Source organism: Gymnoscopelus microlampas, assembly GCF_963454915.1.
Source record: "Gymnoscopelus microlampas genome assembly, chromosome: 16".
Lineage (NCBI taxonomy): Eukaryota > Metazoa > Chordata > Actinopteri > Myctophiformes > Myctophidae > Gymnoscopelus > Gymnoscopelus microlampas.
The window spans coordinates 23,131,451-23,186,783 of NC_139953.1; the positions used below are offsets into that span (position 1 = coordinate 23,131,451).

Sequence of the window (55,333 nt, forward strand, 5' to 3'; positions counted from 1 at the left end):
TCAAAGGCAAGCTGGCAATCTCCCCTTATCCTACTCCGATCCATATAGGCAGACATGCACATGTACAGTACAAGTGTGCACGTGAATGTACACACACACACACACACACACACACACACACACACACACACACACACACACACACCTGTTGAGGTCCTGCAGCTTAAAGAGTCATGGCAGCGTCCAGACGCAAGCACAGCTAGAGTTCTGAAATTCTGCACGAACCCGACCATACCCGATGTTTTCGGGCCGGGCCCAAAATCTATACTAATTAGTCGGTGTTATTAAAGAAAAACGGGTGCCAATGGCCAAAACTCAATCGAAAATTCGCGATCGAAAATCTGCGAAAGTGGTCGTTTCAGTTATCAGTTCAAAGCTTGTTGGATGTATGACTTTGAGGACATTAAAGGGATGGTTCAGCCCCAAAATGACTTTTTTTCTATCAATTAGTCACCCCATGGAGACTTGAATTCTTTTTTAGTTTTTGTCGCATTCCTAAGCCAATAATTTGGTGACCAGCAGAGGTTCCGGTAGGAGACACAAAGAGTCCTTTGTGTCTCCTACCGGAACCTCTGCTGGTCACCAAATTATTGGCTTAGGAATGCGACAAAAACAAACAAATATCCATGAATTCAAGTCTCCATGGGGTGACTAATCGATTGAAAAAAAGTCATTTCTTGGGTGAACTATCCCTTTAAGAACTTAATGACACCTTTTCGGGTTTTTGGGCCTAAAAGTATGGTAATTGTTCGGGCCGAGCCGAGCCTCTGGCCACTCCAGTAGGGCCCAGTTAGGGCCGGGCCTTCATTTTCAAGCACAGCACTCAGGAATACACACTTGCTCTGTGCACATACACACAGATCATTAGACGTCAGTTCACAGACTCCCTTCCCTGCTGCCACAATCAAATGGAGACAGTTTCGCTCGATCCTCCTCTCATCATCTCAGTTTGGGCACCAATAATATTTTGGCTGGTGCCTCTGTGGAGCAGGCTGCTTTCATGAGAGCAGCCCGGCGGTTGAGTTGTGGCCTCTTTTCTGTTCCTAACTATAATGTAGACTTGAGGGTTTAAATCTTAATACTAAACATATGCACACAGACTTGGATGTTCCATTCATATTTATAGGCCTTAGTGGGATTCGGTAAAAAGTGTGTATTTTAGACGGCACTAGAAAATTGTTCCATGAGAGAGAGAGAGAGAGAGAGTGTGTGTGTGTGTGTGTGTGTGTGTGTGTGTGTGTGTGTGTGTGTGTGTGTGTGTGTGTGTGTGTGTGTGTGTGTGTGTGTGTGTGTGTGTGTGTGTGTGTGTGTGTGTGTGTGTGTGCGTGCGTGCGTGCGCAAATAATGATACTGCGCTTACTCATTCAAGGACTCATTCTGTTGATGATGACATTATATGCAATCAAAGTTAATCAAAATCTGAGCTCACCTTGAGAGAACCAGGAAAAGACATTCAACATGTTTCATCATCATGATGATGACTAGTTCACAATTGGAAATAAACAAGATGATAAGAGATAAAGGTGGAATTGTTATTCCGGGTGCTTTTGGAGTGACAGATCTACTAACCGCAAATGATTCATTTCCCAAATGATGTCATATCCTGCGTGATTGCTTTATCTGTAAACAAGTGGAGCTGCACAGGAAATGGCTGGGAGGTTTTCTTCCTGTTGTTTGGTTGGGGGAGGTGCAGGCCTTGGAGGTAGAGGCTGCAGCACAGTTCACAACATGTACTTTTATTCCCTCCCCCTTTGCTTTCCTGTTGGAGAAACCACCTGTCAATCGATGTCTAGTGTGAGTGACCTCTTGGAACTGACCAATCAAGTGCAAGATACAGTAGGGCCCCCTTTTTCCATCACATCCAATCATGTGTTTTAGGATTTCTCTTTTTTAATTTCTAGTTGGAGATTGGAGGACCTTCCATTTATTCCTGTTTTCCCTGCTCTGTGACGTCCGCTCCGTACGAGCTCAGTTTTCTTAACCTACTTCGGAGACAAGAGTTTCTATAACTTTTCAGATCATTGTTTGTGCTGAATGTCAGGAAAGATCTTATCCAGTGTTAAATGCATCATATATTGCCCCGGTATCAGCCTCAATTAGAGCTCACATTACTTTCCAAATTGCTCCCTCTAGAGATTCTCCCATTGTGTTTAGAGCTTTAAGGTAACTCTCTATACATCTCAGTTTGTTTACTGTATATCTCTGACCTCACAGGTGTATAGACTTTAAAACCAGACAACAGACAAGCTATTGATGTGAGGTGATACCATAAACTTTAGATTAGCTATTTGATATTGCCATGTATTACACAATTTGGCTCTTGTGTCTTATGATGTCTCTTATTATAATTATATAATAGTTGTGTAGTTACCAGACCGGTGCATCGGCCTACTCGGGGACCACACACGTTGGGAACAATATAAATCGTGAACAATGCAATTTGGGAATGCATGCCCCAACCGGTTATGCATATTCGTTGTACTCGTCGTCAGGCTACTCGTTGTACCAGTCTGTCTGTCTGTGCCCTTTTAATGCCCATATATGGAGATTTCTATATCTGTGGGACAGTGTCTGTCTGTGTCCTTTTTTATGCCCATATGGAGTTCTGTGTGAGACATGCCTAAATATGGAGTCTATGACGTCGGCACTATGACGTCACATTGATAGACATACGAGTACTCAATTTATGGATATTTGCGAATTTGTGCACCAGAATAGTCTCTATATGTGGGCATATGGACGTTTGTGACGATTTTCATGCCACTTTGGAAAATGCACATGTACAAGCCTTATTCTGCGCATGAAAATCTAGTTTAAAGTGGTCTCCATGTATGGGCATGTTACATTTGGGATCACTGTCCATCCACAAGGCAATTGTAATAAAAAGGATATGGCCATACAACCTGGCCTAAATATTTTTTTTGTGAATAGTTTTGATGTGTTCTTTTTGAGAATATTTTGACAAGCACATTGAAGTGCTTGAAAGTGCAATTTATTATACTTGCTCTGTTATTGACAACTCGTCCAACAATATCTGAGCAGTCCTCGTACGTTATACACTCCACCCATCTGGTTCTCCAAGCAGGATAACAATGATTATACTGTTGGCGATAGGTTATCTACTTGTTTTACCCGATAAACGGTGGTATCGTGTGTCACTGTTTGGTTTCTGTGAAAGTGGAAGGTGTTGTGAATTGTTAAGGCGCTGTTATTCTGCAAGGGCTGGGCTTGGTGCGTCAAACTTTCCTGGTTAAGATAACGGCAGCTGCTGACCCACAGCAGTCCTGATAGCTGAGAGTTACTGGTCAATGGTCACTCACTACCCATAGTACAGTAGGTCACATGTATCGACTGACCAAAGAAACGAAAGCTTCTTGAGTTTCGTTGACAGACGTGTGCTGAAAGTCATTGTGCACGCTTCATTTTGTTTGTACACAAATTATTCTCTCTGCAGCTTTTAAGGTTGGCTTGTTTTTCAGCGTTTTTGTCTTGTTTTTTTACACTTTGATAACTGTCTTATTATCAAAGGTCAGCGTTATCCAAGGCGGGCTACATTTGCACGGTTCCATGTGCAGTTTCGTATTCCCCGTAACATCCAGGTGAAAAAGAAACGTGGAACTGGGAAAGTGGTGTCTGCTGACAGGGGCCAAGAGCTGCTGTATCAATCCCAGGAAGCCATTGCTCCAGGAGGCCGGAACAACAGCTACTGGCCCCGGCTGAGGGGACTTTCCTCTGCCTGACACAGTTAGGATGCAGAACAATACACACACACACACACACACACACACACACACACACACACACACACACACACACACACACACACACACACACACACACACACACACACACACACACACACACACACACAATGACCACTTGCTCTGGCATGTCTTTATACACACACACACATGATGACCACTTGCTCTGGCATGTCTTTATACACACACACACATGATGACCACTTGCTCTGGCATGTCTTTATACACATACACACACGTCACGTACACACACACGTACACCCTCATAACAGGTTGCGCTTTGAGGTCTCAGTCCTGTGATCTGTGCTCCTATCTGTTTTTGGACACCATGTTGGATTGCCATGTTCAAAGAACTAACTAATGCCACTAGAAGTGAACTAGAAGTGACAGATTGGTAAAGCGTGGCTGGAGGGATGGAAAAGGGAAGCAGGTCTGAGGCTATGATGTGGTGCCATGTCCCTGGGCTCTGGGCAATGTGACCCAGTTGTCTGTGTGTTTTAGGGGTGAGGCAAGACAGCTTGTCCTTGGGACGTCCTCCTCTTTCTATTTCTTGCTTACTCTGTCTGGCTTTCCATTCTGCATTTCTCAGTTTTTCCTACACTGTCCACCCTCTGTTTTGTGTAATCACCAACAATTCTTTGTTTAAGCCCTCTTTCAAAAATAGCTCAAATAGCCAATCCAGAACCTGCACAAGATGTGACGCATTGTGAGTAGTGTTTTTGAAAATTAAAAAATTCTAGGACAATGACTAGTGAAAGTGGTCTATTGTACTCTTCAGCCTCTCATTATAGTGTTGCTGACACCTTCTCTCTTCCTATCTCTCTGTCGTAATTTTTATAATTTGCTGTCGCCTGCAGTGTTGGCTGTTCTCCAGTTTCGCAGTGATCCCACAACACAAAGTGAGAGAGGAGAGAGAGGAGAGAGTGCCTCAATTCGTTTGGTAGTAGTGTATTGGGTGGGTGGGAGGGAGGGCGCAGTTGGGACCTACAGTAAGAGAGAGAGAGACTAGAGAGTAGTATTGCAGCAGTAATTGGTCAGGATTGGGCTGCTCTGCCTCGGACGTACATGCTCCTCTCTCTCCCCCTTCTCTCTCTCTCTCCCTTCTCTCTCTCCCTCTCCCCCTCCCTCTCTCTCTCTCCTCCCAGTGGGCAACGAGTTATGTTGTGTTCCGCTCCCATCTGTTCCCCCCCCACCCCTCTCTTTCTCTCTGTCTCTCTAACTCTCTCGCTCTAGAACTGACCTCATAGAGGTGTGGACGCTGTCCTGACATGGGGCGTCCAGACATCAGCCCTCGCTAGACCACGCCAGTGACAGTTTCTTATGAGCGCTTGTGAGCCTTCCTAGTTGCTTGTCTAAGATAACAGACATTACTAAATGCTGGGCCATGGGAATAACCTGTCAAAGGATACTGGATATGATTGAGCAAGAAACGTGCAGTCATTGGAATGGTCCCTAAGGTGAGTTGGACGTCGCTGATGCTCATGTATAGCTTGCTATACACTTCAAAGATACGATGCTTTAGCTCTTTTCCAAGGTTTGTGAACCATCAGGTTATGGTGTGTAGTTCGGGTTAATCTGCTGTAAATCGGGGTGTATTGTAGATGTCAGGTATTGGGCTTCAGCCTTGTACAAAGCACTACTGTTCATGATTTTTTGTGCTTTTAAAAGTCTTACTCGTCTAATCATAATTGTAGTGGCTGATGGTGCTGAGCCACTCGGACCTCCAATTACTCTGTCCAGAGTTTCAATTTAGTGTGACGCTAATGGCAGCTCTGCCCTGCGCTCTAATTAGATGGCATGAGACCACTGCTATTAGACTGCAAGTTTATGTTTGAGCATGGGAGCCTCTGCCCACTACCATGTTGCTGTGTGTGCATGTGCGTGCGTGTTATTATTTTGTGTCTACTGGCGGGGTATAAGCAGTAATGCCTCCTACTTTGTGTGTCTTATATTCTGGGAGCATGTAGTAATGCAGGGTAGAGGTATGCTTTGCCACATATTGTTTTATTATTTATTTATTAAAAATTTAAATTTGACAAAATGTATGTCATAAACCAAAGGATCATATGAAACTAAAATAAAAACGAAAAAAAATAAAAACAAAACACAAACAATAAAAGTATGACGATGTCCCACGAGAACAAAATGCTTTGGATGAATGTCTAGTTTAGAAGAACACAATGCAAGTTCTTAAGGGAAAACATATATTGTCTTTCTTTGAAGCGTGACCAAATATTTATATTATTATATTTTTTCATATGGAAAGACTTTAAAGTGATCTGCTGACCACCTGCATTGTGCATGTGTGTACGTCCATCTTTGTGTGTGCGTGTCTGTGTGTGTTGCGTCCTCATTCTGTTGGCCCTAACTAGAGCACCCAGTCTAAATGCGTCACACAGGGAGAGAGGGAGACCAGAAAAGAGAGCACATTTGCTATTAAACTAGTTTTTCGGCGCTTGGTATTAGGGTAGTTGTTTTTAGATATCCTGCTTAATGACAGAACATTACGTTGTGTTCACCTTCAGCTTCCAACGTATTTAGCACACGCTGTGATTCACAGCACTTTATGTGTACAGTAGTACACTACAAAGTACAACGCTTATAATATGGTATCACCAACATTATTAGCAGCATCCTTATGCTAGAGTTAAAAACGTGTCTTATATCACTACTAGAATGTGTGCAGTAAACAGGTATACTGAGTGACGTGGTAGGCATTTGAAATAAAAGCCAAGCAAAATGTTAATGTAAACAGTCTGTACAGTCTATGCATTTATGTTGCTGCATACAGGTCAATGGACCCAATTAACATCATACTGTCATATCTCTCTCTCTCATCATGTTTATATATTTCTTCCATACTGTACATTTCCATATGGCGAGGCAGAGGAAAACTTTTCCCCAGTCTCCACCCCCCCACTTCTCCTTTCCTGTCCGACCCTTGTCTTGCATTTTAATCTGAGGCCAAACACAGCTTCCTCTGTCCATCCGCCTCACATACGCATTTGTCCTGCATAGTCACAACGGACAACAACTAAAAAAAAACGCATACTTGTGTCATTTAGCAAAAATAAACACAAATTGGAGGTATTCATCACTACTAGATACATCCCCAATGGTCGTTTCAGTAAGTGTCGTTTCTTAAACTAAGCTATTTGCTACACTGATAATTTAACATGTAAATAAACATGTCATGAGTCAAGAATTTGCATGTTAATGACTTGACATTAAGTACGTTGGATGCTACATAATACGTCTGTGTGTGTGTGTGTGTGTGTGTGTGTGTGTGTGTGTGTGTGTGTGGATAGCTGGCGTGAGGTCTCTTAAATAAGTTGCGGTCCATCTGGCTGTACACCAACTCCACAGCTATTTAGTATTCAAGAATTCATCCCCAAAGTCATGATTCTTGTCAGAAGAAATCCTTTTGTTCTCTCCTTCCGTCTCCTCTGGCCATTTATCACACTCTATAACTCTCTTCCATTTATTGTTCTTTTCCACAGTCCTGCTAATGCTTACTAGCTAACATTGTACCACATAAAAACATTTGCATACTAACATTAGCCTCTTTGGTAAGATGCTTTTCTTGGCCCTGTAATGCTTATAGTTACTCTGCTCTGCCATTAGCTGCTGTTGTTATTGTTGTTGATGTAGCAGCTGTTGCTATTCCAGTCATAGTCATTGTTTGGTCTGCTGTAAGGGAGAGAAGGCCTAGATGTTACTCCGACTCCTCCGGCCAATTTCAAGGGATTCCTCTTCTTATATGAGGCTAAATTGATGCCTCCTCCTCAGTCAGAATTCTGGCCAGCTAGAGTCAGCCAGACATTCCTGGACTTGTCCCGGCACTGAGGCCAGACTTCTGCAGCCCCAGGGAATACCGTCCAGGAATCCAGGAATCTCATAAAACCGTGAGAGGGTTAATGTCAGGAAATCGGTGACATTGGGTTATTGGTTAATAGTCATTCAATTAGACAAATTCATTTTGTTTAATTTCTTTTTAACAGCAGAATGGCGTATTGTAGTTGTTGGCCAATCACTGTTAGTCTGGATTAATTCTCTGGAAGATCGGAAGATCAGTTTATCCATTTATTTGGACGCTCAGGCAGTCCAACTTTCTTTGGAAAAATATCTTTCTCTTTGACTGTTTTCAGACAGATGTTTTCCTGTTTTTAATCTGTGAGATATAGAACTGCGAAGTGCCGTGCGTTGCATCTCCAACTGGCACACAGTTGCTAACATCAGGCAGTCAGGAATCTGTTGCAGGGAGAACAACTGACTGTGAAGTAGATGTTGGTGTGCCACAAAAAACTGTGTGTGTGTGTTACTAAACTTGTGAAGGCCAGTATATCAGAAATTGAGAAATCGACATTGTGAGGACAGTTTTCCTGTTACTCACAAGAGAAATGGTTGTTTGGTATCTAAAACATTTTTAGTTGGTCTTACTATTACGAAAAGGTTCAGGTTGGGGTTAGAATTATGCATTTAGAGGTTAGATTTAGGGGTTGGGGCTAGAGTTATGTTTGATACATGGTTGTGCACCGAATATATCTGCAAGCTCACTTCGTGTCGCATCGCTATGTGCTACTTGTGGTGCGGGACTCAGGCTTTAGGGTTGGGGTTAAAATGCCCAAAACATTATGTAAAAATAAAAATGTGTTATTTATTTATATAATTTATAAAATTGCCATCCTAAAACGTTGATGTCCTCACAAGTAGTAGTAATACCAACGCGTGTGTGTTCTACTTCTACAGATAATCCATCTTGGCAATGATAAAGACAGACAGGATCTCAGAGGGAGGGGGAAACGTATATGAATGACTCCCCCAATTCCACCATCACTCACAGGCTCTCTGTCTTTCTCTTTCCCTCTGTCTGTTTTTCTGTCTGCCGTGCTCTCACTCTCTTCTGTTGCTCTCTTCATGTTTTTCTTCCCCCTCCGTCTTCTCTCTAGTCCATCAATTTACATTAAAGGACCCCCCCGTCTGACACATAGAGGTTGCCATAGACACGTAGAGCCTTCGTTTTTAACTGGGACATCTGGGAAAATGAAGAAGCTGTCAGGCTCGTCTTAGGAGAATGGCACACACACACACACACACACACACACACACACACACACACACACACACACACACACACACACACACACACACACACACACACACACACACACACACACACACACACACACCAATAACAACGATTAAATTAGTTCCATCCAGCTCTGCAGAGGGGTACATTTAGGTCCTATACCGTACTACCCATCTACCTGAACTTGAGTTGGAGTTTACAGTAGTGTTGGAAAACAACTGATTATTGTATGTGTGTGTGTGTGGGTGTACGCACCTAGTTTGTATATTAACCGAGCGCCATACTCCAATGTTTTTCTCTCGCGCGCGCAATCTCTCTCTCGCTCTCTCTCTCGTTCACTCTGGGATGAGCGCTTGGCTGTTGTCATAGTGACCACAGTACTATAGCCCTGATCATCTTGGCAAATCCACAAACCCTCAGGACCTCTGCTCTGTGTTCATGGGGTGGGGGGACTGTGTGTGTGTGTGTGTGTGTGTGTGTGTGTGTGTGTGTGTGTGTGTGTGTGTGTGTGTGTGTGTGTGCGTCTCTGTGTATGTACTTAAACTCTTACTCTCTTGTTATAGCCTGTTGTTGGCCTTGAAGTGGAGAGAGGCCTGTGGTGAAATGTCCTCTCCAAGTGGACGAGTACATAGAGACGGAACACGTGAAAAGGAAGAATGGTTGGTGTGGGGTTGGGGGGGGCTGGGGGTCTAGAACGAATCAGAAAAGTATCGATGTCGGAAACATGGATTCATGGGTTTTTACTTTTTTATACCCAGCTGGTACAGTTTTAGAGAGGAAGGCAATTCAGACAGTATCCTAAGCATGCAAACCCCTGATCTACAACTACAGTTGTACATCCAGAAATAGTTATGGTAGTTTGATTCAGACTGATCAAATCTCATTCTCCCGCATATAATTCATCATTTAGTTTGAACATGACGGCTGATGTAAAAATTCGACTTTCATCCATCCACATGTATGACAGTTCATGTTACATGTTATTACAATTTGTCGCTCAGGAAATGTAAAAAATAACCTATGTTCCAATGGATCCAATAACCTAACCCTTCCTCTTTGCCTTGCCTACTTGTTGTTAATTAGTTGTACGAGCTCTTGTTTTATTGGATCCTGTTTATTCGATACACTAATTTGTTTTAGCTCTTGCTCATTTGATTTTCCTATTCGTCTCATCTGCTTAAGAAAGTAGGTAACTGATATATTGCACTTTTACCTTAGTGCTAGCCTATGTATACTCTTAGTTGCTTGTTTTAGAAGAGAATGCACTTAAGACTTCTGGTGATTAGTAGTTTCCTTGCCTACCTATGTTGAATGCACTTATTGTAAGTCGCTTTGGATAAAAGAGTGTGCTAAATGACCGTAATGTATTGTAATCCAATGATGATTTAATCATCATTGGAGTCATAAGCTCTTGTTATGTTCAGACTCGAGGCCTTGTGGTTAAAGTGTCCACCCTGAGGGGGAGTTCAATCCCCGGCTGAGTCATACCAAATACTGTACAAGCCTACCTGCTTGTGACTCAGCATCAAGGTTTGGATGGGGGGGGCGGGGGGTAAGTCCTTGCAACATACAAGCGTCATGTCCTGGGAGTGTACTTATGCTACGTTAACAGGAGATGGGCTCCTAACCTAACCCATGGGCCACATGGCTCGGGAACCTTGGTTCCCAAGGATCCTTACTTTTCATGTTAATACTTTTTATACATTGCTTAAATATTTATAAAAGACAAAATAGACAAAATAAAATTGTTAATTGATCTATATTCTGATCATCATTGCTACAGAGTGTTCGTTCAGTATTTTATAATTTTACAGCAGTGCTACAGCAGTGTTGTAAGGACACCATGTTGAAAGTGGTGTCCTTATTTTGGGCATGGGATTATACAGATATATAGACCAATTAATTGTTTACTAACATTGAGACTGGATGCGCAGGTGATTGTTTCACGCAATCAATTTCCAACCTGTTGTTTCGGGGTGCGCTAGTTTCAGCACACCCCAACCCCCTCTTGTGTGTTGGCTAGTGTGGCACGTCCTGGCGAGACCTGATAGAATGTGTTTCATTTAGCGCATACTGGTTGCACGCATACTGGTTATTATCAGTGTGACGTCGTCTGTTAAGGGGTCTATATATATATGTGTACATATACATGTCGGCCAAATATAAAAGAATTGCAGTATGTCGCATCGTGCAGCGTTGTGAACTTGTAGATCGGCTCTTTTTACTACTTTTGTATAAAATAGGGCATTAATTTATGAAACGAAACACGAAAAGATGAAACATTGGAGATACAACGTTTCTGCCCAACAGCCACGAATTGCAAAGTAAACCAGAAGAATGCAATATGATTGTTTTTCTTTCTGCACTAGTGAAGGGGGGCATCAGATAGGACGGAGCGCGGCCGCAGGTTTCCGTCATCAAAGAGGCCGCGCTCGGCTGAACCGTGGAGCTCGGATGAGGTCCGTGTTTGTTTGTTTGCCTGGTCAGAGGTGCTCGTTATGGGGATGTGGGAGTCTGTTAAAAGGGCTGGGGGGACGTTTGTAGGGTTGGAGAGGAGCACGAAGGACTTTGTGGGTCAGCGGAGCCTCAGTCCTCAGAGAGGGGTCATGCTTCTTGGGATCTGGTGTGTATGTGTGTGCGGCTGTGCGCGCACGCGCACTTGTATGTAAAAGCTAGTCCGGGGGGGTCTTCGCCATTGTATTGGTCAGACAGAAGGTGGGGGCGGGACTAGGGAGACCCCATGCTGCTGAGACTGGTCTGTGTCTTTCAGAGATGGGCAACAAATAGTCGACACGTCGGTTTCAATGTGTGAGTTTGTGGGCCTATTGTATGGAGCGTGTGGTCCTCCTGGTGTGTGTCCTCTCGGAGTCACAGAGACCGTCCGGCTAGTGATGACTCACGTTCTGAGGCTAAAGGCTTTACAGGCTTTACTACGGAGACGTGGTGATATTTCAACCCATTAAGACCTGAGGCCGATTCTACAAATGCCTTCTAAAATCAGTAGTTCTCACACTTTTTCGTATTTTTTTTAGATTTTTCAAAACAATTGCAAAAATCTAAAATGACACAGATGCTTTCCCGGTTTTAATGGGTTAAATCTTGTGCTGTGTTAATTCAACGCAGAGAGGATTTTACTGTGTGTGTACCGTATTCTGTTGTTACACTGTTGCTCTGTGGTCCGGGAGACAGCGTAACTCACAACTGGAGGCCGACCGATATATCAAGTTGGCATATATCAGCCATTATTTTACCCTTTTGATATTTTTTCAAATAAAAAAAAGTGTTTTTTTTATTTGTTTGCTTATATGTCAAATGTTCTCCAGTAGAATTACACTTACAAAAGGACTCCAAAATCGGAATCGGCTTCGGACTCAGAAATGGCATTGGTCGGGATGTACTCGGTACAATGTGTCAGAGGAGCGTCTCAGAGGGCTTTGGGGTGGCGGGGCCCCTTTTTGTTTGTAGTGGCTCCCAGCTACTGATCATTCATATCCCCCTTCTTGTAAAGTGCATGTATGTGTGTGATCTCTGGACCAGTGGCACTTCAGCTGCCTGCTGGGCTGTTTATGAGTGTGCAGACGCATGCACGCACGGACACACACACACACACACACACACACTCACACTCACACTCACACTCACACACTCACACTCACACTCACACTCCATATCCACATATTATAATAGTTCTATTAACATGTATCTGATGCTTGTCCGCCTACGTGTGTGAGACAACCTAAGAAGTTTATTTTTCAGAGAGGGCGAGCATGAAAAAAGAGCAGGAGGTAGAGGGAGAGGAGGCTCTTTCTTTACTGTGGAAGTCTTCAGCTCCTTCTAATTTGCTGCAGGAGGGAGGAAGGAGGAGCCAGAGGGAGGGGAATGCCCAGCAGGGAGGGAGCATAGGCCATTCACTGTGACACACACACACACACACATATGCACGCATGCACGCACGCGCGCACACACAAACACACACACATTCACATTTTTAGACACACAAGACACAGAGTGGATGAGTTACCACAGGAGAGAGAGAGAGGGAGAGAGAGAGGGGTGTTGAGGCATTCTGAAACACAGCGCAACAGACATAACTCAGTTGGAATAGATTTTTCAGCAAACTACAGAGAGAGAGAGAGAGAGAAGAAAAGAAAGAAAGCAAGGGTCACTTTCCACAGCTGCACCAGCGAGTGGAACGTGCAGGCGTTGTGTTTGTGTTTTGGAGTACAGCGGATGGCACGCTTACTCCCAGGAGTAGGAAATCAGAATGAGGACTGGCTGAGAGGAACGCAGGGAGTCTGTCTGTCTGCTGAGGGAGGTCTGCATCCCTACTGCAGTCGGGGACTATACCTTTACTCTGGATAATGTGACCTCCTCAGGACTGCTGTTTTCCTCCGAAACCCTGCGTGTGATTGTTCAGCGTCTGACCTCCCTCGGTTTAATTTCTCGTTGAAGGAGAGCCAAGCCGCAATGCCTACTGGTAAGCAGGAACATCTACCGTCTACACAGCTTTTGATACTTAACTCCTGTTCTGTAGACACTTCTCATCTAGGGTTTCACAGAGGAAAGGTCTTTTTATTAATGTGGTGATATAGGGATATGGCAGTTCTAAAGGGATCTTGCCAAAGGTTGCTTAAGGTACAGTATTGCAAGTCTGCAAACCCCACCAAAGGGATTTTAACCACTTTTTACTCATAGTGTAACATAATTGTCTCAAAGATTCTGTGGTGAAAGGACTGAAGGAGGAGGCTGTTTGCTGAGTATCCTGTTTGCAATGTAGTTTGATTTTATTTATGAGGATATGATGTTAGTTCTACACACAGTGGTTCTATTGTAGTGGAAAACGTTTACCTGTTGCGGTCAAAACTTGAGAAAGTGACTTAATCGCAATCTCTGGTAATGACAAGGTCCCCCCTTGCCTCTGATGGTTTACAGTACGTAGTGTGTTTGTCTTGCCCCCCCCCCCCCCCTCCCAGTTGTCAGTTGTGTATTTTGGGTGCCTTTAGTTTGTGCAGCATTGTGATATTGTTCCTGCTGCTGTCAGAGTTGTGTGAAGTGCCTTTGTAGCGTTCTCCTGTTGTATGAACGGTGTTTTCTGCTTGTTTTCTCGCCCCTGCAACTGACCAGAATGCGTTTGCTGTCTCGCTGAGGACTCTTGGATTAGGTTTCTCTGCTGATGTTGTGGCTGCAGGGGTCCAGCGCCCACAGATTCTTTTTTGGATAACTCTGCTGTGTTATAAATGCAATATATAATTTATGAGAGTAGAGCATACCATATATACTTATGATTTTGCTAGTTTTATATGAAGTAACCAAAAACAACAAAATTAACAAGATATTACAATTTAATAATTATTTTATATTTTTTAATAACGTTTTTGCATTCCATCAGCAGGCATCACTAAGCGCTAAATCCTCCTCATTTCTCAAAAAGCCATTAGTTGACGCATGTGTCAGTTTGCTCTTGCTGAGTGTCACGTTGACTGACTGCTGTTTGGGGAGTGCTGAGATGCCACTCTGCAGCCTGTGACCCAAATTAGAGCCCTGAAGGGGGATGTTGCTGGTGGGTGGGTGGGGGGGGGGGTGGTAGGTGACCGGGGGGGATAATTACTGTTTGAGTGAAGTCTTTGGTTTGGAGGTGCTGGAGACAATGGACCCTTCCACTCCCCACCCACCCAGCTAGAGTGGAAAACCTAGCAGGGAGGACCCCCCGCCCCACACACACACACACACACACGCTCTATGGCTCTTTTCGACTACAAGAACGCCATGAACCGTGACTTGTCGTGAAACGTATTCCACAGGTTCTGGATTTGTTTCCATATGACGTTACGGCGCTGTTTCAGATAAGGTTCTCAGAAGCCAATTTTGGGCCCTGCTCAGGAGGTAGTACTAATCCTATGTTCTGGGAACCCAGAACTGAGAACTTACTTTCGAAACGTTTCTAAAATTGCAAAACATTGCAAAAGCAGATCGGCTACTTTGTCTTCTTTAATGAGTTATTTTTTATGACGTACCTCCCCCTTCACATGTGGTTCTGGTTATAATGGAAATGTAAAGAAAAAAAAGATCACAGAACTTGATGGGTTACCCTTTGTAGTTGAAAAGAGCCATAAGCTAAGACCTACAGCCCAAGCTGAAGCAAACTGCTGTGAGGTGGGGGGTTATGGGCGAAGTCTTCTCTCTCACAGACAATGCACATCAATAGCTTGCCCGCACACCCACATGCTTCTGTGTCCAGTGCTGTGTGTGTGTGTGCGCGCAGGGGGTTGCTCTATCTCTGTGTGATGGGCAGATACTTCAATATGCCAGAGAGAGAAATAACAGTGTGTGTGTGTGTGCAGGGTTATAGACTGACAGTGAAGGGGAAGTGGATGCAGAACTATTTCAGGTGTGTGTGTGTGTGTGTGTGTGTGTGTGTGTGTGTGTGTGTGTGTGTGTGTGTGTGTGTGTGTGTGTGTGTGTGTGTGTGTGTGTGTGTGTGTGTGTGTGTGTGTGTGTGTGTGTGTGTGTGTGTGTGTGTGTGTGTGTGTGTTTTTCTGTAAGCTGAAATCCAATCAGGTCGGAGAATGAGGCTAGTGTGTCACACTCAGAGGGAGGGCCAGGGTGTGTGCACCAGGGGTCGTGGGGGTGTCCCAAAGGGACTGAGATTGTGTGTGTGTGTCTGAAAATAGGGGGTGTTAGTTTACGGATGGAGGGTTTCCCACAGAGGCCAAAGACCCAACCTCTCCAACCCTTAACTATGCTGCACATTCCCAGCTGATCACACATTGTTAGGAACACAATGAAAAAATCCATAGGATTACAGAGGCAGCATTTACATGCCCATATGTACATATTGACAGTTGACCCCTTCCATATTACTGTCGATACTCTGTACTTATCTGCTATATCATGCCCATTTTACTGGTGATAGAACATGCATGATACTTATGCCTAAGTATATTTATCTCTCCCACGCCGGAAGGCCGGGAGGTGGTGATTATGTTTTTGCCACTGTCCGTGTGTGTGTGAGTGAGTGACTAACTGAGTGAGTCCGGAGTTAATCTTGCGTCGAACATTTAGTGTAGGCAGCAGCAGTAGGGCAAGAGCAGTACATTTTCAAATCGCCCTCATGGTGGCGCTATACCAACCCGCTTTACATTTTGGCCTATAACCTTTGAACCGTAAAGTTTTGTACATTCAAAATGTATTCTTCCTGGGATTCCTTGGATCATGTGCCCATTTATACAGGTCCATTTCTGCCTATCTAGTTATAATGGTTCATACCTTATGCTAACTGGATCAGTCCAGGTGCAGAGGGCCAGGCCAGTCTATTTATATGGGCGCTTGGGTGGCGCAGTGTAAAAGTAGCTGTCCACCACCACGCAGACTGGGGGTTCGAATCCACCGCGGTGCAGCCGGCTTTGTCGAGCGTCTATATAGGAACACAACTGGCCCGTGTTCGGGAGAGTTGTCATATTTGTCACTGCACGTACTCCTACGGGCTGGGACGGCACTTGTCAGCAGCGAGTGTTGGGCGGGGGGGGGAATATAAACGAAGGCTCTACGTTCTCCCGGTGGAGAACGTAGAGCAGGGCAGTAGGATACAACAGCAGTGACAACACACAGAAATGTGTGCGGGGAGGAAATAATTGGCATAAAGACTAAATTGGGGAGAAAAAGGAGTAATTATTTTTTATACTTGTATGTTTATTAGGATGTGTGCATGATGCTTATGTCTCTATTTATATCTACGAATGGTTCATACATTATGCCATGGCCAGTCCAGGTGCTAATGACCAGGTCAGGTTTTTTAAATACATTTTCTTGCCTTATTTCTAATTAGTGTTTCTGTACTACTCATTCTGTATGTCTCCACCCTTCCCTCTATGTTTCATCTTTACTGTGGTGCTATGAGAACTGAATTTCCCTCGGGAGTCGGGATCAATAAAGGTCTATCTATCTTTTGTGGTTGACATCTTAATAAATATTAAAGGGAGATAACAGATGTATGGGTGTGTGAGTGAGACTGTCAAATCAATGCAAGGGTCATCTTATCATAAATAAAAGAAAACACGCTGCCAGGCCCAGTTGTCTGTGCCTTGTGTATGTGGCCGGCATTTGGCGTTTGTTGGATTTCTGTGCTAATGGAATTACTTTGACTTTTATCTGTGGGCCAGTGAAACCCACAGAGGTTCTGTTAAAGAGCGTATCAAGTCTCAACCCTGGTCTTTTCACCAGTCATGACCTGCGTTCAAGAGTTTGATACGGTTTTGTGATTGTTGCAGCATGTGCTGCTTGTTCCCAGCCAAAGCATTAAATGAGGGAATACTTATTATTTTTTTTCTCATTTTCTCTTCTCTCGCTCTCTTTTTCCCTCGTTCCACCCACCTTTACCTGCTCCTCCTCCTCTAAAAATGTTATGAAAACATATGTTTTAATAACGTTTGATGCAGTCATGGAGTGTTCAATCGGTTTGGAAAAAAATCTGCCTGTGGTTCTCTCCCTCTCTGTTCCTTCCCAGTCATTGGGGCCTTGAGTGTGAAATCCTGCGTGACATTTTAAGGTCCTTAGCGTCAGCAGGGATCAAGCCTGCGTCTCTATCAGACGGTCGAGGTTGACCTCAAAGTGGACATTGGGGCCGTGTGGCTCTGCCTCTGAAGCTGGAACTAAACGATCCAGTCAGACAGGCTAGATAGCTGCTCAGGCAGTGCTCGGCTTGTGAAGGGGACAACAGCTCTCTCCATGTGCCAGAGAAAAACGATATTCTGTCACCTAGCGGTAACTTGCAAGGGGTTTTGAGAGGAAAAGGTCTGGTCAGTGGAGAACTGCTGAGGGTAACACGGAAGATCAATTTGAGATAGAGAGCGATGTCTTTCAGGAGGGCAGAATAACGACAAAGGGAGGCTTCAAGATGAGACGGAAATAGAGTGGGTGATGGAAAGACGGGACAGTAGTCGAGGTGGGGGTGGCGTTTGACGCATGACCTTTCCTCTTCTCTTTTCTTCCCACTCTTCATTCTATTAGTCCACCCCACCCCTCTGTATTTCTCTCTCTCTCATGATCTCGTGTGTCCTCCCTCTGCCACGTTTGCTTGATCCCTTATCTTTTTAATCACAGCTGAAACCATTGCCATGAGCTACCAAGGAGCAGACAATGCGATGGCGAAGAACTCCTCTACTTATCACACACAGACACACACACACACACACACACACACACACACACACACACACACACACACACACACACACACACACACACACACACACACACACACACACACACACACACACACACACACAGACACACTCTTACACACACACACACACACACACACACACACACACACACACACACACACACACACACACACACACACACACACACACACACACACACACAGACACACTCTTACACACACACACACACACACACACACACACACACACACACACACACACACACACTGGTATCGGTGCAGCCATTCCATAATTCTTGTCGACAAAGACGGCCTCCAGGCTGAATGATGGTTTCTGAAATATATTCTCAGTGGTCGTTGCTGTCGTGCGGCGTGGAAGCCTCACCGCCAACTGGCCGACCCACTGCCACATAAACAAGAAAACACACTGATTTAAAAAAACATGTTTGATGGATGAGACTGATAAGTGTGTGTGATCACATTACACTCTGGGACAGAGTATACTCGACTCCTTGCTTTTTCGAAGACCTCCCGCACTGAAACTTGGGTTATTTCAATACTCATGTAGTGTCACAGATGATTTAAATGCAATCATGTCCTACAGGAAGGCTTCAATCATTCAACCAGACACATACAAACATTCTGCATTTAGAAATGCATAGGAGTTATAGTATGTGTTCACAGAAAAAGAGAAGCTCACATTACTTAGTCTTCCAATGTGGAAACGTTTTCCACTGTGCTATATGTCCATGTATCATTACGGTTTAACGGACATTCTGTAGCACTATTATAAGAGTTTTACGTGTACATTTTAGAGTCATAATATACAAGTGATAATTGCGGCCGTCCTCTTTAACTGTTCCAGTAGACTGTTGTTTGGTTGAGAACCTTGGTCGAGAGTTCCTGTTTCTACACAAAAAAAGGAGGTTGTCCCCCCAGAGGCAAAAACAAAGACATAAATATATATACATTTTTCTTTTTTTCTTTTTTTTTACCGAATGTGTTCCCAGATTTGTTGTGAGCTTGTAGATCTGCTATTTTTGGTGAGCGACACCAGTTCACAACTAAGTATAAATCGGTTATAAATAAGGGGTGCCTTGCACACATGCATATACCATCATTCCCATGCTCACATGTGCCCTGGTGGTCTGTAGGCATATATACTGGCCAGTGGGTGTATATTTTCATATAGTTAAGTATATGCTTGTTGAGGCTTGGATTGGGCCCATAGGAATGTCCTTTGGAGCTTATAGGCATGGCACACATCGGACTTGGCAAAGCACTGGAGTGGAATTATTATATGGTTTCCCTAAACATAATTGTACTTTTTGCTGTCTGCCACAGCAGTCGGAATTGTGAGGAAAGTCAGCAATATGAAAATGGACAAAGAGAATGCCAGCCGTGGAAAAAGTCCAAGCTTCTTTGAGACAGAACAATGTCAAATTGTCAAAAGTTGTCAAATTGTCAAAAGTACAAATGTTCAGAAAAATAGACATAATTGCTGAGAACATGGTAATGTGAATAAGTGAACGAGTGGGACACAAAGAATGAGTGAGAGAGAGAGAGAGGGAAGGAAGAAAGAAAGAAAAATGGACGGAGGAAAGCAGGGAGGGGTGAGGGAGAGGATTGCACAGTTCACAAGCCGATCTATTGTCCTGCACTCAGCTCAATGATGTCATGTTGAAGAGTGACTCTCAGAGCAGTAAGTTAGCGCTCAGAACAAGTGTCAGAGAAAGGGGAGGGCGGGGGGAGGCTCATTCCATCTCTCCATCTCCTCTCTTTTCTACCTCTTTTCCTTCTCTCCTATATTTCTAAATGTTCTATACATTACCCATGCATATTTATATCTGTCTGAAAGCTAAGTCACCACTGCATTTTCTTCTCTGTCCTCAAATGTTTTTGTGGTTGATTATATTTTTTTTTGGGTGGGATCAAGATTTATGGAGCAACACACCCAGCAACTGGATAGAATGTGAAACACAAACTTGCAATCGAACGTTGACATGGTTGAGTTTTCTGAAAAAATCGATTGAAAGTAATTACAGCAACAATTGAGACGATTCCTTGGGCTCCGTTTACACTTCACAGTTACCCGTATATCCAATATCTATATCCTGCACCTCTATGCTCTGTGTGCTGTAGGTTGATAGGCTGACATGGATGAATTAGAAGCTTTTAGAGAGGGTTTGAGAGCTGGCAGAGGGTGTGTGTGTGTGTGTGTGTGTTGGGTATTAAGTGTGTGTGTGTGTGTGTGTGTGTGTGTGTGTGTGTGTGTGTGTGTGTGTGTGTGTGTGTGTGTGAATACGTGTGTCTGGGGGGTAGCTCCTTTTGTGCTGTGTGAGATCTGATGGATGAAAGCTGACTCAGGGTGCATTGTGAGAAGGAAGAGGGGAGGAGGGGGCCGAGAGAAAAGGGTAGGTAGAAAGATAAAGACAGTGGACGGCGACCCATAGCAGCTGTTCTGTGCGCCTACTGCTAGCCTTGATCTTATCTGTGTCCTGTAGTCTCAGTGGTGCCCGTCATAGACCTCATCATATGACCAGAACAGGTTTGCAAAGTGTTGGGAATCATTCTTCTATGGTTCGTTTCAGCCTATTTAGTCACACACTGCAAACTCCTGAGTGTTCATTTCACACTGAGTGTGTACATTGTATGGACTCTTGCTGGTCCATTTTGATACTATTTAAGTATGAAAGGAGTTAAGTTAACACTCAGGCTTTTGCAGTGAACGTAGGGGTTTGATGCTGAGAACTACAGCGTGTCGACAAGCCTAAGAATGTATGTTGATTTAGTATGCGTTCCTGTGATTTTTACATGTGACTGACACTCTGCTCTTGTGTGTCCTGAATGATTCAAGAAAACCCACCTGTCTGGAACTCCATTAGCCCTGGAGACCACACAGCGAAACTGACATTTGTATCATCAGTGGAGATGTAGTGGGCTGTGTAGGGCTGTCACGATTATGAAATTTTACTTGACGATTAATTGTTGCTCAAATAATTGCGATTAAACAATTTAATTGTTTTTCTTTTGTCAAACATTGGAACATTGTGAAAATAAATTACATTTCTGTTTGGCTTTTAGGCTCTGTTGCACGGGGTAGATATGAGAAATAACAGACATATTTAATAACTTTATACTTTTAAAAAAACATTCACGATGCGGTGCTTTTTGCGCTTTTTTGTGCTTGTAGATCTGCTGTTTTATTTTTATGTTTGAAAATATGAACATTTTTCAACATGGAAATGATTTTTGATTATTCAAAAATAATTGCGATTATCTCAAATAATTGCGATTAGGTGATTATGTAATAATTGTGACAGGCCTAGTAGCGGGCTGTCCTTATGGTGCGCCATGGTGTGGTGGGTGTGATGCATCTGGGTGTGCTGATGTATGGCCATCGACAGTAGTGAGTGGTGCTGTCGGTGCTTGCACTTCACCATGCCCGGACCTGACGTGTTCATTTTGGGTCTTGTTGGCTGCGTTGCTTACAGTACATCGTCTCAGGGGACGGGCCAGCTGAACGTGTTGTGCTACAATGAACACTAGGAAATACGTCATGATATGGTGGCAAAAAGCCATTTTATTTGGTCTTTTAAGAATTGAATTTTAAACATGAGATGCAAGAGTGTGGTCTAGCCAACACCAACTCGGGACTCCACACTCTCCTATCTAGCATCAGGGTCTTGAGCTCTACAGTGTTGTTAGCTAAGCTGTCACGCCGCAATGCATCTACGTACGTAATTTTAAACAATTGGATGACAATTACACCTGTTTGACACCCGTGTTAATAGCTCAGGGAGACTGTAGGCCTACAGTATGTCTATTAAGCGCCACTCGCAGAGTTGTTTGAGCCACTGATGAGGCCGTAAAGAGACCGGCTTCTCTTGGCTGTTTGCTGACCACTCCACAGGGTGAAGAGCACTTCAGGTGACCATAAAGTGTGTGGCGGATGAAGTGGAGGGGTTGAAGTGTACCATGAGTCATTAACTCTGGCTATAAGTGGCAGAGTGCTACGACAGGTGAAACGCAGAGCATTTAGCTTTTTTCCCGTTCTTTTTTTTACTTCAGCTATATGTTTTGAAAAGATTTATGGGAAAAATATACGTATATATACATATATGTATATGTGGAAAAAACTGGCTTCTGAAATTTGTGAGATACATTGGTTTCTATAACTCTTCTATAACGTATCAAAATATAAAACTACTTTCTAGCAGTGTTCATATACAAATCATTTGACCTGGCCAGTATATCTTTAATGTCAATATCTTAATGAGATTAATTATTGATATCATTTGGGTTTTGGGTAATTTTAATATTGTGATATATCTTTTCTTGTGTGTAAATCTCTTCTGAAAACAATGATCATCCAGAAGATTTCAATATTATTGATATGGAGGTATCCGGTCAAAAGTATTATGATATTTAATGTTGAAAGTATCGCCCAGCCTTAAAGTCACTGTAGTTGCTGTTAATGTAGTTTCGGGTAACAATGGCCACTTTGGACACAAACTCAGACCAACGACCACCCGCGGCCAACGCAAGACACGCAAACGTCCTACAATGTTTCTGCATGGCTGTTTACCCTCCCTGATTAAGTATCATTCATAGTCGGACGTAAGGATACGTAACGAGCACCGGCGCTCCTTGCGTTGTCGTTTTTTACTCCCCCTCCGTCACTTATGGCTCCCGTTTTTCCGTCCGCTCAGTCGATATTCACCGTCAGGCCGACGCACGTTTACTACGTTTTGCCTGTTGTACCACTGGGCTACAATGCTAGTTTCATAGCATTGTAACCTGTTGCCAGACTTTGTGAGAGAAATAAGTAACCAGGTCTATGAAAACAAGCCCAAAGGAATCGACTTGGCCACATACTGTATGAACAGTGGTGGAAAAAGTACTCAAATGTTTTACTTAAGTAAAAGTATCACTACTCCAATGCAGAAGTACTCTGTTACAAGTAAAAGTTTGGAATTAAAAATGTACTTGAGTAAAAGTACAAAAGTATTGTTACCACTGACATGTGTAGGCTTGAAATTTACCATGAAAGGCGTCGTTTTATATGGTAGATTCTTATCCATTATACACACACACTGGCATTATAATAACGTGTCAGTCATCTTAACATTGGAGATTGTCAAAGTAGGCTACTGCAGCTTCATGATATGAACTCCACTGTTGATTCTTTGTTTTCCATAGTTTGTAAAAGTTCCCAAAGACAAATTTAGTTTAGCTCGATGTCACACTGTTTACATCTGACTGAATCAAGCGTGTCCGGCGAGTGATTGGCCAGTCGACGCTTTGATTGGCAGCTCTGCCTTGGTGTAACCAGCGTGATTGAGTAGGAAGGGGCGGTCCCCTTCCTGAATTCGGCCAATCGCAAGCAGGTAGGGGCAGTGCTGGAATTATTAGCAGATCTACAAGCTCACATCGCAGCGCAACACGTTGTGAGCTTGTAGGTCTGCTATTTTCGACTGACACAGTACAGTATGTAAGGGGCAGGCGGTCCCCAGGTAAAACAATTGATAAATTGGAAACCTTCTCTTGCGTGTTTGATGTTTCTATCTTCTACTATAGCTCGAATGACACCGGATGAAACTCATTATCTCCCCTATACATAGTAATACAGTAAAGCCTGAGTTTATATGTTTATGGAAAGATGTTTCTTATTGCTTAAAAAAATTACGTGTGACATGATATGCTATATAGTACTGCTTTAAGCTAGATTCACCTGGTCACTTGATCCTTTTCAGGAAAAGAGCAGATGGTCCTCATACTGTGTGTATACTGTACATGCACTATATGCTCGCAGTGGACCTTATGGTCCTGCTGGTGGTATATGTGAACTGCACAGTGAGGTATGCATGCACCCAGGTCTTTGTCTCTTTAACGTGAAATGAAGGCCAGACATAGAGGCTAGTTTGAGCAGCCACACTCTCGTTCACTCACTCTGCTTTGGCAGCAAAGGTAGAGCTCACACACCTAATACCCTAAATCCTTGCATGCATACAGGTGCAAATAGACACAGTTCAGCATGCACGTGGGAGCACACACACACACACACACACACACACACACACACACACACACACACACACACACACACACACACACACACACACACACACACACACACACACACACACACACACACACACACACACAGAGAGGAGAAACAGTCCCAACCTGCAGGCTTAGGACCATAATTAGAGATCATTTACACGGATCAGGTTGAACATAATCTGGACAGAAGGTAACTAAAGCCCAGCTCTCTTTCTGTGTGTGTGTGTGTGTGTGTGTGTGTGTGTGTGTGTGTGTGTGCGTGTGCGCGTGCGTACGTTTGTGAGAGGCAGTTTGCCCAGGAAGCTGCCAGGGTGTGTCCCAAACATGGAGCATGAAAGTGGGAAGGAGAGGCTGCGCAAACAGAAGTTTGAAGTTTAGCGAGGCAGTGTGCAAACAGAAGTTTACTCTAAACTTCTGAGAGAGGGAAAGATTGCTCTCTCACTTCTCTCTCTGATGGTTGGGTTTCATTGCAAGCGGAAACACATGGCTGCTCTGTATTTACAGTTCTTGTGTATTTGTCTGTGTGCGCGCGCGCGTGTGTGTGTTACTCGTCCACGTATATACGTCAGGACCATTAAGCTACAGTATTATCACAGGCTTATCTCAGGAGTGATAAAGCTAATGCATTTTGAGACTGAAGCATAAACAGACCACATTGTGGCATACCTTATTATGATAAGGAAGTATATACTATTTGTCAATTGATATGAAGTTGTGCAGTTACTCATTAATGTAGTATTGTGACACACTGCAGGCCTTTGTGCAGTGTGTGTACAGTTACTTGAATAGATGTAGATACTGTGTGTGTGTGTGTGTGTGTGTGTGTGTGTGTGTGTGTGTGTGTGTGTGTGTGTGTGTGTGTGTGTGTGTGTGTGTGTGTGTGTGTGTGTGTGTGTGTGTGTGTGTGTGTGTGTGTGTGTGTGTGTGTGTGTGTGTGTGTGTGTGTGTGTGCGTGCGTGCGTGCGTGCGTGCGTGCGTGCGTGCTCTGTCTGTGTTGTTTTGGACGCTGGATGCTTTCTAATTCACCGATCTGGAATGGTTAAAAAGTGGGTCACGCATGTGAGGGTAAACATTTGCATGGACACACAATTACACACAGTCTCACACAGACACACACACACAATGGATCGGTTCCAAACGTAGGAAGTAAATGCCGTTTCATGTCACTTCAGTTTTGGATGCTTCACTTCACTGCTGCTATTCTTGGCACAACACTGAGACAAAAAAGGCCTGATTATCATTGTAAAGTAACAATGATTTAGTCGATCAGAATGTCTCCGAGGATGTATTTATGTATACTGTGATAGTCACCATAGTAGCCACAATGTAGGCTAATTAGGACTTTTCTTCGTCACTCAAAGTCCTGAGACACGACAGTAAGAGTCCATTTAACTCTCCTTCAACCTCTGTCAAGTAAGTGGGTGAGGGGCACTCGGTCACTGCCTTGCTCAAAGACACTGTGCCAGGGATCAAACTTATGAACTTCCAGTTACAAGACGGTGTTCAGTAGGCCATCCTGCCACCACAGAGCATCATGCAACCAGAAAGACCTTCCAGTGTTGTTTGAAAGGCGAAAGAGCAAAGATGTGCCGGGAATTCTTTTGAGCATGTTCCCAGTTTCACATTTCATGTTTTTTTGAACATGTGTGTGTGATCTGGGATGCTTTGATGGTGAGACGAGCCAGGATGGGCTAGCACTGCTGGCAGGGCATCTGATCTCAGTGTTGCCATAACATCAGGCTCACCGGGTCACTGGAATTATTGGCTTTGATAATAAAGACTTGTGTCAAACTCTTGACTACACTGGCAAGTCTTTTCTTTGTCTCCCTCTCATTTTCTCTGTCTGTCTCTCTCTCGCACGCGCGGTGCCTTCACAGTTCAACACATGCACGCAGACACACACACACACACACACACACACACACACACACACACACACACACACAGACGTTGGGCTTCGTTTGAAATTAAACTCTGGGAAAAAAGGTAACTCAAGTATCAAACTGTGCAGTTTGAAACACTGCTTGTGTGGTTTCACTTTCGCAGACCTAAAACTAGTGGGAGAGTAATCACACCTTAACACGTTTACTTCACAGACAGACGGTTATGTGCCGGGTTGGCACCAGTTTGTCGCCCAACAGACTCCTGTAGTCTCTAACACACCAACACACATACAAGCCCGTCTCTCTTCCACAGATATAGGGCTTTCATTCATTGCCCCAGAGAGAGGAATACTTAGTATTACACTGTTATATATGGACATTAAAGCCGATCTGGCTTGTTCTCTCCTAACACACACAGACACACACACACACACACACACACACACACACACACACACACACACACACACACACACACACACACACACACACACACACACACACACACACACACACACACACACACACACACACACACACACACACACATTCTTATACAATAAATGGATCTGCATGATCAAGTGTTTGTGTGTTAGCTTTGGCTCTCACTGTGCTGTCGATCAAAGTGTCAGCTCTGTGTGAGAAGTGTCGCTGGGTGGATCTGAGGACAGACCTGCGGTCAGTGTTTGGGAGGCTGTTAGACAGTGTGGTACACACACATGGCCGGTGGTCAGTGTTGCTGTGGTCAACAGGAATGTGAGGAATTGGGCCCATGAACAGATAGACACTGTAAGAACATGAAGGTGGTATTGTAGCCGCTAGGAGTTGGACACAGTGAGTCTTTTTAGCACTTAGATACAGTGGGAGAGATTCAGAGCACGGGGTGATGGGGGTAGGGGGTCCGTTGTGGATTGTAAGCCTTTTAGGATCATTTCTGCAGTAGCGTTTACATTTTAGTTAGAAATCAGCCAGGAAGTGGAACTTGAAACCATTGAATGGGGAAGTTGTAGGGTCATTCTAACATGACCTGGAAATGCAACATAATGGATCATATGAATACAATTTTCTCTCTCTTTCTCTCTCTCTCCAGACGATTATCACTACCCCCCCGATGCGCTGCCTCCTCTCCCTGAAGTTCCGGACTCCGGCTCGGTCCTGAGCTCCACTGACATTCCGGCCCGCTGCCTGCGCAACCCAGCCTTCTGCCACGCCCCCTTGCGCTACTGCTCCGCCCACAGCATGATGGACTCCTCCCCCGACAGCGCCGAGAGGCCCATCAGCTACAGCTCCACGTCGTCCTCCGCCTCGTCCCGGGACAGCCACTGCTCGCTGGGCAGCCGCACCACGCTAGGCCCCGCCCCTCACTGTCACCCGCCGACCTCGGACCGGGACTCCGGGGCGATCCGATTGGAGCTGGTCCCGGCCCGGCAGCTTGGGTGCGGGGAGGACGAGGAGAGGAATGGCGGAGAGGTTGTCGGTACAGACACGGGGAGGGGAACCGGGAGACAGGGGGGGGGGAGTGGACAGACTTCGACGGGTCACTCGGAACCAGAACTGAGCCCAGATGGAGGAGACAGGTCGGGACCGGGTCAGGGACCCAGAACATATGTAGACATGGTGGTGCAAGAGATACTGGACACAGAGAGGACGTACGTCCAGGACTTGCGTAGCATTGTACAGGTGAGGAACACTCACTATTCCACACTATAAATTTCACCCACACCCACTCATGGGTGAAATCCAGTTGGCACGTACACAGCGAATGCCCATTCTATACTGGGAACTCAATGCACGGGGCCTGTAGGGAGTTGTGCTTTTAAAGGTTTACAGATCTCAACCTGACATCCAGGCTTGCACACTAAACGTGACCCGTTTCTTCATTAATCTGGAAGTGTTTTGATGATGTAATGATTTCTTAACTATAAACTATTATAATTACACTTGCTTCAAGATTTTCTCTGTGTGGCTGAAGGCTGAGCTGTAGACCAATAACAGGAGGTCACAGCCCACCTCTGGCCATATAATAAGCGGATGCAGCATGAACAGATGGTGCAACCACAAAATGCCTGGCAAAGGGTAGCAATATGTAGCTGATAATCTATGCATGTAAAAACTAGTTACACCAACATTGTCCTTTAGAAGCACTTTTGTATTTGTATACTCAAGTATTTATAAAGACCACTGTTTCCATGTGGCTAAAAACAACATAGACCATCACCACAGACACACTATTTGAAATGCTCTCAAGCAGCCATTCTATCAGTGCGGGGAGTCGGGAGGATGCCATCTGGATTTTTTTCCTTCTAGTGTGGCTTTGTCACGGCATTGTGTTTGGTGCGTTTTTGTTCACAAACGGCACACTGTATGTGACATACAGTAGTAGTTTTTTTTTAAAGATTATTAAAATGTGTATGCTTAATTTGGAAGAGAGAGAGATGACAGGAGTTGGATTCAACTCACTGAGTATGGTCAGTGCACTAACTGACAGAGCTACCAAGCACCCCACACATAGTAACTTACTATCTCGCTAGCTAAAGATTGGACAGGGAGGTCACACATAGTACCTTACTATCGCTAGCTAAAGATTGGACCGGGAGGACACACCATTATTTAGTTTACCCCTGTCAGAACACCTAGAAACAGAAACTCAGAAGTTCATTATTTGTAGTGTTGATTAGGCTGAATTGACAAAGGTGTAAATGTTGAACGAAACAAAGTGCTTTAAGCCGGATGTCGACCAAAGCTTGTTTTTCCCAGCAGAAAACACAAGGCGCTTTCGTCCAAATGCCTAGAGTTGAAACTACCTGTTAACACACAGAATAAGTGCCCATTGCCTCGTCATGTTGCTGGCGTTTCCAGCATAGTGTAAATATGTGGCGCTCCCATTGAAAACAATTCAAAACATACACTGCGATCAGGAAAAAACATCTTGGCGGACACAGACCCTTACAATACATAAAACTTTAATCAATCAAACAGACCAAAAACACGATGTAGTGTGCAGTGAGAAGAAATAAAAACATTTAGAGCAATAAAAATTCATGGTTTAAATTATGGAAAGGCCTTTAGACAAAATGAAAAATTAACAAAAATGAACAAGAGATTAACAAAGGAAACCAAACAACATCCCCTGTCCTTACTCCGATTCCATACCCTCTCTCCATTGTTGTTGTGAAACTGTTGTTAACTGAAACGTTTCCAAAAACCAAGCCCTTCATGTCCAAAGTCCATGACCCACTTGAATCAGGATGGACTAGCAGGACATGAATGTGTTTTTAGGATAGCTGTTTGACCCCTGGTAGTGTTTAGGACTGGGGGGTTTAAATCACTGTCTAGATAACAGACAGGCTTTTACCTCTTCATGTTTCTCCCTGCAGGGCTTTACCTCACACACGTGACAGACACTGCTCGACACACAGCTGCCGGCGGGGACCTCTAGATACAATAAGGTCACCTGCGCTCACAGGCGGGGTTAGGCCGAGATACACGACACCAGTGCCTTTGTGCTGCGGGCGTAGGCACGCCTTCATACATCCACTCGCGCACCCACACGCACGCCTGCATGCACATGCACACGTGTGCACACACACAGTCACACACACACACACACACACACACATGCATAAATATGGACGTGTGCACACACACACACACAGTCACACACACGCACAAATATGGACGTGCGCGCACACACACACTTTAAGGTCAGCTTTGAACTACAGAGAAACATTCTTTCATTCAGTGCTTTAGTTGCTTTGTAAGGTTTTGTCAAAGAGTGGGTGTAGTGGCAGGTATCAAAGGTTGTTGTGCCCCCCCCCCCCTCTCTTTCTTTTTGTATTACCATGTACTTCTGCTGAAACGCACCATGCAAGCGTCAGTGCACTATGACTGAATCTAATTTATTCTTGTATGACAGTGAAAAGTGTGTGCGTGTGTGTGTGTGTGTGTGTGTGTGTGTGTGTGTGTGTGTGTGTGTGTGTGTGTGTGTGTGTGTGTGTGTGTGTGTGTGTGTGTGTGTGTGTGTGTGTGTGTGCGTGTGTGTGTGTGCGTGTGCGTGCGCATAACCTTTCATGCTCATTGGAACTTTGCCCATGCACTTTTCCCATATCCCCCGCTCTGTGTTGCTTCCTCTCCCAGTTTTGGCTGTGGGTTCACAGGCCAAGGTGCGAGTGTGTGTGTGTGTGTGTGTGTGTGTGTACGTATGTGTTTTTTGTGTGGTAGGTTCGTAACGAGAATGGCTGCTGTCAAAGGGGTCCCAGCTAGCAGGAAGCTATCAGACTCCCAGGGGACGGGGATAAGGAAGTGGAGTGAGGTTTTGTGTGCGAGGTGGGGGTCTGGTGTTGTCAGCATGCACCCCTCTCCCCTGTAACCTCTGGTCCGTGCCCTCCACCCCACCCCCAATTAAGGGCCAAGGACACAGGTACACAGTAAAGTCCTCAGAGATTAAACTCTGAGAGTGTACAAATGGAACCGAATAGACGTAAGACTCCATGTGGCTCCATTTGGACACTCTCAGAGTTACGAATGGCTTACTGTGTATGGGAGAGGGATTTAACTTTTAGATAACGCTGTCTAAAATAGGTTAACAAAACATCGGGCTGAGCCGCGGAACTGCACTTAATACCCTCTTACTGCTCGTCTGCCTAAACCAGAACCCACACCTCTCAATCACCATTAGCTGAGGAGACCACCCACTCCTACACCACACGCTAAAATCCTTACTGTTAATTTAACTCTGTGCGTCAATTTGGTAAATTGTTACACTCTCAGACTTAACCCATTAAAACCGGGAACGCATCTGTGTAAACACTTTTAACCATTATTTTATACTTTGGCTATTTTTTTTTTTTTTTGCTAATCTTCGAATATATACATTTTTAAAGTGAACATTTTGATCTCAAATCTTTGCCTCTGTGGGTCCCTGAAACATATAATGTTGGGGGTCCTTGACATGAAAAAGTTTGAAACATTTTTTTAGGTCTAGATTCTTTAGGTCTTGATGGCTTAAACTAACACTGAGGATTTTACTGTGCACACTTTGATGCCAGTCATTCTTCATGGGTACTTTGAGACCGACCCATCCATTTGGCTGTTCTTTACCTCATTATTAATGACCGTGAATGGCCCTCCCAAATGAATGCCTCCCTCGGCGATGGGTTGCACTTATCTGTATGAATAGAGCTTTTAACATTTGCACTTTGGCTGCGCTATCAATAAACCTGCCTTTCTACGCTGCTGGTGTGTGGTGCAGTGTATCAACCCTATATATCCATGATGACAATAAGCACTTTACACTCCATACCAGAAGCGCTGACCCTCCTCCCTGCTCCCTTTTTTCCCATAATCCCTTGCGCGACTCCATAAGCCTGGGGACCCGCGTCACACCAGAAGAGGGTGTGACGACCCAAATACAAATATTTACCCAGACTCCTGTGGGCTCACCTGTGTTCCATCTGTCAATGCCGGTGGGCGGGACATCTGTGTGTATTGATGTATTCATTGGCTTTCATGCATGTATCACATGGTCTATTCATGTGCACGAAAAGTGATTTGTATTTGATGTATGGCCTCACTCTGTGTGTGTGTGTGTGTGTGTGTGTGTGTGTGTGTGTGTGTGTGTGTGTGTGTGTGTGTGTGTGTGTGTGTGTGTGTGTGTGTGTGTGTGTGTGTGTGTGTGTGTGTTGTGCGAGAATGCTATACATTGTACTGTACATACAGGCTTTTGTTAGCTATTTGTTAGTTCAGTGCGATCGCCCACACTACCTGACTGGATCAATGTGTCTAATGAGGCCAATCAGTCTTCTCCAAACAACCTCAGAGACAAACCTCTCTGATCTCTCTCTCTCTCCTCCACCCAGCCCCTCCCTCGCCCTCTCAGACCTGGAACCCATTGCCCTGCCGGTTTGATGTTGACCAGGAATTTAGGATTAAAGTGGGAACACCATCGACCTTGCAGGAATACTCAAAACAGTATTTTGGGGGCGAGAGGGGTTCAGGGAGGGAGAGAAGGCTGTCTGTGGGCTTTGAGTAATGGGAGAGGGATGTTTGGACTTCGCATTGTGTGTTGAATCGACTTCCCACTGTGGTGCAGCGTGAGGAATATGTTTGCATGTGCAGGAAATGAAAGGAGAAAGTGTGTATTTGTTTTGTAGAGGGTTAACGTTTAACACGTGAAAGCCTCAAGTTTGCACGTTTATGTCTGAGGCTTAGCAGGGAGTGTACGTGTGTGTGTGTGTGTGTGTGTGTCTTTATCATGTTTTTGCACGCGTGTGCTGTGTGTGTGCATGCATGCGTGCGCGCACCTGTGTTGGAGGCGTGTGTGTGTGTGTGTGTGTGTGTGTGTGTGTGTGTGTGTGTGTGTGTGTGTGTGTGTGTCTGCAGCTGAACACTGCTCATTGTCATGCCCCCATCAGGCCCTTGCTGAGTGTGTTGATTGAAGAGGGCCAGGGCAGGTCATCTCCGGTGACCCACGGCTAATAAAGCATCACTTTACGCATCACCTCCGATGGTCAACCAAAACCTAAACATGACCCCTTGACACAACCCTCAAATGTAACCGCCAGCATTGCTAAAGGGCCAAACTACAAACCCTATACTTTACTTAACCTGGAAATATGCATTTGTTTAGTAATTGGTCACTTTGTGAAATAAAACATATTTATGACAGTTCTGGTCCCTTCCCGCTAACACATTACTAGAGTGTCTCTAGAGACACTCTAGTGATGTACCCTCCTCATTAAGGGGGAGGGTATCAATATATGGTTAAACTGTGGGACGGCCATGACACTCAAGCCATGACAACAGTCGTTTTAGAACGTTGCAGAGAAGAATGGCAGCGCTCTGAATGATCCAATCGCAGTTCGGCTGATGCAGGCTGATTGCGTCTCATGAAATTCCACGTATCGAATTGCAAGCAACAAGTTTCAGAGGCTATCATCATACAGTACCACTATTATGATTTATCTTGTTTATCGGTCGCTCTCGCAACTGTTAAATTCCCATATCCCACAGGGATGCCCCTCCAAAATCAGAGCGCTGAGGTCCCAAATACAATCACAACACATTTAGTGTAGTCCATGTAGTGTTTAGGAAAACGATTCGACGTTTCACAAACATTTTCGTTCCCATATCTGGGAGGGATCGGCCCATCAGATGTTTATATTCCAGGGACTTTACTAGAATTGCTAGTTGACTGGCTACAATATATTGATATAAATAAATGAAGCGGAATACAGCTAAGTAGATACAGGAGAAAAGGATGTACGTTTACACAACGTGACAAGAACCGTTGCTATGGAAATGATAAATGAAATGTTGCCTTGATGACTGTCCAGTTTCATAATGTTGCAAACCACAGTTTTGGGAATTCTGTTTCAAGTGGTTGCAAGTTTCAACTTGGTTCATCATAAATCTTTGTTCTGAAGTAGGCTTTTACTCGCCCAGCTGTTGTCATGAGCTGTTTTGTTATTTCAGCATTTAAGGCAGGCATGGGTAGCTGTGTTCGAAATCATCTAAAAACATCACACAACAACCATATTTAATTAACGTATGCATATATTATGGGTACCAGTCAAGTAAACAAAGTTTCATCTTCACCACCATACACTGTGATTTTAGTTTAAAGCCAGTGTGATAAAAATGCAACAAAGTTCATTAGGGGTAGTGTTGTGTGTTAACGTCAACGCAGACTCGCCGTCAGAGGGTTTTATAGTCCACTTCCACTCCCTGCTATTTGGTTTGGCACAGCCTTGAATTTCTCTCATTTGTGCCTTGCATGGCTGCTTCCGCCATCAGTATGTGAATATGTGTGCGTGTGAATGGGTGAATGCCTGGGCGGCGTAGGGGCAAAACACCAGGCCACTAGTACAGAGCCCCAGGTTAAATTCCTGGCCAGCGGTGCCTCCGGCCTGGCCGGGTGCTCCGGTGAACACGTTTGGCACTGTTCACATATTCTTGTCACTGCCCATGTTAGTCAGACAGGGCACCTGTGCAGTGGGGATGGGAGCTGGGGGAGACGGCATGAACCTCTGCACACAAGCTCTCCTATAGTGAAAGTCCTATACCGTCAGGTGAAAAAGATTCGGAGGAGAGGTTGTCTCCAGGGGGTTGGGTAGGATTAGGCAGCAACAGGAACTACAGTACACAGGCTTTGAGTAGTCTCTATTGCTCTGTCATTCTCTATCTGTCTCTCTCTCTCTTTCTGTTTCTCTCCTCCCTTTCTCTCTGTCGTCTGTCCCACCCTCCTCAGGGGAATATTACCCAACCAAAAACACAATCCAGTGATTTTAGGGCCAGGGTGAGGCACACAATATTCCACACTCATAATAATTAATAATAATGACTAATAATATATGATAATGGCTAAAAGCCAGGACTAGGAAACGAAACCACAGCAGCAGACAGTTAGACTCCCAGCACTCACGCGTATCACAGCCATAGGCACTCAGTTTCTCTCTACCTCTCGTTTTCTTCATTTTGCTTTTAGACACACACACACACACACACAGACACAGACATGTGCGTGCGTGTTTAAGTGATCTGCGGGTGTGTGTTTGTACATGCTGTGGACAGCCCAGTACTTTTCTCTATGTTGTAATGTCTTGGTCCTGCCCAGCAGCAGACGTTTGTGTGGTTTGAAAACCATTACTGTGACTGTGCTCGAAACTCAACTGCATGATTGGGGTATGAGGGCGTGAGCGCACAGCTAAATCCAGAGTACCAATTTAAATCTGAAAGTCTAAAGAATAATTAATCAATTGATTATTACTCTGGATTTTACTGTGTGCATGTGTCTAGGTGTGTTCAAGGGCACATTTGTTTCAGGTGCGTTGATGTGTTTTGGGTCAGGACCTCAGCTGGTAACTTTTAATAGCCTGCAGGTATAGATGCTATCAGTACTTAACCAATCTGTCAGCGAGACAGACGACAAGAGAGACGTGACGGGGGAAGAGAAAAGGAAAGGGGGGTTGGGTGACAGAAATCAAGAAACTTTCTCTCCTTTCCTCTCCTCCATGTTCGACCAGCTTGTGGCACATCTCATACAAAAATGCACTGTAAATGTTCATCAATGTCTACTACTGCTACTGGGAAACCACTATGTCTGTCTGTCTGTCTGTCTGTCTACCCCGTCTACCGCACAGCTTTTTCTGCAGGGCAGAGAGAAAGCTGGGCCTGTAACATGTAATCTGCTACAGATAAGTCGGAGAGTTAAATCTGTCTCCACAAACATAAGCATCTTCGTAAAACACAACAACCACCTCCTTTCTTCCATCTCTGTTCTTTATTACCCTAACCTGAGTGCTAAACAGAAATTAAAATGCCATTATTCCAGTTTACTGTTTATGTTACACAAAGTCATGTTTCAAAGCTGACAATTCATACATTCACATTGTATTGATTAATTTTTTCTTCTGAAAATGAAAACATTGTCTCAAAAATCATTCCTAGAGTAGAGCTAACTGTGTCCATACTGTACATCCGGATTGACTAAATCAGTGGAGAAAAAAGTCCGGTATGACTGGACCGCATGGTTTCATCTGTGTGAATATTGTGTGTACCGTACATTAAGCGTGTGTCAGAGAGCGGGTGCCGGTCATGTCAGCCATACATGGTAAAAATCCAGAGCGTTTATTTAACTCTTGAGAGTGTACAAATGTAACCAAATGGACCCTTTCTGGTCTGTTTGGTTACATGTGTGCACTCTTCAAAGTTACATTAACACTAATGCTTTTATTGTGTACAGTCCCTCACACATCACTGCTGATGGGATTTCCTTCTTCACACTTTGATGTGTACCACTCCTGACACTCACACTCTGTCTCTCTCCCCCCCCCCCTCCCCCTGTCTGCAGGACTATCTGGAATGTATCAGTAACCAGTCTCGCCTGGCCCTGAGCGCAGAGGATAAAGGCTCTCTATTCGGCAACATCCGAGACATCCACCACTTTAACAGGTACAGCACAGACAACGTTAATGGTACATCGTCATAATGTACAGTATAGTGTATCACAAGCATAATGGTATATCACTATAATGGTCTTTTCACGTGGTGAGCAATTGACACGCCTAGTAATTCATTTTCAATAGGGTGAGGGAGGGGAAGGCAATATGACAGGCCGAAGCGACAAGCGGGCACGATCCCGTGAAGATGTGCTCATCTCACACACATGTAATTGAAGATATTTTTGGGGCTTTTCTGCCTTTATTTGGATAGTGACAGGAAAGGGGGGGAGAGAGACGGGGCGTTGGGCTCGGGAATCGAACTTGTGACTCACTGTCAGGCTGCATTAGAGCCTGTGGTATGCACCTTAACCACTCGCCGCCCCACACGCAGTTTAATTTTGATGAACTTTTCTCGACACCAGTGGCTCTCAAAGTGGTTCCTCAGGGTTCCTTGGGGGAGTTCTAAATGGACACTTACATGTCTGTAAGCGGACCGGTACGGTTCCATTTGTTCACTCTCAGAATTATTAAAAAGGTTTGAGAACCACTGCTCTACACAATGGTAAAACGCGCCTATTCACATGAGGAGCGCAGTGCGACCCCACAGATCTAAGCGAGTAGGCAAAAGACTTGTGTAAAAGACCGTAATGTATATCACAAGTAGGCGCCTGTTGGCGGCCTCCTGTCTGTCCTCACTCCAGCATCCTTATTTCCTTCCTGCCAGTCAAAGAAAGCACCTGTTTATTTCAGGGGTGGGCGTTTTTGTTGTTGCAGTCAGGTAGGTGTGTGTGTGTGTGTTCAGTCTGCATATTTGGTTCCCCGACCGACACAACTCTGAACTTTGCATGAGTTCAGCCTAGGTATACATTCTGGGTGGCTAAGGTAGTATATCAGCCATGGTGGTCCGGACGTGAACACTTTCTCTAGCCTATTCATTTCTCAGCTGTCGCACAATGACAAACTGGAAAAGAGGAGCATGAAAGGCAGTTTAAAGCGGTCACAATGACCTCATGCCCCAACCATGGAACAATAACTTTACATTTGACTATTTTTCCATCAAGGAAAGGCAAACACACATATTCGCATGTGCACACACACACACACACACACACACACACACACACACACACACACACACACACACACACACACACACACACACACACACACACACACACACACACACACACACACACACACACACACACACACACACACACACACACACACACACACACACACACACACTCTCTCTCACACTCTCTCACACTCTCCCTCTTCTGATTTCAATACATGGAAGTCACTTATTTGTTTAGAGCAAGATGCCCGAGGACCTGATTTCTATACTCATGGTGACTCTTGTCCCTGACATTTAATGACATTGTTTGGAACAATGAAAGACGAGGAAACCGTTTTCACAGTTTTTATTCCTACAATTGATGAATGGATTTTGTGTGTGTGAGGTTGTACATAATGCTGTAAATGTTAAAGGTTTAGAAGTTGTATGCTTGTACGTGTGTGTTCAAGCATGTGCGTACTACCTTAAATACTGATATTTTATGATGTGCGTTCCAGAGACCTGCTCCATGACCTTGAGAAGTGCAACTCAGACCCTGTGGCCATCGCAGAGTGCTTCGTAGCCAAGGTGAGGACCTTCTGCCCTCCCTTAAATCTGCCTTGTCTTTACTTCCAGCTCACACAGTCGCACTCCTCCCCTGCCTGTAGAGACCTGTCCTAACAGCTGGTTCTCACACACACACACACACACACACACACACACACACACACACACACACACACACACACACACACACACACACACACACACACACACACACACACACACACACACACACACACACACACACTAGGATAAGGAAAATGGCTGGCTGCGCAGTCGTAAAACTTTAACATGATTGGTTCCCTAAATCAAATGGATAATGATGGTTGCTGGCACATCATTCAGTGAATCTAACCTTGGATAAGGTCAGGGAAATCTGCCAGGCCCAGCAGTGTGTCTGTGTTTTTACAGCGGACAGACACACAACAGTGGAATGCAATTCTCAAGTGCACCAGGAGGGTAGGAGGAAAAGGAGAATTTCGGAGGAATTTTAAGGACTGTCCAAATGTATAATCATCTCCCTTTACTGGAGACTTTTAAGTAGTTCTTCAAGAAGGAAAACATGGACTCAGCAGCAATCACAGCTTTTTCCTCCCTCTGTGTACTGTATTTGTGTACTCGATTATATGGTCTGCATTTCTATAGTGCATGAAAAGATAGTGCACGCACATCCGCCCACTTCAGTGCCCAGGTGCAGGACAAACAACAGTTCAGCATAAAAGAAAAATAAGGAGGATGGAGGCGACCATGCAAGGTACCAGAGCAGTTAGGGTTTCAGTGTCTTGCTCAAGGACACCTCGATATGAAGCCAGGAGAAGCTATGGATTGAACCATGACCTTCCTTTTCCCCGACGGCCGCTCTATACCCTGCTCCATCCACTGCTGCCCCATTATACGTATATATTTGTGTTCCAAACATTTATACATCCAACTGGCTCCATTTCCCTTTTCTGCGTCTCGCCCCTCTGAGTCTCGTAAAAACTATTATATCATCATGTCCCATGATAACCACATTCCAACGCTTCCTCTAAAACACTGCTCTCCCTCCCCACCACAATTACACACAATAACACACTGTAACTGTCTGGCCACGCACAACGTGAGTGTCGTTCAATCATGCAGACTTCCTAAATGCAGTAGCTGTTGTTGAGATGCTTGTTTTACTGCTAACCACACCACCATCTTGCACAATTAACTGGAATCCATAAACAAAACAAGATGCAGACGATGATGTAAGCCACCATTTAAAACCCAATTTGGGAGAATGTTTCCAATTGGTAAAGGGCAAAGAAGGCCATGGAAACACAGGTACTAATGAGTTGTTAGCTTCATTACTACCAGCAGTCAGTCAGCCAATCCGTTTCAAGATTCAATTAGCTTAATTAGCTTAACTCTGGCCTATTAGAGGTGCTGGTGACCTTTTAATTGGTATTTACTATACAAATTAGTGAAAAGTCATTATGGTGTTGACGTTGTGGTCGTAAAGTTCTGAAACACTTTATTGCGGATAATCTCACACACACACTGTGAGGTAAGCTGAATTTACCCATGTGGGTTTTGTGATTAGCTTTTGGGATAGTAATAAATGTTATGGGCCCTTTCTGATAACACAGCTGTAGATAGTGCCTGAGCTTGGCTCAAGGTCTCTGTGCGCTCTGAGTATGTGTGGGTGTGCATTAGTGTGTGTGTGTGTGTGTGTGTGTGTGTGTGTGTATATATATTTGCATGGATGCGTCAGTGAGTTTAATAGGTCATGCACTTGTGTAAGGTCAGTAGCCAGACCGCTGCCTGGAAATCTGTAGTCTTCACTGGCCATCACGCCCTTGTGACTCTGATACATGATAAGGAAAACGTCTTTGTGTGTGTGTGTGTGTGTGTGTGTGTGTGTGTGTGTGTGTGTGTGTGTGTGTGTGTGTGTGTGTGTGTGTGTGTGTGTGTGTGTGTGTGTGTTACAGTCTTCTTTTCACCCCATTTAATTTATCAGCCTGACTTCTGGTAAAGGGGATGAATTATACGAGAATCTATAGTGTTCAGTGTAGCTTAGTCATGGTCATACAGACCCAGAGAAACCACACACACACGCACACGCACACGCACACACACACACACACACACACACACACTTCGCTGTTGCTTCAGGTTACTTAACAGTCAGACAAGAATCACAGCCCAGGAAATGTGTTTGAAGCAGGGAAAAAAAGATTGTACTGATCATAAATCTGTTGCTCTCACCTCTCAGATAATTGGCCATCCTGATGATCCCAAGTTCCACTCTCAACAGTGAAATGTGTTGAGTAAGCCTTTAAGGCTTTTATGGGTCGCTACATGCTGACTGAAGCAGTGAGAGCACAATTAAAACAAGATCATGGCCTTATCGCACGAACAAAAATGAAGTAACCTATCAGCTTCAGCACTTAATTTAATAACTCAATCGCCATGTCCAGACTCTAGGGACAAATCCATATACCAGCAAAACCTACCAGCTGTGGGATGACGATGAAGAAATCTATTTTTATGCAATGTCATAACATTTAAGGGATTTGTCCCCCACCAATCAAAGCCAAGCCATTAATGAAGGCCTCTTCAGAGCTGTTCTTGGCTCGATTTTCAACAGTGGACCCAAGGTTATCATTATTCTAGAGTGGGCCCAAGGTTGTCATTAATCTCCATAAACCTTAGTTATAGATGCACAGAACTCTCTCATGCAGTGTTTGGATACAGCAGCTCGCCTATAAGTTCATATCATTTTACAAGGGATTTATAATAAGGGGTTCAAAGTGTGTGTGTGTGTGTGTGTGTGTGTGTGTGTGTGTGTGTGTGTGTGTGTGTGTGTGTGTGTGTGTGTGTGTGTGTGTGTGTGTGTGTGTGTGTGTGTGTGTGTGTGTGTGTGTGTGTGTGTGTGTGTGTGTGTGCGTGCGTGCGTGTGTGTGTGTAACAATGTGTGTCTCTGCCTGCATGCATGCTGGGTACAAATTTGTATTCCTGCAGTCTTGTGGTTTTGGATGCATGATGCCTTTTGGGGTATTAGAGTTGTGTGTGTGTGTGTCATCAGAAATCAATGGTGGCACATCTGGTTGTGTTTTAGGCCTGGTCTGTGGTGGCAGACTGCTGGAGACGAAGAGAGAGCTCTGCTCTTCAATTTAGAACAGTTCCCACGGAGCACCTCAGAGATGCAAAGAGTGTGTGTGTGTGTGTGTGTGTGTGTTTGTATAGGTATTTGTGTGTTCTATCTTGTGCATTTGTGGTCGGAAGCACTGTTTTTGCTCCATTATTCACTCCACAATTGTTTGTTGTGGTTTAAATAGAAATGTATATTTACACCAAGAAATAACATTCAGATGCATCCAACCCATAGGCACTGTACTCTACACATCACGTGTACCCTAATGTGTGCGATTGTCCCACCTGTGTGTGTGTGTTGTGAACCAGGACAGTCTCCCATCATCTGGTGGCCTGGGTGTTTATAATGCTGTTTTCCTGTGATAACCAGCAACCACTTCCTGTGTCAGACCAAGCCTGTCGTATTTATAGACACACACGAGTTCAATTATACTCACTGCGTTACGCAACACTGGGGGGACATCCCTGGGCCCCTGTCCTGAGGCCCCGCAGGAGATTGTGTGTGGGTTGGTGGCGGGCGGGCGGGGGGGCGGAGAAAGGACAGGCGATTTAACACAAACAGATGTGGTAGAAGGCTTCAAGGAAAATGTAGGGGAAAGGAATTCAGAAAATGGAGGAATAAGGGATATTTACGGGTAGAAGATACAGAGATGATGTGGTGGGTAGGCAAAGATCCAGAGGGACAGAGTGAATGAAATGAAATGGAGAATGGAAGGGGGGCAAACAGAGGAGACACGTTCATTCCAGCTTTGATAAGTCATGCTGCCCCTGATGTCTTTGATGTTCAGGGAGGCATGCAAGGTGGAAAGGGCTCAATTAAAGGGGCGGATTACGTGGGGATATTTAATCCCAGCTCTCTGGACTATTGGGAGCAACAGAACCTTAAAGGTAGGGACGCGGGCTAATCATAAGCTTATACTGTAGGGTGGACTTTCAATTACCGATTGCCCCGATGCTAGAGAGAGGTGGCTTTGTTTGCCGGCTCGGAACTGTGTAGACCTGTAAACAAAACATGGAATAAGCGACCATTCACCAAAACAACGCTCATAGACTGTAGATTCATCAGGCTTACACATGGTATTTAAGGTAGTATGCACATAACCTGACACAACCAGATCCAAAAAGCCTGGTTCACACAGTCAGGTTAGTATGCACATGCGTGAACACACATATACAAGCATACAACTTCTAACCTAACATTTACAGCACATTATGTACAACCTCTCTCTCAGACACACACACACACACACACACACACACACACACACACACACACACACACACACACACACACACACACACACACACACACACACACACACACACACACACACACACAACAAGACACACTTGCAAATGCAAGCTCAAACATGCAATGATTTACCGCAAGTGGATGTAACACGCTCTCATGTCATCTTGCTTTCCCCGCTCAACTTTTTTAAAAGGCCTTAACTCTTCAGTTGTCGTTTTTTTATTTTGTGTTTGCTGTTTTATATATAGACATGCACAGACTAATTCTATGTTTATTGTTTGTCAGAGTGAAGAATTCCACATCTATACGCAGTACTGCACCAACTATCCACGGTAAGACGGCAACCGTACATACGGCAGGGTATGTCTCTCTCACACACAAAGTCTGACTGTCTCTCACTCTTCTGCATTGGAAAATGTGTAGGTGAACCTTTGCCCATTCATTTACTCCTATATTGCCCTGTCACTTTAGACAGGGCAATATATGGTGCCCTGTCTAGAGTGACCGCTGCATAAAACCCAATCTTTGCGTCTTCACTGTCACCCTATCCCGATCTCTCCTCATTCCCAGCGTCTCACATTATAGCCCTATTGTGTACGCTGAGCCACGGCATTACCCTTCCCTACACAGTCAAATGCTCCCTACCCTAGTACTGACACATGCTATAGAAGCCACCTCCACAGGAGTCAAAGTGTCTACTGACGATTATGCCTCAGGGTCTCTCTACCTCCCTCCCTCCCACTATATCTCTCTTTCTCTCTCTTCTTTTATACGGGACCCATTGACAGAGTTACAGCGTACACACTGACAGATGGGTATTATAGTTGACACTTTATCGTACCTCAAGGCTTTAATGTTTTATTTCACGTTGTCTGAATAACGCGGCATTGTGGGCCACCTGTGTGGGTGTCTCAGCCTGAAGTGTGTGTGTTACTGTGTGTGCTTGCTTGCTTGCACACATGTATACTGTATGTTTGTGTGCCTCTGTATGTGCACAAGTTTGAGTGTATGCTGAAAGGTTTTAGCACATAATGCCTCACAATGCTGCAACGCCTTGTGAGCTTATAGATCTTCTATTTTTGGTGCACAACTAAGTATAATTATATATAGGACCACAAGGGAAAGTCCCCAGGACTTTTTTGTGTTATCCTTTTAGCCTAAATGTCTGACTGAACCTCGTGCTGTTTCTGATTGAATACTTTGAATAAAGTATTCAATCAATCAATTAATCAATAACTCGGACTTGCACAAATACACCCACTGCATTTCATAACAATGCTGACTGATCAGCAGAGAACACACCTTCCCTTCAGGCTACTTTGAAGTAGATCTGCTCTGCGGGCAGTTTGACAAAACACACCAAAGTCATTATTTACGACTTAATGATGACTAATTGAGTGCAGATCGTGTGTGTGTGTGTGTGTGTGTGTGTGTGTGTGTGTGTGTGTGTGTGTGTGTGTGTGTGTGTGTGTGTGTGTGTGTGTGTGTGTGTGTGTGTGTGTGTGTGTGTGTGTGTGTGTGTGTGTGTGTGTGTGTGTGTGTGTGTGTGTGTGTGAAGGGGCCATTGTCAACGGGTTGAGATAGACCCTCTCCCACACCCTCGCACAGCTGCTGACCCCCACCAAGGTCACACACGACAGACACACACATAAGGATATGCACATAAGTACACACACACACACACACACACACACACACACACACACGCATGCGGCTTCTGCCACAGCAGAAGCCGGGGCTGCAGATGTATCTTGGTCACACTGAGCTCTTAAGGTCGGGTTTCCTTCAGAACAATGTGAGGCCTGTGTGGAGCCTGATGGAATTTAGACATGCACACACACACACACACACACACACACACACACACACACACGCACACAGAAAGCGAGACAACTTTTGGACAGCTCACAACTTTCTTTCTCAAACTTCACATGTGCGTGCACACACTCACACAACGCTATGGTCACTCAGCCTCCCCTCTCCAGTAAAAAGGCTCTTTCTTCCCCAGTAGGTCACAGTAACGCAGATCCACTGACCACTAAATACTCTGATCTTACAAGGCTCTATAGAGTCTCAATAGAGCATCAAAACATCACGCTCTGTTGGACCTGATGTAGATTTGACATGGGTGTGTGTGTTGGGGCCTTTCATGCTTCATCAGTTTGATTTCTTCTTCAAGGCTTTGAGGTCCAAGGTTTCTATGGAGATGAAATCAAATAGTTTCAGTACAGTATGTACTTTCAATGGGTTTGTTTTTGTCTGTCTTGACACATCCTTTTCTTCCTTGCGTCTCCCAGGTCAGTGGCGGTGTTAACGGAGTGCATGAGGAACAAGGCGTTGGCCAAGTTCTTCCGCGAGCGCCAGGAGTCTCTGAGGCACTCCTTACCCCTGGGCTCCTACCTGCTCAAGCCAGTGCAGAGGATTCTCAAGTACCACCTACTGCTTCACGTATGTCTGTGTGTATGTCTGTCTCGCACACGTAAATGCGAAACGGTTTCATCTAGCGTCTTTCTTTATCCAAAGCACATTGCAATGTGCTGCACTACACTCACCCATTCGCACACACATTCATCAGTAGCAGTTTGGGGTTCAATGTCTTGCTCAAGGACACTTCGACTCCAACTCAGCGGGGAGCTGTGGATCAAACCGGCAACCTTCCGATTCCCAAGCGACCACTCTACCTCCTGAGCCGCTGCCACCCCTACACGCAGACATGCAAACACTACACTGTAAAATTCTGAGAGTATACAAATATAACCACATGGATCCATAATGGTAATTTTTTTTGCATTTGTACACTTACTTGCACTTTGTACACATTTGTTAGAAATGGATAAATGAACACTGACGATTTTACTGTGTACGTAGATACAAAACCAAATTGTTTTCCACTCACAGAAATTAAGGACACGTGTGCACACTCTCATGCATTCTTCAACCTCCCAAAACGTTCACGTCTCCCCCATTTTGCGTTCCCCTCACTGGCTTCTGGTTGCTGCCCGTACTATGTACAGGCGATGGTCTACAAGGTAATCAAGGGCATGACATGATTACAGTGGAGAGGCCAAATGCTTAGACAATAGTTGGTGCCCTGTCTGTGTGTGTTCCTGTAGTTCTAGCGTGTGTGTTCCGTAGGTGTACACAAATAAGCCCATGATTTACATGTCTGCTTTTTTATCTTTGTGTCCTAATCCTAATGGAAATTAGGACATCACACTCATGTTTCTACTCTATACGTAAGTGTTAACATCCTGCTCTGTGTGTGTGTGTGTGTGCTTCCTGTGTATGCCGTGCAGGAGATAGCCAACCGCATGGAGAAGGACACAGAGACACATGAGGTGGTGCAGGAGGCCATTGACACCATGCAGAGAGTGGCCTGGCACATCAACGACATGAAGAGAAAACACGAGCACGCCGTTAGACTACAGGTACTAAAATGCGTCTGTACTACTCTGTAGACACACACACAATCATAATGGTTGGTGTTGTGGTTCAGTCAGTTCTACCATTAAGTGGCAGACAGACTAACTGACCGGCTGTCATTGCCAAGCCTTGTCACTTATGTAGCTAAACATCCAACCGGACAGAAACTTAAGCTGAATCAATGCTTAGCGCTGCATTGCAAGAGAAGTGTTTAGCAATCCCCTCATTTTGTATCTCAGAGGCTTTTCTTTCAACGTGCAAATGTTTGCCGTGGCTCAAATTATTTCTGCGATGAAACAAAAATCTTTGCAAAAAGTAGAAAATACAGCCTCCCAACGAACACGTTGGAGCAGTGAATGCAGGTTTAAATTAGCCTGTCCCTCTGATCCTCCCCACATCTTATGCAACGACCTTGCGTTTTCCACCAGAGCTAATGAAGGTCTTGCATAAGGACGACACATAAAAGGGAAACTTGTTTCTTTTATCAGCTGGGAGCCAGAATGGTCAAATGCGTACAGGAATGTGTGTGGAAGCGTTTACTCAGTCTGTCTGGAAAAATGGGCGGGCCTAAATATTTTAAGAGATTCTGTGTTTTAGTTTAGTTTTTTGGGAGCTTTATTTAGATTTTCATCCTCACTTTTATTTTGCCTTGTACTTTGACCTTTGTTCTGTTCATCCTTTTGTATTTGTATTAATTGCTCCCATGTGTTCCTTCATCCAGCAGTACAACTCACTTCCTTTTGAACACGCACGCACGCGCGCGCGCGCACACGCACACGCACACGCACACGCACACACACACGCACACACTACCCCTTTGATTTAATGTTAGTTTAGCATGTAATTTCTGTCCAGTCGAGTTGAATTACTTTAATCTTGGTTTTATATAAGCATCTTGTTCGTTTGTTTTTCTGTATGTTATCTCACCCACATAATCTGTTACTTTCTTTTAATTTGTCATCTCTCTCTCTTTCTCTCCTTTTCTTCTCTGTAGGAGATCCAGAGCCTGCTGACCAACTGGAAGGGCCCTGATCTGATTGGCTACGGAGAGCTGGTTCTGGAGGGAACGTTCCGGCTGCAGCGGGCCAAGAACGAGAGGAGCCTGTTCCTGTTCGACAAGCTTCTGCTCATCACCAAGAAGCGAGAGGAGTCGTACACATACAAGGCTCACATCCTGGTCAGTTCACTGAAAACACTGAGCACTTTAAATATATGGTTGCTGTCGAGCAGAAACCTACAGAGATCTACAAGCTTGCATGGGGCATCGCAGCACGCTGTGAGCTTGTAGGGCTGCTATTTATTTGCTGTTTATTTTATTTTGAAAGTTAGTGTGTGTGTAAATACATTTTTCATTTTTTTCATTCATATTTTTCCATTTCCTGAAAAGTTTTGGACATACAAGCTTTTCGCACAACAGCGACAATATACTGTTATTTTTCTCACCCTGTCCACCTGTCCTCTCTCTTTTGCAGTGTTGTAACCTGATGCTGGTGGAGGTCATCCCTAAAGAGCCACTGAGTTTTAGCGTGTTCCATTACAAAAACCCCAAACTGCAGCACACAGTACAGGTACAGTAAGCATATATTTAAATATACAGTATGTATAATAAATGAGACCCCTTACAAAGCAAGCGCACAGCGTAACAAAAGTCAGTCAACCTACCGTGATTCCTTGTGCAGTAGTCTAGTGCAGTGGTTCTCAACCTGTGGGTCGGGATCCCCAGGGGGGTCCCCACATGATTTTGGGGAGGTCCCCAAATGACAGTGAAGTGACACTTTAAGGCCTTTTAAGACCTTTTTAATACCTCAAAAAAGACCAGTACTGCATCAAAAGTAATCAATAAACTATACAATAAAAACTGGTCAAACATTGGCCAAATTGTCAAATAATACAAGAAAGAGGTGAAAATAGGCAATCTCCAAGCTTGAGTGCTTGTCAGGGTGGGGGGGGGGGGTCCCAGTTCAAATATGATTATTTTGGGGGGTCGCGGCCTAAAAAGGTTGAGAACCACTGGTCTAGTGTAGATGGGTAGCTGCAAAGCATAGTGAACAAGAGTTCACAGGTGTGTCTTTGTTGGGTAGACTGGCCAAGTGCTCAGACACGTTGAAGTGTTTAGGGTCTAATGTCAGCCCTCGTCTCGTAACTACAGGCTTCTGCTGAAGCACCTGAAAAGGTAATCTGTGTTACATAAGGAAGCCTTAGAAGAGCAGAAGCACATGGGCATGTTCCAAATGTTTGTCAGGCTAAGCTAATCTCCTAATGATCGTTCTTGTTGTCTTCTGTCGTCTCGTCTCGTCTTGTCTTGTGTTGTGTCGTGGTCTCTCATCTCCGCCCCCAGGCCAAATCACAGCAGGACAAGCGCATGTGGATCTTACACTTGAAGAGACTGATACTTGAAAACCATCCGGCCAAAATCCCAGCCAAGGTCAGATTGATTGATTGATTGATTGATTGATTGATTGAATACTTTATTACACAGAAATGTAAAAAGCGCGAGGTACAGTCAGACATTTCAACACAAAAAAGTCTTGGGGACTTGTTTCCATTGTGGTCCTGTTTATCAGCTGTACTTTCCATCTCTGCTGGAGTTCTCTGATGATGTAAACGGTTACATAGTGGGATATTTTGGAACTATCGTAGTACCTGCTGTCTTTTGTTTCCTCTCTGCTTCTGTCTTTCTGTCCTTTCCTCTTCTCTTCTCTTCTGTTCTCTCCTACTCTTTTTTTCACTCTCCATTACAATTAGTATAATGTTTGCGGCGAAGTTGTCTTTGTTTTTTAGCCAAGAGGAAATATGATAACTTTTGCCCAAAGCAAGTTGTTGAGGCGGCTCATTGTAATTACATTAAAGGCTTTACAGTGTGAACATGGAATGCGTGAAAACTAATTTTATCATTATTTGGCTTACTGAAGACTGTACTCTGGTGCCCTCTAGTGGTGAAGTGCTGAGGCGTTCCACATGTTCACCTCTCAATTTATTTCTTATTATCTTAAACCCTAGGCCAAACGAGCCATTCTGGAGATGGATGCCATGCCAGGTTTTCACTACAGCCCTGATGGTGACAAGAAGGGCTCCCTTCAAACCAAGGAGGGCCCTACGCCACGTAGAACCCGCAGGAAGGGTGAGACGTCAGCTTTAATTCCAACAGAAGAACGGAACACTTTTTGTCACAGAGTGACCGACCTCCATTGATCACTGATTACATTTCTCTAACTCTTTTCCCTCCAGAACCTCTGTCCAAATTACTGAAGAGTCCAAAGCAAAGTGGTGCCAACACAGATGGTCAAAAGGTGAGTTGTGAATTGAAAATGGAGAACAGAGAAATGTTCAAGGTTTTTTAGAGTCTACAACATTTGCACTCATGCACACATCCCACACATGTACAATACACACACACACACACACACACACACACACACACACACACACACACACACACACACACACACACACACACACACACACACACACACACACTCATTTATTATATATTTCCAATACAGGCATTTAGCAGACTGCATATAGTATTATATATTGTGTATAATGTCTCTCAAAATGCTGTAAACTCATTCCTCTACAGCGGACGAGTCTTGGTGCCACCTTGCTGTCTCCGGTGTCCCAGCTGGCTCTGGGCACTATTGGCCGTAGCCGCAGCCTTATCAACCAATCACAGGAGTCCCTGGACCCTGGCGACCACTTTGACCAGAGTGACAGAGAAGAAGGGGAGGAGCCACATCAGCAGGACGCTGACGATGAAGACGACAGTGGCCTGGTGAGTCAAGCCTGTCCACAATGATTGTGACTCATTTAGGCTTTGACCAAGTCCAGTTACACTAAGGGAAAACCCCACCCCCACAACATTCAAGGGTCAACTAAAACAATGGTTAAAAAAAGGACCGGACTTGTGACCATATTTTGTAGAGTTGTTACAGTATACTCTAGTTACGCCTTCTTAAAATGTTTATGTAATTGAGTGTTTTGTTATCTATTTATCTCTATTGTTAAGTCTGTATGTTAATGTTAATGTTTTGGGGACTACGGATGGAAATGAGCTTAGGCTAAATATGGCATATTTACACTTAATCATGTGTATGTAATACATAAATCAAGTTTAATGTGCATTGTCCTGACCAAATGAACAAATAAAGTAAAGTCTCTTAAAAGGAGTGTTTCTGTTGTTAAGAATGTAACTCTGTTTTCCAGGGAGGAGGCAAGAGGCTGCGAGTCCCTGGCAAGGGCAGCAGGAAGAGGCTGAACCCTCAGGCATCTGTAGATAGCATAGACCAATGGAAGACCTTCAGTATGAGTCCCTCAGACCTACAGGTAGCTATATTGGTATATGCCTGATCATCACCAGGCAAAATATCCGTAACATTCAGTTTCTACCATTGCACATTTTAATTTATGATGTCTGTTTATAAACTACACATACTGTAACAAGTAATTTCATTCCGATGTTCTTCACTCTTCCTTTCAGAGAGCAAGAGAGACTCTAGTGAACCACCCGCCACTAGTCAGGACTCCTCATGTGATGGAGGAAGTTCCGGAATCCCCCCATCCCTCCTTAATAGTCCCGGGAGGCGAGCAGTCGGTCAGGAACATCTGGGCTGACCACAGTGCACGCAGGGCCATGTTCCCCACACGCCAGCGCACCATGCAACCCGACGACGAGGAAGAGGACATCTACCAGATGTTCGTGCCCACCGAGCACAGTGCAATGGAGCCGGAGACGCCCCCTCGCCCCCCTGCGCCATCGGAGGCCACCTCCTCACCCAGGTCGGCCAGGCCCTGCAGCTGGCAAGGGGAGCAAGTGCCCACCGTGCAGGTAGACCCGCCGCCCAGTGGGGGCAGAGTTCTGCGGAGGGCGAGCAGCGCAGGGGAGAAGGCAACCGATAACCTACAGAGCCCTGACGACGGCCAGCCCCATCTCGCCGACCTTGAAGTGATCCACACCGAATCATCCAGCAACGAGATATCTGGGTCGTCCTCTGCAGAACAGCTCACGATAGATGATATTGAAAATGTTTACGACAACATCAGCTATGAGGACCTAAAGAGTATGGGGCTGATCAGGAGGGACCATGACGGGCGTCAGGCGCGAAAGGAGACCTCTAAAGACACACAGGGTTCCACGGTCAAGACAGGAGGGGTACATGATGTTCCAGGGGTCCAGGCGGCAGAGTCTAGGATAGAACCGGACACTTCCTCGGAGAGCAACCGGTCCTCCACACAGGAGACGGAACCATTTGGGACATGTGAGCTCAAGATAGTGGAGGAGGAGAACATCTATGACACCATATGTTTCAGGGAACCACCACCAAAAGAGCTGAAGGGAATTATCGACGGGAACAAACAGGAACAACAGAGGGACAGTCTTCTGGCTTCTGAACCAGACCTGACTGAAAGCCTCGGAGGGTTCGTGTCCGAGGAGAGCCTCCGTTTCGGGGACTTTGAGGAAACGGACCCCTCTCATCCTGTCATGTGTTCGTCAGAACCAGACTATTCCTCCTCGTCTGCTTCAGAGACATTCTCCCAGCGTTCACACGCCGGCGACAAGATGTCAGAGCGGGTCGACGAGATCTGGAACGACCTGGAAAACTACATCAAGGTCAACGAGAAGAAAGCAGACCGGCTGCCTGCTGCCTTCCCTGTCAGCAGTAGCGAGTCGCCAAAAAAGGCACCTGCAGCCAAGAGCAGCCCTACCAAGAAAACTTCTGAAGTTTGTCCACAAGCGCGTAGCTCCCCAACCAAAAGTCCTCCATCACATCAACCTGCTCCCCCGCCCATCTCGACTATGCCCACTTTCAACATCCCAGTCATCAGTTTCCCTGAGCCCCTAAATGAAGGCACTGTGGAAGGAGAGGACAGCTGTCTCCCTCCCACTCCGCAGCCCGTCACACCCGGTACAGTGAAGAGCATGCGCAACAGACTGGCCCGCCTCAGCAGCGGCAGTTTCCGTCTGGAGGACGAAGATCTGGTGGAGCTTCCCCAGTGTCCCCCAGTCGCCCCACAGAAGGAGAATTCCCTCAGGGACTTCCATAGCCTGTTTCCTGGGGAACTGGCGGGTCTGGACTCACCCCTGGCGTCCTCCACGCTCCTCCTGGGTGACTCCGTGGACTTCTCCCAGGAGCTCATGGACAAAACCAAAAACCGTGTGTTCCTCATGGCGCGGCAGTACAGCCAGAAGATCAAAAAAGCCAACCATCTGCTGCGCATGAAGAGTATGGAGCCAACCAACCAGCTGCTGCGCATGAGGAGTATGGACCCAGGTGACCCTTGCAGTCGGTCCAGCAGGGCTGAGAAGAAGCAGAAAGACCTGGCAGACATCTTAGAAGAGAAGAAGCAGGGAGGCGCAGCCATAGGTAGATTTCAAAACATACGGTTTTCTCGCAATAATATACACATTTTAACTTCTTATTAAGGCTTGTGTTTGGTTCTCAAAATTAAATAATCAATGATATGTTTGAGGGACTAAGATACGGCTTAATGTTCAATTGTTCAATTCAACTAAATTGTTTATCTAAAGTTAATATTTAAGAATTAAAGTGATTCTTGCTTCTCCAGGTGCCAGGATAGCAGAGTATTCCCAGCTCTATGACCAGGTGGTGTTCAAGGACCCTCCTGGTGGCCAGACGTCCTCAGCTCAACAAGACAGCCTCCCAGGGCTGCCCTCCTCTACCTCCATGCCTGAGTCCTTCCTGGAGGAGGACTGGATCCATTCCACCTACAGCAACGGAGAGCTTGCCAGCTTCATGTCGTTGCCCAGTGAGGCTGGGGAAGCCCGTGCCTCTTCCACCCCCCAGCGCAAACTCACACCCTCCTGTTCCGTCCCTGCCCTCCCTCCCCCTCCCACCACGCCACCGACCCAGAGGTGGAGCGACTGCATGCCGGCGCCCAGCGACAAAGAGGAACACGTGTACAGTTCCATAAAAAGACATCCATCCTTTAATGCCCCCTCCTCCTCCTCCAACGCAAAGACTTCCCCCAATCGTTGTAAGTCAGCCAATTCTCTGGGCGACCGGCAGCAGGAGGTGGACAACAGCGGCCGGTTTGGCTCGATCCTCACTGGAACTGCTACGGAACTGCCCCGCGAGAGACTCCACACCCCCAGTCTGGGCCGTGCGGGCCGACAGAGCAGCCTCCCGGAGCGGTCCAGCCACGGGCAGCCCGAGCTCACCTTGCAGGACAGTCGGCAGGTGGTGGTGCTGAACAGGGCCTCTGCTGTGCTGACGGCCACAAACAATTACCTGGCCAACTTCAAGGACAACGATGACGACGATGACTACGTGGAGATCCGCTCCGAGGACGAGAGGGAGCCGAACGGGCTGGCCGTGTTAGCTCAGAGCCGCGGACTCGTCCTGCAGTCCCAGAGTCTGCCATGCACGCCAGCACACTCCTGTCACCCGCTGAGCTCTCTGGAGCGGAAGCAGCTGGAGAAATACCTATGGAGCGAGCCGCAGCAGAGCCAGCCCAATATTGTCCAATCACTGAGGGACAAGTTCCATTGTTTGAGCTCCAGCAGCTTCGCCTGACCAAGTGAAAGCCAAACCTGTATCAGCTTAACAATAATACAATATATTACATAAAAAGGGACTCTGCAGCTCTGCCTGGATTCCTGTACCATTACTAACACAGCAGAATACAAAAGACTTACTAATTACTGATACTGCACAAATGTGATGCTTCCCTCTTAGCACAGATCCAGAGCAATTCCTTTGAGTGCTGCCAGATTATATGTAGAAGCCTGCATTGTTACATATCCTTGCTGTTACATGGCTTCTGTCTGAATAAAACATGCAATACTGTTACTGCCTGACCTTCATACGGTCAGAGTAGCACATGCCAAATCCTGCATGTGAGCTGCCTTAGCACTTCCAGAGTCAACTATCTTCTGTGTGAATTACAGTAAGGGTTAAAAAAAAACGTTGCAGTCCTCCTCTTCAACTGATGTTGGATCATGTTGTCTCCTTAACAAAGTTTGACCCCAGTGTACCTCGATTTTGAAACAACCCCTTCCTTTTAAATTACAATTGAGGTTATTTTAAGCATTTTTACGCTGCTAGTTAATCTTAACCTGTATAAGAGAGATGCTCCTTCTGTCTAATTTTCAGTGGTAGCTAGCATTTTAAATGTTATAACACTGTCAAACAATTCAAACAGGCAGCTTGAGAAATCTGCAGTTTGCTACTCAGGATAGAAATGTAGCAAAATCTATTTTACAGCTCGGCAATAATGGCAAAACAACCAATGCAACTTAATTAAAAAAACATTTAGGTTATTATGAGATCCTCTCGATTGAATATAACTAACAATGGGCATGTACAAAGCATAGACCCACAGTCTATTTGTTGTCAATGGTATTGCTCTCTAACCTCCATCATCCATAGGGTGTCACGCTTTAAAATTGATAAAAGATGTTGATATTTCAGATCTGGTAAGCAGAGGTAGGCCTTCATATTTATTTTGAATCAAGTAACTTTTTGTTTTAAAGTAAATTGGTCTGGGGCTTCGTCACATTTTATTTGTTTTACTTTGTTTTTAAAGTGTGATTTCACCTATTGTTTAACCTGTCTCTATTGTGAGGAGGACATGTGAAAATCTGACATAAAAGCATTCAATGTGTTCTGTGTCTTGAAAGTCTCCCTAGGCACTGGTAAATGCCACCAACAGTGTATGTAAAATGCCACATTTTATGTAACATATGGTGAAGTGTTATGTCAGATTTTCATGTTTCAGGTAAAAAGAATCGGCGAGTTGCCCTTTAACAGGGACCACCACAGAGGAACACATTAAGGAGGATAAGTTAAACCACAGTACTGTATTTGGTGTACTTTTGTTTTTGTTTTGTTTTTCCAAACTCAAACGAATAGACTTAACGCTTTGTTTACTTTTGTTTACTTAACGGGACACTCCCTACTGTCACACTACTGATATTGCATACACACTATCCCTGATTGACTGAATTATTATTTTAGAATTCGTAAGAAAGTCACAGTTGGTTCTCAATCAAATTAAATAGTGTTCACATACACACGTTAGTTGTTTCATTTCCCCTTGAAGTAAACCCAGTATTTACAACCCACACTTGTTGAAATAGTTCATGTTGAACTTAAAACTCAAGTCACTTAAAACATCTTATTTATTTGAAAGAACGGATCCCAGCCCCATTTCACTGTTAGCACAAGCCACAGACAGTTTGTAAATGAAAGTAAAATCTATTTATTAAAAAAGGCTGTTTTTATTTGGATGCAGGGGCACTTGCCAAATTTAATTAAAATACTGTGAATATTATCAAAAATGTTTGTTTTCTATCACACACTGTTTAATAAGTTTGTTCCTTTTCAGCCTGATACGTGCAAAGTTGGAAATGCACAATTCACCGTCTAATGTTCAGTTCAAGAAATATGCATCAAAGACAACTTAAGAATATGAAGTATGTTTCTTTTTATGTTTTCATTGTACGTGTTGGTCCTCTGTTTCACTGGTGGGGATTGTCAGTCTTCATTGACTCTTTTTTGCACTTTTCTTTCTTTTTTAATTTACATTTTACTTGTAAACACTTTGTAAAGATGTACATTTTAGGAAAGTTATTCTTGTATGCCATAGGTATGCTTTATAATGCTTTAATTTTAAGTTAAGTGTACTGTATTTTTTTAACTGCCTAGTTGTCATTTCTCAAGTACACAATGTATTGGAGGTAATAAATAAATTCAAGTTTAAAATCATTGTCAGTTTATGTTGCCATTGAATATAGAAATTCTTCTAAATATTACATCTGATTGAGCATCCAACTGCCACCAGGGAACACAATGCATTTGTGATTTATCAACTTCACTATAATGTCATATTGTGCAGTGACACATTTTTTGAAGATATATGTTGAAACAACCATATTTTTGTGGCATCCTAAGTATTCAAAGGCTGCATAGTGTAACATGTACTGGCCCAAACATCATGATGCTTTCATCATGAATTAACAATGAATAAATACCTATG

General features: G+C 44.7%; 1 protein-coding gene across 2 annotated transcripts; it reads left to right on the forward strand.

Annotated features, from left to right (window-relative positions):
- The first annotated feature begins 5,020 nt into the window (after window positions 1-5,020).
- On the forward strand, window positions 5,021-55,053 carry LOC311063802 (pleckstrin homology domain-containing family G member 1). 2 transcript variants are annotated; one of them, XM_084083406.1, is made up of 16 exons: window positions 5,021-5,218; window positions 27,071-27,660; window positions 35,831-35,931; window positions 37,497-37,566; window positions 42,200-42,246; window positions 44,212-44,362; window positions 45,211-45,342; window positions 46,332-46,514; window positions 46,810-46,905; window positions 47,676-47,762; window positions 48,338-48,458; window positions 48,566-48,627; window positions 48,918-49,109; window positions 49,541-49,660; window positions 49,815-51,699; window positions 51,902-55,053. In XM_084083406.1, exons 2-16 carry the CDS (start codon window positions 27,220-27,222, stop codon window positions 52,867-52,869), a joined length of 4,656 nt encoding a protein of 1,551 aa, XP_083939532.1. In that variant the 5' UTR covers window positions 5,021-5,218; window positions 27,071-27,219; the 3' UTR covers window positions 52,870-55,053. The 2 variants fall into 2 exon arrangements, with proteins under 2 accessions (XP_083939532.1, XP_083939531.1); XM_084083405.1 differs by lacking the exon at window positions 5,021-5,218 and adding an exon at window positions 12,863-13,327.
- The last annotated feature ends 280 nt before the right edge of the window (window positions 55,054-55,333 follow it).

Excerpts from the sequence above, each read along its gene's own strand:
- LOC311063802 (XM_084083405.1), top strand. Across the intron at positions 42,247-44,211 it reads TACTGCACCAACTATCCACG|GTCAGTGGCGGTGTTAACGG; the intron begins GTAAGACGGCAA and ends TGCGTCTCCCAG. Across the intron at positions 46,906-47,675 it reads AACTGCAGCACACAGTACAG|GCCAAATCACAGCAGGACAA; the intron begins GTACAGTAAGCA and ends CTCCGCCCCCAG.